The sequence below is a fragment of the Anastrepha ludens genome, chromosome 5 (assembly GCF_028408465.1).
Source record: "Anastrepha ludens isolate Willacy chromosome 5, idAnaLude1.1, whole genome shotgun sequence".
Classification (NCBI taxonomy): Eukaryota; Metazoa; Arthropoda; class Insecta; order Diptera; family Tephritidae; genus Anastrepha; species Anastrepha ludens.
The window spans coordinates 43780919-43850228 of record NC_071501.1 but is presented as its reverse complement, the minus strand read 5'-3'; the positions used below and the strand labels follow the sequence as shown (position 1 = coordinate 43850228).

At 38.3% G+C, this 69310-nt stretch overlaps 9 protein-coding genes across 14 annotated transcripts in view; 5 read left to right on the top strand and 4 right to left on the bottom strand.

Moving 5' to 3' along the window:
- The first annotated feature begins 10039 nt into the window (after positions 1-10039).
- On the top strand, positions 10040-10974 carry LOC128862769 (dynactin subunit 5). Its single transcript, XM_054101492.1, has 3 exons — positions 10040-10193; positions 10249-10548; positions 10664-10974. The coding sequence occupies exons 1-3, from the start codon at positions 10146-10148 to the stop codon at positions 10880-10882; spliced, it is 567 nt and encodes a 188-aa protein (XP_053957467.1). The 5' UTR covers positions 10040-10145; the 3' UTR covers positions 10883-10974.
- Positions 10975-10987: 13 nt separating this feature from the next.
- On the bottom strand, positions 10988-11972 carry LOC128862768 (ankyrin repeat domain-containing protein 49). Its single transcript, XM_054101491.1, has 2 exons — positions 11680-11972; positions 10988-11603 (listed from the first exon to the last, which is right to left on the bottom strand). The coding sequence occupies exons 1-2, from the start codon at positions 11813-11815 to the stop codon at positions 11092-11094; spliced, it is 648 nt and encodes a 215-aa protein (XP_053957466.1). The 5' UTR covers positions 11816-11972; the 3' UTR covers positions 10988-11091.
- A 2471-nt stretch (positions 11973-14443) lies between these two features.
- Positions 14444-17825, top strand: LOC128864107 (centromere/kinetochore protein zw10-like). The gene is made up of 5 exons (XM_054103610.1): positions 14444-15242; positions 15686-16309; positions 16372-16699; positions 17158-17420; positions 17476-17825. Exons 1-5 carry the CDS (start codon positions 14565-14567, stop codon positions 17686-17688), a joined length of 2106 nt encoding a protein of 701 aa, XP_053959585.1. The 5' UTR covers positions 14444-14564; the 3' UTR covers positions 17689-17825.
- A 516-nt stretch (positions 17826-18341) lies between these two features.
- On the bottom strand, positions 18342-21146 carry LOC128863012 (uncharacterized). 4 transcript variants are annotated; one of them, XM_054101893.1, is made up of 7 exons: positions 21042-21101; positions 20884-20979; positions 19988-20277; positions 19746-19910; positions 19570-19665; positions 19399-19506; positions 18342-19336 (listed from the first exon to the last, which is right to left on the bottom strand). In XM_054101893.1, exons 2-7 carry the CDS (start codon positions 20898-20900, stop codon positions 19068-19070), a joined length of 945 nt encoding a protein of 314 aa, XP_053957868.1. In that variant the 5' UTR covers positions 20901-20979; positions 21042-21101; the 3' UTR covers positions 18342-19067. The 4 variants fall into 4 exon arrangements, with proteins under 4 accessions (XP_053957868.1, XP_053957867.1, XP_053957869.1 ...); XM_054101892.1 differs by having other exon boundaries at positions 18347-19336; positions 19561-19665; positions 21042-21097; XM_054101894.1 differs by lacking the exon at positions 20884-20979 and having other exon boundaries at positions 18347-19336; positions 19561-19665; positions 21042-21146.
- A 1282-nt stretch (positions 21147-22428) lies between these two features.
- Positions 22429-23849, top strand: LOC128863939 (immunoglobulin-binding protein 1). The gene is made up of 3 exons (XM_054103367.1): positions 22429-22638; positions 22696-22904; positions 22961-23849. Exons 1-3 carry the CDS (start codon positions 22504-22506, stop codon positions 23751-23753), a joined length of 1137 nt encoding a protein of 378 aa, XP_053959342.1. The 5' UTR covers positions 22429-22503; the 3' UTR covers positions 23754-23849.
- Positions 23850-32599: 8750 nt separating this feature from the next.
- On the bottom strand, positions 32600-35213 carry LOC128862991 (ovarian-specific serine/threonine-protein kinase Lok). 2 transcript variants are annotated; one of them, XM_054101857.1, is made up of 7 exons: positions 34898-35213; positions 34587-34744; positions 34421-34529; positions 34082-34353; positions 33622-33802; positions 33327-33561; positions 32600-33262 (listed from the first exon to the last, which is right to left on the bottom strand). In XM_054101857.1, exons 1-7 carry the CDS (start codon positions 35025-35027, stop codon positions 32953-32955), a joined length of 1395 nt encoding a protein of 464 aa, XP_053957832.1. In that variant the 5' UTR covers positions 35028-35213; the 3' UTR covers positions 32600-32952. The 2 variants fall into 2 exon arrangements, with proteins under 2 accessions (XP_053957832.1, XP_053957833.1); XM_054101858.1 differs by having other exon boundaries at positions 34587-34761; positions 34898-34986.
- Positions 35214-37394: 2181 nt separating this feature from the next.
- Positions 37395-40857, top strand: LOC128863090 (coatomer subunit beta'). Its single transcript, XM_054102019.1, has 4 exons — positions 37395-37904; positions 37966-38585; positions 38674-39256; positions 39315-40857. The coding sequence occupies exons 1-4, from the start codon at positions 37550-37552 to the stop codon at positions 40553-40555; spliced, it is 2799 nt and encodes a 932-aa protein (XP_053957994.1). The 5' UTR covers positions 37395-37549; the 3' UTR covers positions 40556-40857.
- Positions 40858-47231: 6374 nt separating this feature from the next.
- LOC128863628 (interferon-inducible double-stranded RNA-dependent protein kinase activator A homolog) lies at positions 47232-56919 on the top strand. 2 transcript variants are annotated; one of them, XM_054102876.1, is made up of 6 exons: positions 47233-47365; positions 47521-47820; positions 48078-48439; positions 48559-48844; positions 49055-49192; positions 55765-56919. In XM_054102876.1, exons 2-6 carry the CDS (start codon positions 47584-47586, stop codon positions 56011-56013), a joined length of 1272 nt encoding a protein of 423 aa, XP_053958851.1. In that variant the 5' UTR covers positions 47233-47365; positions 47521-47583; the 3' UTR covers positions 56014-56919. The 2 variants fall into 2 exon arrangements, with proteins under 2 accessions (XP_053958852.1, XP_053958851.1); XM_054102877.1 differs by lacking the exon at positions 49055-49192 and having other exon boundaries at positions 47232-47365.
- A 7972-nt stretch (positions 56920-64891) lies between these two features.
- Positions 64892-69310, bottom strand: part of LOC128863924 (guanine nucleotide-binding protein subunit alpha homolog) — a 5933-nt gene continuing 1514 nt past the window's right edge. The window contains exons 5-6 of the mRNA XM_054103346.1: positions 66130-66269; positions 64892-66050 (exon numbers count right to left, since the gene is read on the bottom strand). Of these exons, the coding sequence (XP_053959321.1) occupies positions 65693-66050; positions 66130-66269 (498 nt within the window). The 3' untranslated portion in view covers positions 64892-65692. The remainder of the gene's footprint in view (positions 66051-66129; positions 66270-69310) is intronic.

Genomic DNA, 69310 nt, shown 5'->3' with positions numbered 1-69310 from the left:
ATTTTCTCTTGCGTTAAATAAAGCCTTAAATTTTATAACGTTCGACGTATTTATTTTCTTTACCGCGGCGAGAGGTATTGGAGCTCTCGCCCTCAACGACGTTCGCCGCCAAGCGGCTCCGTCCCCAAAGGGTCAAAGGTCTGATAAATTCAAGATTAATTGGTGAAACAGGCTACTCTAACACCGTCTCTGGCAGCTATTCAGAAATGAGCTTGAAAATAAGGAAATGCATTTCAAACAACTGCACTCATAACATTTTCATCGAACTAGCAAATAGTGGATAAGCCATAGTGGATTCGGACGACAAGGCAGTTCTGGTTAAGAGTCAACAAAAAAAATTTAAATCTCTGATCGCAATTGACCATTCCTTCATTAATCCAATGGTAATTATCATTACCGACGCATGACAAGCGAATAGGTTTCCTGTATTATTTTTGTCGCAGACGCAGAAGTTAGGAGGAGATAGAGATCGTCGAGCTTTATTTCTACCGCATAATATAATACTTAATTTTTTATATTTTTTTATCTATTGGAGTTTTGGAATTTTCAGCGCTTCGTTAAGTGAACGCAGTGGTTTAACCACATGGAGAAACAAAATTGTGGATTCACCAACGTGACATCTCAGGCAAGGAAAAGTATTTTAACTGGCGCTGACACGGAATTCGTCTTCTATCATTCAGCTGCTTGGACAGTATGCGAGTCTTAAGGGGAACCAACATTGAAGGAGGGAAAGGAAATTATTCGTAAGGGTCAGATCGTTTGCTCGACAAGAGAAAGAGGTATTCGGGATTGAGTTGGATGACAAGATACACCCCTTATTAAAGGCAAAGATATGACAAAGATGTGACAAAGGTCACCCTGTTCTTAGTATTAGATGAAATCTAATTGTGGCGCAGGGCAAGGACTTTAGGGACCTAACTCATACAAGATGGATTACAGAAGCAGGGTACGGGGGGCGACTGCAGTAATTTCATAAAAAGTTGTTTTAGGAGACGAGCCAGACGGTTTCTATGACCTATTTTAGATGAGATACATAGGTAAAAGAAATATGGGGTGACAGACATTTCAATATCGACGTAACCTGAATTAGGAATGACTAATGGTAGAATCTAATACCCAAAAAAATCGAATAAATGAGTGCAGGAACTTGATTAACTAAGTATTGAGCAGTTTATTTAGCAGTTAGGGGCGAGCTTAGATAACTGAAATATAGGAGCAAAAATGTCAAGAATAATTTAAATTTATAAGAGCCAAAGTTTGGCAGAAAAATCTATAGAGAGAGGAAACACTTTGCTATGAAGAGCCTTTCATACAATGTTAGAGTGGAGGCAAATGGCTTCCTAAAGAAAATGTATCGAACGTCAGTCAAGAAATGCCGAGAAAATACTTCGAGTGTAGTCATACTTTTAATGCAGTCATTAAGCTACCAGTGTACTTATGTTCAGTAACGAAGTGCTGCAGAGGGAGGCTGTTGGTTTTCCACACAACATTTGAGCTAACCATGCGGATTTAAAACCCAAAAAGAATAGTGATGATAAACCATGAAGTGGGGAGAAAACACATAAAGGTCAAGACTCAACCGACGTGTGTTGATTACCTTCAATTAGAAAATCGATAATGCTTTTGCGCCAACAAAAGCTGTATTAGCATATAACAGGTCGATGTAAAATCCAAAAAAAAAACGAAAGAAACATAAAAAATGCAAAAAAAAATTACAAGGCTTAAATAGAAGTATTAAACATATCCCGTTATTAAAGAATGGACATGAAAAATATTAGTCATGCTAAAATCATTATAACATAAAATTTGTATAAGCTATCAAAACAATTTGTATTTTATTTTCTTCTTTATTAATCGTACTGTGTTAAAGAAAAAACTCATAACAACTATCTTTGTTATAAACAAAATAGCGTAGTTTAGATTTGATTTCTATTAGACGTAGACATTAGTTACTGTTACGGTATCTGCCGCTTTCTGCCAATTCATTATTTTTCTTATTTTCAGCAATTTCCATTTAACAATTGTCCAATATTTGTCAATAGATCTCAATTGTGGACAGTTTGGTGAGTTTTGGTCCTTTTTAATAATATTTAACCCGTGGTTTTCATACCAGTTCGAGGCAAGACGGCTATAATGACACGATGCTAAATCAGGCCAGAACAGAACTCAGGCTGTATGTTGTTTTACGAATGGCAGCAAAAGTTTTTGCAAACACCCCTTCATATAAATTTCTTGATTTACAGTGCCCTGGTAATGAATGTTTTGCTTTTCATACAACACTGACAAATGGCTTGCCAAACTAAATATTTTTTAGGGAACTTGTCCAACATTTTTAGGTTAAAGGCACCTGAAACTCCTCCTCTCTCATTTGCAGTATAAAACTCAGCGACCAGAATCTGCTTAAAGTCTGCTTTGACGTACTTTTCAACGTCCACAACCACACCGCCATATTTATGGAGTTCTGGGCTGTATAATGTTCACTCACGTGCTTCGGTTTATCATTTGGATTGGGCGCTACAATATTTTTTTATGATCGTAAACCTTCACTTTTTGGGTGTAACCTTTCGACTTCGAGATGCTGCGAAACAGACCCACTTCTTTGGCTTGTGACTGCAACATAAATCATGTTTTCTTCCACTTGCAGGCGTTGGTTCAACCGGCAAGGTTTCATTAAACTTTTTGAACACATAAATTGCCGTACTTTTTGGACTACCTACATTTTTTGCTATGGCATTGTGTTACAAATGTCCATTTTCTTGCTGTTTGCGCACAATTTTCTCCGCAGCTCACCCTTAACCAAACACATTTTGAAGTATACGGAGCAGTTACAAAAAGTGAATACGTCAACTCTCGGTCAAGGCTGAGAATATGGTTTATGAACTGTAATATAATCTATAGGTATAATATACACGTCAGTCTGGAGCGATAATTCTAAATTTGTAGCAAAAAATGTATTTAACAGTATTTATGTAAAATAGTCCCCTCTGGCCCCGATACACTGTTTTGCGCGATCTAAAAGCTTTTCGAAAGAGTGTTTCAGGTCATTGACCGGAATGTCCTTCAGGATGTCGGTACAAGCCTTTTGGATGGCCTCTACGGACGCAAAACGCTTTCCTTTCATGGCCAAATGCAATTTTCCGAATAGGTGGAAGTCACAGGGAACCATATCAGGCGAATATGGTGAGTGATTGATGGTTAAAATGCGATTTCTAGTCAAAAAATCAGTCACAAGAGTGGATCGATGAGATGGTGCATTATCATGCAATAAGCGCCAGCTTCCTGCTTCGCGGAATTCAGGACGAATTCAACAAATGCGACACAACAAGCGCTTAAAAATGCCAAGATAGAAAATTGCATTAACGGTTTGGGCCATTAGCATAAACTCCTTGTGGACAATTCCCTTGGAATCGTAAAAACAAATGAGCATGGACTTGATTTTTGACTTCTCCAAATGCGATTTTTTAATGGTGGCACTTTGACGCTTAGTTTCAGGTTCATGTTGGAAAGACCACGTTCCATCACCAGTTACAAAGTTGTAAAGGATGTTCTCGTATTTTCTCACCTCTTCAATGAGCTCTTTCGAATGTTGAATTCTGAGCAATTTTTGGTCCTCAGTTAACTTCGTAAGCCCAAATGATCAGTTAAAATGCAATAAATCGATGTTTTGGAGATATTCAAGACCGGTTCCATGAATTTCAACGATGATTTCGGTTCATTTTTGATAAATTTACGAACAATTTTGATGGAGTTTTCGGTGATTACTGATTTTGGGCCCGTATGTTCATTGTCATTTATGTCCACACAACCAACTCTGAAACGTGTAAGCCACTCATGAACTCTGGGACGAGGTAGACAATCATCGCCATAAACTTTTTTCATCAATTCAAATGTTTCGGTAAACGTTTTACCGATTTTAAACTAAAATTTGATGTTAGCTCTTTGTTCGAAACTCATTTTTGTACCGATGACACAAACATACTGACACCGTACAAGTTTTTAAATCCGAAAAATCGGTGTAGAGTATGCTATATAAACTGCTCTATAAGACTCCAATTTATGTTGACTTGATTCACAAGCGGACTCGCAACTCAAAAGCCCCTCCGTTGACTCAACGCTGAAGCATACATACATACATACATGTCTATGCTTGAATGTAAAGATATGCTCATTGACCACGTCGTAGAAACTTGATTTTATTGCATATGTATGTACATATGTACATACCTACATATTACTCAGCCGCCGTAACCGGGTGTGCTTGTGTAAAGCGTACGCGTTATTAATAAATAGAAGGGTTGTGGTTTCGCTACGAATCTGTTGGGTGTGCTGGTAGAAAATTAATTTTGTGGTACTTTTTTACTCAACCATTATTATCCTTCGGAAAGAAACATCTACCTTCATTTTTGTCATGAAAAGTTTTTCTAGTGGCAGTGTAAAACTTAGAGGCCTCCATTCACATACATATTTAACTCAAAGTGGATGAGACACTGGGCCTAAGTCTGTAAAGGTATTGCTATGTATTATATTTATAATTTTTACACTTGGTATAGGCGAGACGAATAGTTTGGGCTGTGTTTAAACACGTACAATATTTAGAATCTGCACACCTGGTATGCGTGTATACGTATGTAAGTATGCATTTACATATGCACATATATAGGCAGTGGTACATGCCTATGTACATATATGTTTTTGTAGTTGTAATGTATTGTTTTAAGCAGCGCTTCTCATTGCACATTGAGGTTTTTGTGGCGCTGATTGGCATTGAGCTTAGGAAATTATGAACACACAAGGTCGGCATAAATTTATGGTATAAAATTCTTACCAATGAAAATATGTTCTAATATTACTTAGTTACCAAAAGCAACAATAACATTGCATACAAAAGGCGCATACGGGTATGTATGTATGGAAATTAGGCTTTATTTTATGGCTTGTTTAATCTAGACTTTTTTAACATTTATGTTCGGGCTTAAAAAAAAATAATTTTCTTTATACTCGTACAAGATAATCGTGCTGGCGAAGAATTTCTGCTTCGATACAAATTTGGGCCGCTAACTAAGGTCAGTTGCTTAAGAATTACATTTCCTTTGTTTTTTTTTAGTAATTAAAACTCAAAAATTTCATCTATATTTTTAAGAATAATTTACAATTAATGATTATTTACCGAATTGTTTGAAGAAAGCTGGTACATAATTCTCAAAGATTTCTATATTTACAGTCAAGCAGCTCTATAACGGACTACTGAGTAACGAAGTCTTTTATCTGTTACAAGTCCAACTTAAGAATTTTGTTTTTCATTCTGATTTTAATGTAATTTGTTTTCCTAATAACGAATTTAATAAATATTGTAATAAAAATAAAAAAGGCTCCTCATAAAAAATATCTGCCGTTCGGAGTCGGCTTGAAACTATAGGTCCATCCATTTGTGGAACAACATCAAAACGCACTTCAAAAAGAGGAGGAGGAGCTCGGCCAAACACCCAAAAAGGGTGTTCGCCCCATACACATATGTATATATTATACTTTTAGATATTGTACATATATATCTTATATATACCTAAGTGTTTAAAAAGGACCTAACTATATTGCAAGTTTTTATTATCACTGCTTTTTGAATTCTGAATTTTCAATGTCCATTTCACAGATTCGGTAGATGATGGCCTCAGAGAGGCAAATTTTGTTTAAGTAATATCTCAGGCTAAAGTGACTTGTAAAGTAACCAGTTAAAAGTTGTAAGTCCACTCTGCTAAGTGAAAGTAGCTTATCAGAAATTCCTCTGTCCGGCAGTATTCAACGAACTTCTTCACTTCCCACCTCTTGAGAATTTTGTTGATATGGCCCTTTGTAAGTCCACAGAAAGGTTCAGGACCAATTAGGGGCATCATTTACACTTTTTTTGCTAGTTGGTCCGCTATTTCGTTTCCCTCGTGTCCTTCATGCCCAGGAACCCAACCCAATAATAATTTTGTGTTGAAGTTCCCTAGCATATTAAGAAGGTCCAGGCAGTCATATACCATTTTTGAGGAGATTGTAGTTGATTGAAAGGCTTTCAAACCTGCCTGACTACCTGAAAGTATGTAAATGTGAGTTTCTATCATTTTTTCTGTGGAGACATTTCCTCACACATATCTCAATTGCGTTTAGATATTTCTGTCTGGAACATAGTTGGAATCGATTATTTATATTTTGGGCACATTGATTCCCGCCCCTTTTCTACCATCTTCTAATTATAATCCATCAGTGTACCATATCTGGGATCCGGGTTTGAAGGTGATAGAATTATTTGTCCAGGGTGCACGTTTCTTAACGCACGCAACGCACTTATGCCAGTGTTTGATGCAGTTCTCGAAGCATTTCTAGAACTCTATTTTCGGTATAGTCAAAATAGCCGTCTTCAATTTTTCCACTACTTCCTTTCGGCTGTTAAAACGCGTTCCCCATACTGGTTTTTTGACTCGATCAAACTTAAAAAAATCTCAGGGGGCCATATCAGGTTTGTTCGATATCATTGCTTTCGTTATCCTCGATGAACTCATGAACTCACCTGAAGCGTTCATGTGACCTACCTAGACGGTTTCCAACGTTTCTAAGACTTGCGCACCATTAATCCATTTTTAACGCAAAATATAATACAAACTCGTTGTTACAAATTCAAATCCATTTACATATAAAACTGTAAAAAATCGATAACACATGCAAGACTGCAAATGTCAAGCAATGTAGATAGAATTTTTGTTGTGATTAATAACAGATGTAGCAACCTATCAAAAAAAACAGAACTCAAATTTGAATTAACAGTTGATTTTGAGCGTCACCTGGCGGTGTTTTCGAGAACTTTCTGATGGTATTAATATGTACAGTCCTATTCACTTGATTATTCCATCTAACGGCATTTCACAGCAGTGCAACTTCATCAGCTGTAATATTGTGCTTGATTTATTGGTTTATCTGAATAGAGGCACTAACCATGTAAGAAAAAATAATAATAGATATAGGAACTTTTTTTTACATTTATCATATGAAGCTTAGTGTTGTTGTTGTTGTTGTAGCACTATCTTCGCCCTGTCAGTGTAGTGTAATTACCGGTCGTCTTCGTCTAGCTCATCTAACGGTAGCCCCAGGAAACTGGCTGTTTCGACGGGTTGGGTCCAGAGGGAGAGGGGTGTTAGATGAGTGGGTTTGTTGGGGCATGTGAAAAGGTAGTTAGTGTCTTGCGGGGTGCCTTCACATGCTGGACATATGTTTAGTATGTCGGGGTCGATTCTGGATAGGTAGGAGTTTAACCTGCTACAATATCCAGAACCTAATTGTGCCAAGATTACGCGGGACTCTCGGGGAAGCTGGAGCTCTTCATCTGCGATGGGTGGTGGTTGGACTCCGATAACGGCATTCGGGGGTCGGGAGCTTAGGAAGGTGGTAAGGGTCTCCCGATGGATGTCGTTAATGGTCTGTCTGTATACTGTCTGATCCTGGAGTGGGCTGTCTGTTTTGTCCAGGATCTCGTCCACGTAGTTGAGGAAGTGTCTCCTGATGTGCCTGGGAGGTGGCTCGGGCTCGAGCAGGTGTCTGCATGGGTGAGGCCTGCGGTGACACCCTAGCAGAAACTGCTTGCCAAGCATTTTGTTGTGCTCCTTAACAGGGAGCACGTTTGCCTCATCGTGTAGGTGTTGAATTGGGGACATCAGGAGACATCCTATCGCGGTCCTTAAGGCAGTATTCTGGCAGGTATGTAGCTTCGTCAACTGCGTATCACTGGTTCCAGGCGACCAGACAGGCGCGGCATAGTTCAGAACCGGTCGGCCTATTGCTTTGAAAGTCGACAGCAACATTTCTTTGTCTTTGCCCCAAGTGCTGCCGGCAAGCGACTTGAGGACCTTGTTGCGATTCTGTACTCTCGTTGCAATAGCGGTTGTGTGCGCTGAGAAGTTGAGCAAGCTGACAAAGGTGACTCCCAAGATTCTGGGGTTATTGACCGTCGGTATTGGGGTATCATCGACGTGCACCTGAAGTTGCAGCTTGACCTCCTTTGTCCAGGTTGTAAAAAGGGTCGCCGTGGATTTAGTGGGAGAAAGTTTTAAGTTTCTCGCAGTGAAGAAGCGAGAAAGGCGGGCGAGGTAGTCGTTTACCTTAGAGCATAGGCCATCAATGTCATTGCCCGACGCCATTATCGAACAGTCGTCGGCGTATGAGACCAGTGAGACTCCCTCTGGTGGCTGGGGGAGTTTCGAAATATAGAAATTAAAAAGCAAGGGTGAAAGGACACCACCCTGCGGTACTCCTTGCTTTATTTTTCTGTGTTTGGAGGTTTGGTCTCGAAATATCACCGACGAGTGAGGACCACTCAGGTAGTTCGCGGTCCACCTCTTCAGCCCTGGCGGGAGTGTCGACTGTAAAATGTCATCTAGTAGCGTGGCGTGGCTGACTGTGTCGAAAGCCTTTTGTAAGTCCAACGCTACTAGGACAGTCCTCTCGCAGGGGCGGTTTTAGTTTAGTCCGCGGTTTACCTGGGTTTGTGCTGCCACCTTGTTTATAAATTACTTCATATATTGTATATATACGATGAAGATGGATTTTTACGAATTCTCCAAATTTGGCCGAGCTTAACAAAGCGCGCCAATCGGTGCTTTCTCGCACTAACCAACTCCAATTGGAAACATCAAGTGAAGTGAGGTCCCTCTCCACCTGATCTTTCCAACGCAGAGGAGGCCTGGCTCTTCCTCTGCTATCAACAACTGGTCCCGCATCATATACTTTCAGAGCCGAAGCGTTAGTATCCATTCGGACGACGGTTGTTAACCCAAAAAGCCTATCGTTGCTTTTATCGATAACTATGCGAAAATCGTTGCAATATAATATGTTAGTGAATTCCACTACTGAATTACACTACTATTTTATTTTCACTTTCCATATTTCGTCGATTAATGCTTACAGAAACACTTTTTTTCGATCAAATTAGTAACATGGATCAAATGATATAGTCACACCATCGATAGTTTTCGAAATTTCTGGAAAATCTGAATTCAGTTTTTGCAAAAAAGGATTACAGTCGTGTAAAACGTTAACCAAATTTATTTACATAGTTTGCACAGCAATACAAATTATGAAAATTTTTTAACAGCATTTTCTATAAACTTTAAAGTGAATTGTGAAGATCTTATAAGAAATTCTTAACTCGATCCGCCTTGGCTTTAACTATGTGTAGTTTTTTAGAACCATAGATTGTATTAGAGAATTAAATCCATCGATAGTATCAGATTTTGCACCTCTATTTCAAACCATCATTCGGTTGAGTTAGCACCAATTAAAGACAATATTAAGCGAATATTGAGAAAACAGCCCCAAACAATGCGAGTCAATCACATAGATATCTCAAAATCCATATTTTGCCCCGACTAATAGACCATCTCTTATTTACATTATGCAATGAATCACAAGAATGTTAGAATACAAGATTGCGTCTTACCCTTTGCCTTGACGTGAGTACGGCGAATTAACAAACAAGAAGAAGAGAATGTCAGTGGAAACTACCAAACAGAAGAAATTGTATACACACAACACTTTGTTGCCACGGCGTCATGGGCAAAAAAAGTTAAAAAGCTGTGTTTGGAGGGATTATTTGTGCCTTTTCAATTTAACACGCAGCACTTCATTTTTAATCATTAATTTAAAAACCTGAAATCTTAAAATGACAATATTCCCAAAGCGATTTCTTGAATATTCACAAACAAAAAAGGTGAATCTATTAAAGGTATCGGTAAATCAGCTGATTTGTGTTTTTTCTTTCACCGTGTCCATGTAGCTGTCAGAACAGAATGAAACAAAGCGAATTCATTCTTTCTTTTCTACTTTGCCAATACTTTATTGTGACTATCAAGCGTAAAAAACATTGTTGTTGGTCTAGTGACACCATCTTTATTGAATGCGCCTTGCAAAGAACTAGCTTGTAAGCAAAGGTTTATTTATTGCTGCGCTGATGTCATCAGTTGTTAAAATCGCGAAACAGCACCTTCTATCCTCTGAACACCTTGTTACGACCACAAAAAACAGCTGATGAGTTCGTCATCAACAGTGACAAAATCGGAAATAAATTTTACAAATGAGAATTGTACATTCCATTACCGTAAACGTTTAAAAAATCCAGCATGGAAATTGAGGACACATATTACAGCAAAGATGAATACGTAGAAACCGTATGTGTGCTGTTTTTCTGGTAAAGTTGATTTTATTATAGTTTTCTACTTTAAGGCATCAGGAAACAAAGTGAGCAGACAAACTGTTCTCTGCGGCTCACAAAACATTGTGTTAAATGGCAAAGTGGTGGTACAAACTGGTGCTATAATTCGTGGTGATTTGGCAAATGTTCGTACAGGCCGCTACTGTGTCATAAGCAAAGACGCTGTAATCCGTCCACCATACAAACAATTTAGCAAAGGTATAGCCTTTTTCCCCATGCATATTGGAGATCATGTCTTTATTGGTGAAGGCGCAGTAGTGTCGGCGAGTTCGATTGGATCATTCGTGTATATTGGAAAAAATGCTATTATTGTGAGTACGAAAGAGAAATAAAAGTCTTGCAAACTCAATGATATGAGTTTAGCTGTTCTTTATAGTTTCGTCCAACTAATTTCCTGTATTCATATTTTCTTGGTTTTTTAAATAGGGCCGCCGTTGTGCACTCAAAGACTGCTGTATAATAGAGGATAATGCAGTGCTGCCCCCTGAAACAACAGTAGCCAGCTATATGCGCTACACTGCAAAAGGTACAATTGAAGGCGGCCAGGGTAATCCAAATTTTGTTCCGGCAGCAATGCAAGATCAGATGATTGACTATACGAAATCATACTATGAGCATTTTTTGCGCAACCCCCAAGCTGGCTAAAATTCGAACTATTACTATATAATATAAAGTATTTTATTAAGCTAAATAATTGTATGTATGTACGTAAATACGATTTTCAAACCGAATTATCTCGTTATTTTAAATTCAAAATAATAATAAAATTTTTATTTCAAATTATAAATAACAAATATACTTTAAACCTTAATTGCTTCCAACAGCGTACCGAACACATCAAGAATCAACACCTCTTAGTCAATTATACCAGTTTCTACCTCATATGCTTCGTGACCCATTTCAAATACAGGAAACGTCATACCAGTTCGTCGCGCAATCTGTTCAGCCGTTTCTCCCGAATTATTCAACGCCCTAGGCTGAATATTTTCGTCCATTAAAAGTACTGTTGCCGTATTGCGACAATTCGAAACAGTTGCAGCCACGTGAAGTGGCGTTTGGTCGCCTTCAGATCTGGCGTTAACATCTGCGCCATGTTGCAGAAGCAACCCAGCGCATTCTGCATTACTCCATTTACAAGCAGAATGTAATGGCGTCCAACCCAGTTTGGTACGTGCATTTGGATCGGCTTTGTACTGTAACAGTAACTTTGCTATATCTACGAAATTGTTGTAGCATGCACGATGTAATGGCGTATAGCCGTCATCATCCACTGCAGAAACTGCTTCGGGATCCAATTTTAGTATGTCGCGTACCTCGTTTATTTTATTTTCATTTACAGCCCAAAGAATCATCCGCTCAAGACTGGCTAATTTGTACGAAGATATAAATAATATAGTTTGGAAGCGTTTTAAATATTTTTCACCTTCAAATGCAGGATTTACCTTGTGGATTCTTGTCTTCTTCAATCAGTTCATCGGCGTCGTCATCCCAGCCACTAACAAACATTCCCCGCGGCACTTTAGCATAACGCAGCTTTTCAATTTGTGATTTTTCATCGTCAGAATCGTAGTCTCCCATATTTTTTTATTATTTCGAGAGCTTTACAGAATTGCAAAATAAATAATTTTGAAAGTATTCACAGCTGTTGATGCTGGATTTTAATTTTTTGATTTTCGTAGTAGAATTTTCTGAAGAAGAATTTATTGTAAGAGAGGTTAGTTCTGTTCACGTACTTTCAATTAGGGATGTTCAAAAAAGATTGGTGTTTCTATAAACCGGTTTCTTCTTTAATTTGGTCAATCATCTTTTTCAATTTTTTTTTTTTTTTAATTTCGGTGTTAATCCACTTTACCCTTTTAAATCGAAAACCCCGAATTTGGGGTTTATTTCCTCCAACAATGTAACATAATTATTTTGTTCGGTTAGCACGAGAAAGAAACGGCTGGCGCGCTTTGTTAAACTCGGTAATAGTCGCTGAAGCAGTTGTGGCGACAATGCAGAAGAGCAGAAGTATAAACAAAATCAATTAGCTGAACAAACTTCATCAAACAGCGTGATGCCGTCGAATGAAATTCGTCGCTTTTCTATCTGATATGCTGCAGTATGTTTAAATTTTTACAACGGACTTTCGTCCGACGATGTTCGCTAAGCGGATTGCTTCTATTTAAGAATAAACACTACTACTTTTTTTTATTTGGTAGCAAATACGTGCATTTGGACTTAACTGTAAATACTGTCAAGAATTTTTAATGCAATGAAACATCCGATGTAGCTAATACAGAACGTGACACTTCCCGAAAGCCACTAGTTTATTTTTGACGAATTTAGTAATTGAGTGCCGACAGTACAGAAAATTAACAAAGCGTTTTGTGCAAATGTATAAGTGGCATGTATGATAGAATGCTAGATTGCGCCCAAAGGCCATGACGTCAGCACAGAAAATAAACAAACAATAAGAAAGGGAAGAATAAGCAGGGGTGAGTGGGAAGTCAAGAATATAGGATAAATCGTCCACACATACATACTTCTGCAGGTTTAAATGGTTTAAAACCTGGATAAAACCACGATTATTCGAAATGTGATTTGTTGGGAAATAGTGCCAATGCCTTTGCTCAAGAACAGGATATGATTGTAAAAGTACAGAATAATAAGTAAAGCAAGATATTTTTGACATGACATGGTGTGTTTTTATTCGAGTTCATTGGAGGGGTTGCTAGTCCAAATGAGGTTATAATACGTTCACATATGCATTAATTACCAATGAATTCACAAAATTAATCTACCTGCTCACATATGGCAGATTACCTGCAAAATTGACAATCAGCTGTCAATACTGCTTTGAGAGGTGTTTCTTCACAGAACTTATTTTGGTGGAATATTTCGTTGTTTTTGGTTTCTTTAATTCTTTGGTTCCTTGTATTTTAACTACGACTGGGAGTTAAGCACGAAAAAGCTACTGATATGTGAACGTATTATTAGAATAAGTTTTGTGAAGCGATTTCAGAGTTTTAGGAAATTCGAATATCACCTTTTGGAGGTTTCCGGGGTTTTGCTTTTAATTCTTGAATTTGTTTTTGCATAACTAAAATGGGAGTTATAGAGTAAAAATAAAATCAAATAAGTTGAAATAATTCAGTTCCATGAAAAATAAATATTAATATAAGCAAATATAAATTAATATATGCAAACATCACATTTCTAAATGGTAATTTCTTGCTGTTTCTCAAATACATATTACAAAAAATATGGAAATTTGTACAAGTAGCTTACTCCTATTCAATTTCTTCTTTATAATACGTTCATATACGCATTAATCACCTATAAATCCACCATTCACAGATTACCTCCAAAATTGACAATTAGCTGTCAATACTTTGGTAAGGTTTTTCTTCATATAAATTATTTTGGTGGAATATTTCGGTGGAATATATCGGTGTTTTTGGTTTCTTTAATTATTACTAACGATATGAAGAAAATACAAGGAGAAGAAATAGATAATTTAATTGCGCAATTGGCTGCTAATAATAAACAGTTGGAGGAAATTCGTATTGGCCTCTGGTGACGGTCAAGCATTGTTTGACAAGAACTTTATATGTGTGCGTGTCGGGTGCTTGACGCTAATATCTAAAATTTTTGATTTTTACCGACAACAAGTATGTGTGACACGACGCCACCCGACTGCACTAACACATACAAAGCTCAGTCAAGCATGCTGTATCGTCACCAGAGGCCATATGCGACGTTTACTGAGGTTGCAAAAAATTATGGCAGCAATACGCATTCTATATTACATTTTATGATAAGTAATAAGAGGACAAAACGTTTATGGACACATGCCTTTTTCTGTGAAACAAATTAATAATTAATAATATTTAACAAACATTTTATTAGAATTAAGCCTACAGACCTGTTTTCTTTGCCGGCATCCATTTCATTATTTTTTATTTTGATGCTTCTCCTTACATTCATAATAATAATTATTGATAACAGAGAAAACATAGGGTTGTATGTAAAAAAGTATCGTTATTATCTAGGATAGTTTTATAATCTCAGATTTTGGGAGAGAAATTGTGTATGGGAAATCTCGCTTTTTAATTACGAAATGGGAGTTAAGCACGAAAAAGTAGATCATATACTTATATTTATGTGAACGTGTTATTGCCAGCAGCATTAAATATTTCTAACCTTTAGTCAATTTCACAAATTTTTATTATCTGGTCACACTATTGCAAAGATTTCAAACGTTTATAGCTCCAATTGCTTATTTGCTGTAGTATTCAGATTTTAACAACTTTTAGTTATTTTCGCGGCAAACATAAAGTTAAAAATGAGTACTGAGGTGCAATTCAACAATAATGTCGCAAAGATAACGGAAGACGGTAACTGCGAGGATTCTAAAGTCACGAAAAGCACTATTACAAAAATTCTGTCGAAAATAAAGCGTTTTCAGGAACGTATACGCAAACACATCGAAGACAATTATGTTGAATTTATGCCAAATCAAACATCCGCCGATATGTACCTCGATGAGGGGGAACATTTGGCGTGTGAGGCGGAGAATTTGTTGCAGGCAATTTGCAGCGAATCGAATGCTGCACTACATCATTCAAACTCCGAACTGGTTGCGTGCATCAACGAATTCCATGAAATGTATCTAGATTTCCGTGTATCTCACCGCATACTCAAAGTGGACGACCTTTTTCAATGTGTCGAAGATGCAAATTCAAACAAGGAGTATTTAGTAGTGCTCGATCATTTGAGCAAACTAAAAAGTTTAATATATGGTGAGAGTGATGTGGACTGCAACTTTCAAAAATGCGATTGCTATGACACAATAATGGTAAAATATCATATACAAGCAAATATATTACGGCAGAACTTAGAACAACGATTCGAGCTGCTTGTGCAATTCACAGAGAAGCAAGTATCACATTCGAAATATGTCACGATACAAGTATCGAAGGACGTTAATCAGTTACAAGATACTGTGATGGCGTTGTTTCAAGTAAGTGGAAGTGTTAAAAACTTAAATCATTTGCAACCTACAGCCTTTAGAATAAGTCTGATAGATAGATGTAGTGCCAACGAAGACCGGTTCTATAATACAAGCACAACTTGGATTAATTTTTAGCCGAGGACTATCACTTCAGCCAAAACTTTTACAGCAAAATATATAATACTTAAATATGTATACACGTATATTAAAACAGACTACGATTCCGAAAAAAACATGATATCTCGAAAAATAATAACCTTTTAAAAAACTTATTGTATCTTTTGTATCACAAATGTTATCAAAGTACAATCTATGTATTAATGTGGTATTTCATATACCTGCGAAAAAAGCTATTTGTTGTATATATATTTAGCCAATATTATTCAAGAGCAGATTTATTTACGTCATCCTCGTTTTTAAGGGGCTAATTACTTTTAAAACTATTCTTTCAGGCGCGTTACAATCCCATTGGAATGTGCGATTTTTTACTAGAGAACTGTTTTGAGCCGCTTATCTTAAAACCCGCCACCCTGGAGTACATTGAGGACAACCACGATCATGTACAACTAACCCTTTCATATCCGTTGAAGGAAATGGGCAAAAGTTTACGTCCCTCCTATAAGAAAGTTTTCGAAAATATTAAGTTTATTTTACATTGCCTGGCCAATATAAACGTTTCAATATCCAATGATCAACAAGTATTCTCCATTATAGGGGATCATATCAAGCAACGTTTGTTAAGTCTGCTTGTAGAAGAATGCCTAATGCATGCGATACCAAAAACAATCAGTGAATTCGAGGAATCAACGATAGTAGAGGACGTTATCCAATTTGAACACTTTCTAGCCGATGTCTTTCTTATTAATGCCGAAACTGATGGAGCCTTAAGCGATTTCACCGAAAAGTTTGAAACACATTTCCGTGAACAATTCAACAATAAGCTTTTGGATAGCGCAATGGATATCATTCATAAAGATTTGCAAGACATGGCATTAATTGCTGAGAAGAATACCGCTGAGGATATAGCAAAAAATCCATTTCTTTTTCCTTGTTGTATGGTTTCGAAGAGCACACTGGTAATTAGATCATTGCTAGTTTCAGTTTTAAATATTTGTTTAGCTTGTCTTTTATTTAACAGGAACTAATTAAGCTGATGGAACGCATACTACGCCAATCGCACGACACAGATGAAGAAAGCCTACTGAACGTAATCAGTGTCATACTTCATTCATATGTGGGCATGGTACCGAAGATACACGGAAAGCTATTGGAGAGCATACCGCAGCAGTCAGCCTTATTTTATAACAACTGCCAATTTCTAGCACATTGGGTTACCACGAATTCGGAAAAGGGCATACCCACATATCCAGCCCTGGTGAAGACATTGCACATAACCGGTAGCAAATATTTGAATACACAAATCAACCATCAGCAAAAGATTATAATGGGCATACTAAAGGAGTTTGGTAATTCTGTGAATATATTTCAAATCCGATTGAAAGATATCTTCTAAATTTGTATTAATATTATATTTTCCGGGCGGCCGCCGTAGCCGAATGGGTTGGTGCGTGATTACCATTCGGAATTCACAGAGAGAACGTTGGTTCGAATCTCGGTGAAGGCAAAATTAATAAAAACATTTTTCTAATAGCGGTCGCGCCTCGGCAGGCAAATGCAAACCTCCGAGTGTATTTCTGCCATGAAAAAGCTCCTCATAAAAATATCTGCCGTTCGGATTCGGCTTGAAACTGTAGGTCCCTCCATTTGTGGAACAACATCAACAACGCACACCACAAATAGGAGGAGGAGCTCGGCCAAACACCCAAAAAGGGTGTACGCCCCAATTATATATATCATTTATATATATATATTATATTTTCCATGCATACGCATATATATCTATACTATTTATATTCATTTGTAGATATCTCCGATGCATACACAGTTGGCACGGCACCATTGAAATTATTGCGCCAATGCTTGGGTCAATTGGAGTTATTAAAAAATGTTTGGCAGAATGTTCTACCCGACGCTATGTACAATAAAATACTTTGCGATATTTTGCATGATTTTTGTAATGAAATTATACGGTGCGTACTCACAACGGAGGATATTTCTGCAACAGTGGCGAATGAGTTAAGTGAATTGATCGGTGTCATATTGGAGAAAGTGCCAAAGTTGTTCAAGGTAACTCGAAAATTACACACAATTAAACCAACTTACATATTTTACTCCCCCTCAGTCCAAACGTGACATGACGAATATTAAGTCTTGGATGAAACTTGTCCAATTAAAAACTATACTCAGCTCATCGTTGCAAGAAATCACCGAGCAATGGTGTGAGGGTGCTGCCATATTTACAGCCAATTATAAAGTCGAGGAAGTTAAGCATCTTATACGTGCACTTTTCCAAAACACCGATCGGCGCGCTAAGGCACTTACTTCCATAAATTAATTTTCTATTTTGTACACAACGCAACGATCGTTTTTTACATTCTTTTTCTAATATACAGTCTTTATACGGAATTGCCTACGAAGTATTTTGTAATAAATAAAATATACTGAAGTACATTAAAATTAAAATTTTATAAATTTATGAATAAATATGAATTCGAAAAAAGAAATACATTAGCAGTTATTTCAATTATTGTTTACCTTCAGGGAAATAAGACAATATGCTGCTCTATGTAGACTTAAGTCCTTCACTGTATTTAATTTCGACTCTTCTACATAGCAATACGAATGTGATGCTTACGATCAGGCTGATATATCGCTTGATAAAGCTTGTTTTTTTAAGGTACTCATATTTACTTATGAATTGGACGTGCCACAACTAGTTGCTACATTCGTTTCGCAAATAATCGTGGCGAACTAAAACAGCTACGGCTGGAACTGGAGCAAAAACATAATCGACACATCAGATGTTTAACACAGTACATGCGAGCATACTAAAAATTTAGCTTCTTTTTGTTAAGCTATAAATTCGTATTTAAATTATTTTTAGTGCCGGCCCTTTAAGTTGGCGCGGGAAGAAGAATTTTTTATACCGATTTCTTGCAGTTTTTCACTACATAATTTTATTTTTTAAAGTGTGAACATTTGTAGACGAGTGTATATGCACAAAAGCTGTATACGTGCGCTTAATCGCACCAGAATTTTATGACAAATTCAGAACAACTGCTAAATATACTTACAAATTTAGAAAAACTTTAATTTTTATTGAATATTTTTAATTTATTTCTTAGTAAATATTTGCACTTATATTTTGTATATAAAAAATAAGTATTTTTAGAACCATTTTTTCTTTTTTAGTCAAAATGTTGTGGTGTTTGCTTAGATTTTATAAACAACTGAAATTAACTAACATCGAGACGTATATGATGGAAAGGGTTTGCGTAACAGGTCTCTAACTAATGGAACGCATGGTATTTTATTTAATTGTGTATTTACTTTTTTGTGTAAAATACTCGTACATGTAATTATTGTTCTTTCAAATTAAAAGCATTTTGTATCTTTAAAACTCATTATTTTGATTTTCGCCGAATAATTTTAGCAGGGTTACAAGCAGCAGGAATGAAAAGGTCTACCGAGCTCCATGCTTTTTAAATCTAATCTTAATGATACATTAATTTGCCCGCAAAGCAAGCTTTCTTATTTGTAATATTTTACATATTTTTTCTCAAGGGAGCTTAGCTTCATATTATTTTCCATTGGCAAAATTGGGATACGGTACACTAGACTAGTTTACTGGGGCGGCAGCCCTTGGTCGGGAAAACCCGAGTCATTCCGGTAACGTAGAACCGGCTGCCATGGAAATGTTGTGGCAAAATTGTCTTATTCCTCTAGTGTGAAATTGTTGTATATATTTAGACATTTTTTTAACTGAAATTTGCGAACAGCTTCGTTGTGCTGGTACTTTCTTTGTGCATCCTCAAGTTCCATTTTTCTTAATAAACGGTTGTGTTCCAGTGTTTCTTGCTCGTTTAACAACTGAATTTGGATCATCTGCTTTTGTGCGGACGCCATTGCCAATTCTTCGGCGGCCAATAGCTTAATCTTATATGCAACCGCTTCCCTACCCGATGATTGCAGTTTCCTTTTGCCTAGAAATGCATCAAAAACATTATTGTAATTAACGAATATTAACAAATAATTACATACTCACGTATCAATAAAGGATCGTGGTTTTCTGTTAAATTATCGCTATCATGTCTGAAGTAGTCACTCTGCTCACTTTCACCCTTCGCGTCTGCCTCGACTGTTGGTAATTCATCTGAAATAAATAATAAAAATAGAATTCAAAAATAACAATCGGAGTTGAAGTTACCCGCTCCACCTAGGATTATCTCAGCAGGTTTTACGTCCTCAGAGGGTGTGTTAAGACTGCTGTCGGCATCGTACATGGTATAGCAGCCAGTAATTGAAGGTGCACCTATTACATACATCAATGTTGTAATATATGTATGTACATAGAGTAATAAATAGCATATGGCGAAAGAGAATAATACTAACTGTCATGCATGATAGCATTTCTCGATTCCCTTCCCTGCGTGTCACTTTCCTCTGCCATTTCCATGAAACTCTCTTGCCAAGGATTTGTCGGTACCGCTGTAGCGCTGGAGATTTTCTCCCAACCGTCAGCAGACGTACCACAGTCCTCTACCTCTTCGGTCTTATCTACGAAAATTTTAGTTATTTAGATTAGAAAAGAAGCATTTGATCAAATTTATATACATATATATATGGGTACATACCTGGTAGATGCATTCTGGAAATGTTTGACCACTTTTTTGTTTTTTTCTTCATGTTTTTGTAATTTTGTTGCAAACTTTCTGCGGTCCGGTTGTAACCAGCAGTGATCGAATTAAATTCTTTCGCCACTTCTCTCCATGCAGTATGTTTTTGCGCAAGGCTGGCCCGGTCTATTTTTTTATTTTCTATTATGTGCTTATATTTGTTTATGCAATCGTACAAAATTAAATTTTCAGTATTAGAGAAATTTGGAGCGCGCGAGCGAAGTTTCGCTTCAGATTGCATATTTGAACTGAAATGGAAAATATTTACGCATTAATTACACCTTATATCCATAAAACAGAAACAACTTGACGGAAAGGTTTAATACCGATTCGGAATAGCAAAAGACAAGTTCTTTTGGGAAAACCCTAAATAGTCTAGAATACCAACCCACAGCTAGAGTTTTTTTCACTCATCGTAACCATAACAAAACTATCTGGCGAATGTATAAAATTAAGAGATACTAAAGGTCAAAGTTAACATTTTCAATCATGACAAATAGTAACCTGCAAATCTACTCTAAATTCAACATCATGTCCTTTTTATATCTTGCCAAATCATTTCAATTCAAATCATAGTAAAAAATATCAAACAACAAGCCGATTTCTCTAAATAAATTAATAGAACTATGATAACCGTAAAAAACGCTATGGAGCTCCGGTTCCGGTGTTTTGTTTTTTATAGCTGGACAAGATTTATTACAAAGCCCTTTGGTTGCTATTGAACTACAAATGATTAGCGTTTTATTTTATCTAATGAAAGTTAATAAAGCTAGTAAAATCAATGGATTACATTTAAATAAGAAAATACACATATAATGAACTTGCAGTAAACAAAAGTTTTAGTAATTAATTACCATGACAAAATAACCATTCCACATATGAAGGAAACAAATTAAACACTTCAACGGTTGCACCTTTAAGCAAGCGTTCATTAAATTTATACTCAGCGTCTAATAAACACAAAATGTTAAATTAGGAATTTACAAACTTTTACTGTTTATTTCATACTTACTTCTTATTTAACAATATGTAAAGCCTCAGCTCAAAACGTTTTAGACCAGCGAGTAAGAATGTGAACAATCAAAACAAACATCGAGAAAGGACAGTGATGTAAGCACTAATCAAAAATGGCCGTACATAACCCGGGTTACTTAGCTCGGTGTCTAATTTCATTTCTGTAACACATTCTTTAGGTTATAAAAATAACTAAATATTTAACACTAGGGTTAAATATTTATACAAGCCAATTGTAAATTCTCTCCCCGGTCCTAATTGTGAGTATAAACTATAGGATATACATAGATACATAGATGTACTTTGTTTTTTTTTGTGGATGACGGCACAAGGAAGTATGTATGTTTGTATAATTTGTAGTGATCCCTACAAGACAGTCCTAAGCACTTTCGATAAAAATTCCAACGCATTTACAAGTAAAATATTAGTCTCTAATACATGCGCATTATCAGAATGGCATATACACCTTTTTTTAATAGGAAAATCAAATATTTCATTTGATATTATTTTCCCCTTGTCTCTTTTACCAATAGCAATTTCATATAAGTGAAAAGTATGTTTACTGTACTTTAAACGGCAAGGCAAATCATTTGTTTACTTATAATTTGGCTGCTCTGAAAAAAGCACTAGTGTGAAATTTTGTTATATTTGTTGTATGGTCGTCATAATGAATAGATGCATGGCTAACATTTGAAAATGCGTATGCTCGAATCTCCGTAGATGAAACATCGAATTGATATGTAAGAGTCTTCCAATGAATGAAAAAAAATATTAATTTTGTATATTTCTAAATAAAACATTTTATGATAATGAAAATGAGGAGTTTTTATCATCAGTGCTGATTACTTTTTGATAGCGAAAATGAGTAGTTTGGCCCATCAGTGCTGATTACTTTTTGATAACAAAAAAGATAAGTTTGATTATTAGGCTGAGAAGTTTTTCATGACGACAATGAGGAGTTTAGTTGTCAGCAGTTATTACATAGTAAGAATAAAAATGATTAGTTGCCTTGCCGTTTAGAACATAGTAGATATATTTCTCAGTTATAATAAATTGCTATTGGTAAAACAAATATAGAAATTTCCCCACAAGGGGAAACAATCAGTACTTTCCCATGGCTAGAACGAAAATGTCTAGTTTAATGAGGATAGTAATGATGATAACATGAGTGTTTACATGATAGTCCGCTGTGTTGTAAGGATTGGAAGTTTCTATTGTTTTCGGGTACTCTTCCTTTTCACAAACAATTAATTTAGCTTTCTTTTATTTATGTATATGCAACGAATTCCGAAGGAGCAATCTTATATTCTACAATCTTGGTATGATACCCTTGAATGATACTTCGGTTTATTTCAATGGCACCCTGTTGTCTTATTCCACTAATGTGAAAATGTTAATGTAACTCTATTACTTTCAAAAACTCAAAAAAACTTTCTGAATACTGAGATCCAACAAATAAAATGTCAGTAAAACAAATTGATGCAGATGCAGAAGAAAATAGTGATAAAAGCTTACAGGCGATTTTCTCAAACGGTTGGCAAGGATTTGAAGAATTGGAAGAAACTTCTTTGCCTTTCAACTCAGCAGAATATCAAGTGAGTAGTATTACCGGCGTACATTGTACAAAAGATTTAAAAAATTTATTGATCCAGCTCAAAGTTAAAGATGTTATGTCAAAATTTGAAGCAGCTACAACGTTTGTGAATCGAATTGGCCTTTTTAGTCCAAATGAACTCATTGATGAAGTTTCGACAGATTCCTTGCAATATTTACTGTTACCCTTCTTTTTGGGCAAAACGGCACTCAGATTGAAACAAGAGGACCGAGGTGAAGTGCTACAAATTGCCGAAGTGTACTTCAAGTAAGTCGAAATCCAAAAATGTATTAAATACTTTATTATTTTTGGTGAAATTGCAGAGACTTTTTGCAACGCTGTGAAGAATATGATTTATGTGGTGCCCGTAAAAGTGATGAAAGTGGCGGAAGTGCGGAAGGCGGTAATCCTAACGAATTAGCAGAACTAATGCGTGCCGCACACGCACGCAACAATAAAATTGCTCAATTTCGAAAAAAGAAAGAATTAGAGGAATTTGTTAAGAAAATGAAGCTTGCTGTGCGCAATAAAAGTGTTGATGATGAAGTGCGCAGGGAATTTTTCCTAAAACTTCTCAATAAAAGCATAATTGACGCAAACGAAGAGCTGGACAGTGTGAAACTGGAAAAGCAAATGGTACAAATGCATGTGGCAGCTGCTAGTGTTGCTGCAGCGTCAAACGATGACTTTTCAGCTAATACAACAATGGCAACATCTAATTCGGAACATGCAGGACACTCACATCATCATCCCTACCACAACCGCCCGCAAACAAAAAGGAAGCCAATGCAGCCGTTCATTATAACTCGTAATGCCGCACAAAAGGCAGTGTTCGGTGCGGGTTATCCGAGTTTGCCGGTTATGACTGTCGATGAGTTCTACGATCAACGCGTGCGCGATGGCGTTTTCCCTGATGAAGAAAAAGTAGAGAAAATGAATCGTGAACAAGCAATTGCCGCTGCTAAAGATCCCAATGAAAAGGAAGATGAGGAGAAGGCTATCGAAGAGGTTCAAATTGAAAATGATGATCCTGAATATCTGGAGCGCATGCGTCGTATGGACGAGTACAAAGATGTTGTGCGTCGTGGAGATGGAAATCGTTACAATCGCAGTTGAACTATAAATTTTTATTGATGGTTTTTTAATTATACTAGGTTTTTCTTGTGGTTTTCGTATTTTTTGAGATAAATCCAAGATTTGAATAAAAATAAACAGGTTATTTTATATTCTTCTATCCAAATGCCACAGGTAAAACTTGAAATTCATAAATGTATTTACAAAAATATCTACTTAAATATACGAATAACACTGTGGAACAAATTCAGGTTAGCAAAAATTAGGTCCATTCTGAGAGTGGCGGGTGAAAATAGAGGCGAAATTAGAAGACTCGTATCGCGCCGTTTTTTTATGTTAGTTCGAATTTTTTTTTAATCGGCCTTCGAAGTTCGAAATCGGAGCAAAATTGTTTATATGGTTTTTTGGCTATAACTCGTCGACTAATTGATATTTTTTCAATCTGTAAAAGCCAAATTATTGCTAGAGACCAGTGCAACAATTACAATTTTTGAAAAAATTGATTTCGAAAATTTTTGTGGTACTTATGAAACAATATACTGAAAATCGGCATTTGACTGCAAACTTCGAAGGCCGATTAAAAAAAAATTCGAACTAACATACAAAAACGGCGCGATACGGGTCTTCTAATTTCGCCTCTATTTTCACCCGCCACTCTCAGAATGGACCTAATTTTTGCTAATCTGAATTTGTTCCACAGTGTAATTGTATTTATTAATTAATTTATTTATTTATTTATTTAACAAACGCCAATCGGCAATATACATACAAATAAAAAGAGGGTACAGAAACAGAATTTATAGAGGGCTGGTTAGTAATACAATGATAAAGAAAATGGGCCAGACGGTTCTTGAGAAAAATCTATAGGATGATATTTTTGGCATTTCGCAGAAAAGTATCGTAGGTTCCACCATAGAAGTCGAGAACACCATGAAGTGAGTTGACACTGATGGCTATTCTATTGCACGGGCCGTGATAGACGTAGCTTTTGTAAGTAGCGACTGTTTTCAGTAGACGACTATTCCTAAGAGTGAGACCAGCCGGGGCAAGCTCGAAGGAGCTGCGTACTTCCGGGGCATCAATAATACCATTTACCACTTTATAGAAGAACGCCAGATCAGTTATGCGTCGGCGAGCCCGCAGACTGTTGATGTTGTACCGAATGTAGATATCTTCTGTAGTTGAAGCGGTTGATGATGAATGTCGGAAGGCTAAGGTCTTGCAGAGCTTACGCTGCACTCTTTCAAGTCTAGTAATGCCTGCTTGAGTGTATGGAGACCAGATTATGGATCCGTACTCCAGTATTGGAAGAACTTGAGTTTTGAAAAGACAAATCAGGGAGTAGGGATTCTTGAAGTCCTTACTATTCCTAGTTATAAAACCGAGTATCTTAAAAGATCTCTGAGTTATTCCGTCTATATGCTTGTGGAAAGTTAGTTTTGTGTCAATCGTGACACCGAGGTCTTTGATGTCATCCACCTCCCTTATTTTAGCACCATTGAGTGTGTACACTGCAGGTAAGGGAGTGCGCGATCTCGAGAAGCACATCACAGCACACTTTTTAAAGTTGAGATCCAGTTTGTTCCTTGCACACCAGCCAGAGAGATTATCGACGTCCTGTTGTAGTAGATGACTATCCAGCACACTAGTGATTGATCGATAAACTTTAAGATCGTCTGCAAAGAGTAGGTATTCCGAGTTGAAGTCGTTACCAATATCATTCACGAATATGCTGAAAAGAATCGGACCGAGGTGAGAACCTTGCGGAACACCCGAGTTAGCCACATATTCATCGGATAGGTGGCCATCCACTTTGACCTGCAGGTGCCTACCAGCTAGATATGACCTAAGCCAGTCTAACGCTTTGCCGCAGACGCCATATTTCCTGAGCTTGTATAGCAAGATGTCATGGTCAACTCGATCGAACGCTTTTCTGAAGTCAGTATAGATGCTATGAACACAGGTGTTGGTATTCAGTGAGTTCAGTAGATAGTTGGTGTAGGCGAAAAGGTTAGTTGACGTTGAACGGCTACTAATAAAACCATGCTGTCTTGTGGTAATGATTGGATCAAAAGCAGCAGAGAGTTTTGGTAGGATCAGCTTTTCAAAAAGTTTAGCCAAGGCCGACTGAATGCAGATTGGCCGATAATTCGTGACTGTATTCTTTGGACCTTCTTTATGAATGGGGCTGATGTACGAGAGTTTCCAGTCTGTAGGAAAAACACCACACTGCAGAGACGATTGGAAAATGTGTGTCAGCGGTTCACAGAGGCCATTGGCGCAGTTCTTAAGAAAGGCATTCGGTAGGCCATCAGGTCCCGCACCTTTACTAGGATCTACGGAGTTCAGTTGCTTGAAGACATTGTCAAAGGTAACCTCAAAGTCATTTAGGTTTACCGATTGCGTGTAAGGGTGTGAGTGTGCTAGGGTTACGCTATCGTCAGACACCGGTGCATATATGCTTTTAAAGAACTGTGCAAATAAGTTACTGATCTCTACGCCACTTGATGCTGATTGATTATCCCAGACCATGGATGCTGGAATGTCACTGTTTCCTCGCTTCTTATCCTTGATATACTTCCAGAACGCCTTGGTATCACCTTTCAGTGACCCTTCTACCCTATCAACATACGCATTATAACACTTGTTGCAGAGATTTTTGCACTCTTGCCTCAGGTTACTAAAGAGTGTGTAGTTTCGCCTGGTTTTCTGTTTTTTATACTGTGCGTGCGCTGCTTTTTTCAGGATGATTTTCTCAGTTAATTCCCTAGAAAACCAAGGTGGAGATCTACTGGGTTTGCTGAAGTAAACCGGCACGAATTGGGTAACACCTTCTGAATAATGTTGTAGAGCCAACGCAGTTTATCATCAACAGATTTTTGCTGGTATAAATCTGTCCAATTGGTTCTCATAAAAAAGACATTCAAGCTGACATAGTCCGCCTTCTTGAAAGCATAGTTAGGGATACCGACCGGTGTTAAGCTAGGCTGGAAGTTGAGCTGACAGGCTAGGGCCGGGTGATACTTGTCCTCAGGAACCAGAGCAACAGTTCCATACGGGATTGTGTCAGTGTTGCTGAAGCAAAAGTCGAGTAAGTTTCCCTGCTCATTGAATACACGATTGCATTGCTTGCATCCGGATGTAGAGTAGCTGTCGTATAACAATCTCGTGCATTCATTTCTGGGTGAGCTACTTGCCATGTTGAAGTCACCAAGGACCAATAGACTGGCATTCTGGAAACTATCGGAAAGAAAAGAAATAGCAGATAAGTGCGTGTGATAGGCTTCGTACGTGGTATGTGGCGGTATATAGACACAGCCTAAAATAAGATTGCCATTGTTAATCTTAATTTTAATAAAGAGTTCCTCAATATTGTTTTCCTTGATTTGAATCGATTCTACTTGAATGTGCCGTTTTGTAGCTATGAGCACACCTCCACCACGCTGACAACCACTCGTTGCCTGGTTACGATCTCTGCGATAGATGTTGTAAGTGGGGTCCAGTACTTCACCGTCATGTATAGCGGGCTGTAGCCACAGGTTTCGGTGATGCAGATGATATCGTAGTGACTAATTGACGTGGCTTTGAGAAATTCACAGAGTTTTGTGCGTAGACCGCGAACATTCTGGTAGTAGACGGTGAGATTTGTCACTTTCCTCCTCCTCTCTGATCGAACGAAAATTCTTTGTTACTATTTTCGGTATGCCATTCACATATTTTATTGTCTTGCTCAAATCACCATTCTTCTCAAGGGAGGCAAGGTCAGAGCGTAAGCTCTTCAGATATTCCTGCTGTGTTGGAGTGAGATCCGGTTTGAAAGATATCGTGGTGTTACCATCAGCTGGCTTACCTTTGAGTAAGGTGATTGCATCCGTTGCAGTTGGGGTCACTACAAGTAGTGGACGGGAACGACCTGGTGTGTGGCGTCCCAGTCTACGAAGTTTTAGGCCAGTTGAGTCACAAGATAACTCTGGTGGCAGGATAGATGACAGACTTGATCTATCATCCTCCAGCCGCTCCTTTCCAGTTGCTTTAGATGATTCAGGGACGTTGAACGCAATGACATTAGCCTCGCGGCGTTTACGTTCGCTCAGCTCTACGAAAACTGCTTCATTGGATGCCGGTAAGCTCACATGGGAGTTAATCTTATTCTCGACTAACGTTAACCTGTCATCAATTTTTGAGCATTTATTGGAGAGGTTAACATTTTGTTGGGACAGCTTACTAACCTCTGCTCTGATGTCTACCAGATTGCTTGTAATTTCGGACCTAAAGGCCTCAAATTTTTGCTCATACTGCCTGGTGAAACGCACAAAGTGTTTATCCAGCAGACTATCGAGATTGCCCATCGGATCCCGTTTGTCGTCCTCCTCTAATAGATCGTCGAACGTGCGGACGCTAACCTCACTTTCGCACGGATAGCAATGCCAGGCTGCTTCACCTTTCTTAATACGGTTTGCCAGATTCCTAAAATCAGCGGTTGAGAGATTGGTACATTTATGATGAAACCAGAGACGACAATCTGTGCATTGAATTTATGGAAGATTTTTTTTTTTTTTTTTTGCATGAACATTTATTTATATCTGATTCGAGCAGAAGTGCTTTTTTTTACAAAATAAGTAATTAGAAAACAGCTATAATTTACATAATATTTTTGACATTTTGGTATTTAGCACTGAGGTTCCGGTAGCAGGCTGAAACACCTAATTAGAAACCGTTCCCACGACAGTCGGTTCTACGCTACCGGAACTACCCGGATTTATATCGAGCCAAGGACTGTCACTTTAGCAGCATTCCCCATATATGTATGGGGAATGTTGTTGTTGTTGTTGCAGCAGTATCTTCGCCTGTCAGTGTAGTGTAATTACCGGTCGTCTTCGTCTAGCTCATCTAACGGTAGGCCCAGGAAACTGGCTGTTTCGACGGGTTGGGTCCAGAAGGAGAGAGGTGTTAGATGAATGGGTTTGATGAGGCATGTGAAGAGGTGGTTAGTGTCGTGCGGGGTACCTTCACATTCTGGACATATGTTTAGTATGTCGGGGTCGATTCTGGATAGGTAGGAGTTTAACCTGCTACAATATCCAGAACGTAATTGTGCCAAGATTACGCGGGACTCTCGAGGAAGCTGGAGCTCTTCGTCTGCGATAGGTGGTGTTTGGACTCCGATAACGGCATTCGGGGGTCGGGAGCTTAGGAAGGTGGTAAGGGTCTCCCGATGAATGTCGTTAATTGCCTGTCTGTATACTGTCTGATCCTGGAGTGGTCTGTCCGTTTTGTCCTGGATCTCGTCCACGTAATTGAGGAAGTGTCTCCTGATGTGCCTGGGAGGTGGCTCAGGCTCGAGCAGGTGTCTGCATGGGTGAGGCCTACGGTGACACCCAAGCAGAAACTGCTTGCCGAGCATTTTGTTATGCTCCTTAACCGGGAGCATGTGCGCCTCGTCGTGCAAGTGTTGGATAGGGGACATCAGGAGACATCCTGTCGCGGTCCTGATGGCAGTATTCTGGCAGGTCTGAAGCTTCGTCCACTGCGTATCACTGGTTCCAGGCGACCAGACAGGCGCGGCATAGTTCAGAACCGGTCGGCCTATTGCTTTGAAAGTCGACAGCAACATTTCTTTGTCTTTGCCCCAAGTGCTGCCGGCAAGCGACTTGAGAACCTTGTTGCGATTCTGTACTCTCGTTGCAATAGCGGTTGTGTGCGCTGAGAAGTTGAGCAAGCTGACAAAGGTGACTCCCAAGATTCTGGGGTTATTGACCGTCGGTATTGGGGTATCATCGACGTGCACCTGAAGTTGCAGCTTGACCTCCTTTGTCCAGGTTGTAAAAAGGGTCGCCGTGGATTTAGTGGGAGAAAGTTTTAAGCTTCTCGCAGTGAAGAAGCGAGAAAGGCGGGCGAGGTAGTCGTTTACTTTTGAGCATAGGCCATCAATGTCATTGCCCGACGCCATTATCGTGCAGTCGTCGGCATATGAGACCAGTGAGACTCCCTCTGGTGGCTGGGGGAGTTTCGAAATATATAAATTGAAAAGCAAGGGTGAAAGGACACCACCCTGCGGTACTCCTTGCTTTATTTTTCTGTGTTTGGAGGTTTGGTCTCGAAATACTACCGACGAGTGACGACCACTCAGGTAGTTCGCGGTCCACCTCTTCAGCCCTGGCGGGAGTGTCGACTGTAAAATGTCATCTAGTAGCGTGGCGTGGCTGACTGTGTCGAAAGCCTTTTGTAGGTCCAACGCTACTAGGACAGTCCTCTCGCAGGGGCGGTTTTGGTTTAGTCCGCGGTTTACCTGGGTGTTTATGACGGTGAGTGCCGTGGTGGTACTGTGCACTCTACGGAAACCATGCTGGTGTGGGGCTGGAGTCAGGTGTTGTGTGAGGAGTGGGAGTAGAAGGGCTTCAAGTGTCTTCACTACTGGGGAAAGGAGAGTTATCGGACGATAAGACTCCCCTTGGTTGGCGGGTTTCCCAGGCTTCAGCAGTGGGACCACTCTCCCTAATTTCCACTTATCAGGAATAATGAGAGTGGCCATGGACAGGTTGAAGACCTTTGTGAGATATTCTACTCCCAGTGGACCCAGCTTTTTCAGCATCAGCATGTTTAGTCTGTCGGGGCCAATGGCTTTTGAAGGTTTCATGTGTTTGATGGCCCCCTGAACCTCGTCGCTGGTGAAAGTAAGCGGTGCACTGTTGTAGGGCAGTTTGTGCAGCCGTCTGGTGGCACAACGTTTGGATCTGTCGACCGGAGGATGCAATATAAATTGCCGGCTAAAATAGCTCGCGCATCTCTTCGGGTCCGACGAAGTACGACCGTTGAAGGTGATATCCACCTTGTCGTTGTGCTTCGTCGGGTTCGACAGGGACCTTACGGTGGACCAGAGCTTGCTCACACCAGAGGTGAAGTTACAGGACTTCAGATGCTCTACCCATTTGGTCCGCTTATGTTGGGTGACCAGTTGCCGGATCTCCAAATTGAGATCCTTTATACGAGGATCCCCGGGATCGGCCTGGCGTAGGCGGTCACGCTCGTTTGCCATAACGGCTGCTTCGGCTGGGAAATTGGGACGTAATTCCCGGATCCGTCCAGCAGGTATGAAGCGAGCCGCGGCGGCTGTAATCGCCTTGCGGAATGCGCGTTCGCCTACGCGCACATCGGTGGGAGTGGGTAGGGCTGCGAAGATGTTCTCAGTAAATTCCGCGAATCTGGTCCAATCAGCTTTGTTGAAGTTGATGTATGACCGGTGATCCGCGGAAACAAAGTCGGCGGGTCTCTCGATCGAGATGATAATGGGCAAGTGGTCTGATGCAAGCGATAGCATAGGTCGCCAGGTTATGCTATTTATCAGTCCAGCGCTAGCAATTGTTATATCAGGCGAGCTGCTACAATTGCCCACTACCCTAGTGGGGGCGACGTCGTTTACAGTGCTGAACGTCGAATCGTCTATCTGCTCTGCCAATAGCTGTCCCCTACGATCATTTGGCAGGCTTGAATGCCAAAGATCGTGATGCGCGTAAAAGTCACCTACTACCAATCGGTTTTCTCCCCTGATGAGCGCACCAATATCGGGGAGATATCCTGCCGGGCAGCAGGTGACAGGGAGTATGTAAATATTGTAAATTTCGAGCTCGGCATCGCCTGACCGGACAGCTATACCTTGACGTTCTAAGGTGCTGTCCCTGCGGTCGATGCCTTCATCAATAAGACGATACTGCACTGAATGTACTATGAATGCTGTTACAATGTTTATGCTGTTACAACAACAACAACACCCTAATTATCTAAATTAATTGAAAATTTTATTATAACAACGCGCACTTGTGCAGAGTGGTGTCATAATTTTTTCACATAACGGTTTGATGTAACAGCAAAAATTAATGTAAAGGATTTTCCAATAGCAGGTGTAACAGGTGAATGGATTGCGCTATCGAAAGGTGATTAACGATTTTTTATGCCGGAATTGGATGGTATTGATCTAGACAAGGTTTATTTTCAACAAGACGGCGCTACGTGCGTTTGATCTTCGGGATAATCGGGAAAAGTTTCCGGGCCGCGTTATCTCTCGAAGAGATGATCACAATTGGCCGCCGAGATCTTGTGATTTAACACCTTGTGACTTTTTTCTTTGGGACCACGGGGAAGAGAAGGTCTACGCCAACAGCCGAGGGTCGATTCAAGACCTCAAAGATGGGATTCGTCAGGCTATCGTGGATATAGGGTAGCCATTTTGCAATTCGGTTATGGAAAATTTCATGAAAAGGATATTGTCCTGTAAGTCTGGTCGTGGTCGTTATTTGCCTTATGTTTTTTCCACTATTAACGGGATACCTTCTTCTTTATAATGAAATAAACATCCGATCATTTATATTAAAAAATAGTATTTTTCTTTGAATATAAAAAAAACGCCTCTTATTAAAAACCCTTTATTTCAATCTCAATTACTTTTTTTCCAAGGTAAGTTGACAGCCGTCGAAGCTGAATAGGCTGGTGCGTAACTACCATTCAAGAGTGTGTAGGTTCAAATCTCCGTGCATGAAGCACCAAAATGATAGGAAGTTGTTTCTAATAGCGGACGCCCCTCGGCATGCAATCCCAAACCTACGAATATATTTCTACGATGAAAAAGCTCTTCATAACAATTAACTGCCGTTCGGAGTCGACTTAAAACTATAGAACCTCCACAAATAGGACGAGCTCGGCCAAACACCCAATTATATATATTCACCTACATTCTTGGGTCAAACTAAGCAACCACAAGTAAGACAAATATGTTTTACCATTAAAATTCGCGGTCTCCACCAGACATTTGTGTTTTAACAGAACTTTTTTAATATAATTTGTAGAGTGTGAAGATGTGGGGTAAAGGAAACCTAAAAAAAAAACAAAAAGTGTATATTTTTTTACTTAAGACAATTTAGTATAATTCCATTTAGCAATTTCTGCCTGCAAAGCGCTAGAAAATAATATTTTTTCAATATATCTAATACAGATTTTTATCGAATATACATGACACTTATAATAGTTTATTAGCTTTAAATATTTCTCTTAAATTGTACGAGTATATAGGTGGGTGTATATGACGTTTAACAGCGATTCAAAAATGAATAGGCAAATAGCGTTACGTAAAAAACATTATAATTAAGTAAAATCATGGTTTTGACTCACACATAACATTGGAACATTGAAAACACATAAACAATGCTGACTTAATTAATACTTATGTACTACATAAAAAATACATAACTTATCTTCTGGCTCGCTTTTTCGGTGGTTGCAAAAAATTTTCTTCATCCTCTGCAATATCCATTACCTCTAACTTCATTAAAGCTTTAGCTTTGCGTAACATTTCATTGTCCTTTAGCCAGCTACTCTTCAAGACATCATCTATTGTTGGACGTTTTTTGGGGTCCACAATTAAAATTTCTTTAATGAGTGCTGTAGCTCGTTGAGAAACCTTTCGCCAAGATGGATGATTAAAACGAAATCTTCCGTGCTTTATTTGTTCACTGACCGGCGAGCCATAATCGTCAGAGAAGGGTAAGGTACCGCTCAAGCTTAAAACGAGTTATAAGCAAATAAGTATATAGTTAATGAAAACAAAAATGACGAAAATCATACCAAGTGAAAAGCACCACACCGAGGCTCCAAATATCCACTTTTTTCGTATATGCCCCACGTCCGCCCGTTATCAATACTTCAGGAGCCACATACAGTGGCGTACCACACAGTGTTTTCATTACTGAATCGTTTTGTACAAGTTTACTAAGACCAAAATCAGAAACTTTTAATAAAGTTTCTTCGTTCGATGATTCTAGTAGTACATTATCGGGCTTTAAATCGCGATGACTTATTCCTGAAAAATAATAGTAACTTTAAATTGTCATTTATAAACGATATATGAAAGCATATATACCCTTATCATGTAAATATTTAACGGCATGGCACATTTGGAAAAAAAAAAGTTTCGATATCTGTTCATTAAGATTTTTGTTGGATACAATACGATTGAGCAAATCTCCACCTTTCATGAACTCCAACACCATATAGACAGAGTCAGGTTTATCAATAATGTCATGCATTTTTATGACACAAGGCTGTAAGAACGAATGAGATATATATTTTTTTTTTTTTGTTTTAATTATAGGCTGACTCTCTAAACGTCGTTTTGCACCTGCGATGCTTTGCGTTATACAAATCTATGATGAATAATATGAGTTTGAGATTCGTATCAATAACTGAATGCTTTTATGAATTTCAAACGATTATGAACGACCTTTTCTGTTTAGGTACATTTGACTATGTACTTATCCAGCGCCACTAACGTTTAGGAAGTCAGCCATACGTACTACTTCTTTTTTAATCGTTTAGCTTACATGAGATAGACTCTTCATAATATTCGCCTCGTTAAGAACTTTTTCCTGATCATTTGAATTAGAAGGCTTATGACGATTGATGACTCTAGTGTCGCTAAGAAGATTCTTCTTAACTATTTTCATTGCAAATTGATTGCATGTGCGAATATCAAAAACTAGACGCACTAATCCACATGCACCAGAACCTAATTTTCTACTTATATAGTAAGTCGTGGTAATTTCCTTCGGCAAACCCATTGTCTCGTTAGGACAGAGATCTTTGAACACAAAAGCTATAAATAAAAGAGAACTGTTTTTTTATACATAAACATAAAAACCAAATATGCAAGTATGTATTACCTTTGTTCATAGGATGGCACAACGATATCACATCGTCGTTTTGTAAAATTCGTGACTTATTCATATCAACTCGTTCGCCGTTGACAAAGGTACCATTACGAGAGTTGTCCTTTACGGGAATTTTCAAATAATAAATGTTAAAGAAATATACGTCATGTAAACATACTTGTATATACACCGGATTCGAAATATCGCAATTGGCACGTTTTATTGTAAAATGTACTTTTGATATTCGGTATAATATCCTTTCTGGCAAATAATTCAGCGTCAGCATTAAATTATTTCCTTCGCCACGTCCAGCAGTAAATTCATCAGCATTTAGATCTAAAAGTAATATATAACTACATATAAGGTTTACCTTGCTGCACCACTGAATGTTTCCAAATCATGTGCGCATGTGTACATATGTATGCATGCAAGCGTTTACTGCAGTGACATATAATTGTATCTTACTCAAATCTACTATCATAAACATACCGATTGAATTCATTTTGATATTTTTTCCATACAGACGTCCCCAAATTATATTCTCAATCGGCTGACTTTGAGTCTGGCCCCAAATGCTCGATGCTTGGCTTTGTGTAGCGATGTTTTCATGTCGCTCCATTGCAGGAGTTTCATACAACTATATCGCAATCTAACTAAGTAATAGCGATCAAAAACACAAATAACTGAAAATAATACAGCAATTTACAATCAATACACTTCATTTATTACTACCAAATATCAAGAGCTCAGTTAGTCTTCTTTCAATCTTTCGCGGCTATTTTCAATAATTCAGTGTAAGAAGGGAACAAATTGTACCGCTTAAGTGTTACCAGATCTCTTGAAGATCTTTCAAAAGTCCCATGTGGCAGGAAAATTGATTTCAATAACCAGTAAAAGTAAAAGTACGTTCACATATGCCATAAGTAGCAATAAATCCACAAAATTAATCCCCCCGTTCACATATGGCAGATTACCTGCAAAATTGAAAATCAGTTGCCAATACTGTTTGGCAAGGTTTTTCTTTAAAGAAATTAATTTGATGGAATATTTTGGAGTTTTTGGTTTGTTGAATTATTATTAATGAAACGAAGAAAAGACAAGGGAAAGGAATAGCTCATTTTATTGTGCAATTGGCTGCTAATAATAAACAGTTGGAGGAAATCCGTAAACGACGTTTACTGATGTTTCAAAAAATTATGTCAGCAATACGCATGCGAAATTCGATATTACATTTTCTAATAAGTAATATGAGGACAAAGTTTTGGGAGAAACATTTTGTGTGGGAAATCTCAGTTTTTATTTACGGCTTGGGAGTTAAACACGAAAAAATATATCCTCTACTTATATATGAATGTATTATAAATGCAAGAATAGTCATATTACGCACTTAAAGTACCTTCTGAAAGTGACCAAAAAGTGGCTTGCATCATTTTCCTGTTGTACACGAAATACAGCAGAATACTGCGCATAGTACATAATCAGGAATGATAGAATACCACGGTGTATACGTTTCCACGACAGTCGGTTCTACGTTATCGAAACGACCCGGATTTATATCCGGCCAAGGACTGTCACTCCAGCAGCATTCCCCGTATGTAAGTATGGGGAATGTTTATTGGCCTTTGGTGACGCTCCAGCATGCTTGTCCAGCAGGCTTATATGTGTGCGCGTCGGGTGACACTCGTACTTGCTTCGTATCACACATACTTGTTGTCGGCTTTTGAATGATGAAAATCAAAAATTTTAGATATTAGCGTCAAGCACCCGACACGCACACATATAAGCCTGCTGGACAAGCATGCTGGAGCGTGACCAGAGGCCATATGCTGTTACAACAACAACAACAACCACGGTGTATAGAAACTAAAGGTGGCGTCTTCCGAAAACCGCTACTTCATTTTTCGCTATTGACGTCATAAACCATAATAATGCAAACCAAATAAACAAAACAAATTGGCCGAGTTCCTTCTTCAACTTGTTTTTCTCTTATATGGAGGGGGCCTGCAGTTTTACGCCGTCTCTGAACGGCATATGGTTTTTTATGATTATCATTTTCAGGGCAAAATTACACTCGGAGATTTGCCATTGTCTACCGACGGACAACCGCTATTATAATACGTTTCCACCAAAGCGAAACCATGGGTTAGTAGGTTTAGGTGTGAGATAATTGTAATATGTTATCACTGCTTGTTTAAACTGTAATACGTTCGTTTCATTATAAGCTGCAAAACATTGTTACAAACACACAGATTTGGGAAGTGTTTTGACTGGTGTTTCCGCTTCAACATGCAAGCGGCAGCAAACTCAAAAGGAAGCTGAGCTAGAAACGTTATTTAAACGTTACGAGGGAAAAAGACATAACAAACCATTTTAAATAAAACCGTATTTAGAAGTAAGAGAAGCTGTTTTTGTTTTCAGGACGATAGACTTGTAGTTCTTACTTTTGAAATTCAAATTTGAAAAGGTATTCACATTGTCGGTATACTAAATTAATTATAAAATATCTGCAATGCGTCACTCCATTTCATTACTGTAATTATTTGAAACAATTTCTACATTTTTCTTACTTTTGTAATGCGAAATGAAGTTACAATACTTGATGTTACTAAAATAAAAGATATTACGGAATTAGAACTACAAAAAATTGCAGTTGAAAGCAAGCGGAATCTCGTTTACCGCAAACTAAAGCTGAATGTACATACATGATTTTAATTGTATTGTATTGGTATTGGTATTGTATTTATCTGTTTGTGCACTGCCGTCATAAGCTGTTTTGATGTTACCGTCACCTTAAGTTGTTGGCAATATATTGTCTGAAAAAAATCTCCAGTTAAAAACTTTTGAGGTGGGGTATATCAAGTCTTCAAACGCCTACAAAATATGTTTTGCAACGGCCCATATCTGTTCAATAACTAAGATGAGCCGTAAGCCTTTTATACGCGCAGTCACATTGTTCAATTCAATGTTGGCAGTTCCGTTTTTCAGTTCTAATTTGACATACACTTTATGTAGAAACGTCATTGAATTTTTTCATATGAGCCATTGGGGAAAGATTTGGCTGCGGTAGTATTTGTTTAATAAAAATTGATGCTAATTTCATAAATATTTTAAACAGTGAACTCTATACTTCTTTTTAACAAAATGCCTCTTAAATTGGACATAAAACGCCGGCTAACTTCGCGTTCTGATCGAGTAAAGTGTGTTGATCTGCACCCATCAGAACCATGGATGTTGTGTGCACTTTACAATGGCCACGTACACATTATGAACTATGAGAATCAACAATTAGTAAAAGATTTCGAAGTCTGTGATGTGCCAGTACGTTGCGGACGTTTTGTGGCTAGAAAAAATTGGCTCATAACAGGCTCCGATGATATGCAAATACGTGTTTTCAACTATAACACTCTTGAAAAGCTACATTCGTTCGAGGCGCATTCGGACTATCTACGATGCATTGCCGTTCACCCGACGCAACCGCTTATATTGACAAGCAGTGGTAAGTACTAATACTTTTATACATGTGATTTCTTAGATATAAAAAAGGTTCTCCAATATAGATGACATGCTTATAAAGTTATGGAATTGGGAAAAAATGTGGGCATGTCAACGCGTGTTTGAGGGTCATACGCACTATGTTATGCAGATTGTGTTTAATCCGAAAGACAATAACACATTTGCATCGGCTTCACTGGACCGAACAGTAAAGGTTTGGCAACTCGGCTCAACCTTCGCAAACTTCACTCTTGAAGGGCATGAGAAAGGAATCAACTGCATCGACTACTACCATGGAGGTGATAAACCCTATTTGATTTCTGGTGCAGATGACCGACTAGTCAAGATTTGGGACTATCAAAACAAAACTTGTGTACAGACATTGGAGGGGCATGCGCAAAATATATCGGCGGTCTGTTTTCATCCAGAGTTGCCCATAGTTTTAACTGGTTCTGAGGATGGCACCGTTCGAATTTGGCATTCGGGCACCTACCGTTTGGAGACTTGCCTCAACTATGGATTTGAACGAGTTTGGACAATCGCATGTATGCGCGGCAGTAATAACGTTGCCTTAGGGTATGATGAAGGATCAATTATAATAAAAGTCGGGCGAGAAGAACCAGCAATGTCAATGGATGTAATCGGCTCAAAAATTATTTGGGCTAAGCATTCTGAAATGCAGCAGGTACAGATTGTCATGATATTATGTAATAATAAAAACAAAATTAACTTATTAAATATAAAGATTATTAAATGTAAACTTACTTTTACAGGTTAATTTAAAAGCAATGGCTGATGGTACTGAAATAAAAGATGGTGAACGATTGCCAGTTGCCGTTAAAGATATGGGTGCCTGTGAAATCTATCCCCAAACTATTGCGCACAATCCCAATGGCCGTTTTGTTGTAGTATGTGGCGATGGAGAATACATCATTTACACATCCATGGCCTTGCGTAATAAAGCATTTGGGTCTGCCCAAGAATTCGTTTGGGCATTAGAGAGCAATGAGTATGCCATACGAGAAAATAATGGAACAGTACGTCTATTCCGCAACTTTAAGGAACGTAAGAGCTTCACCCCCGAATACGGAGCAGAAAGTATATATGGAGGTTATTTGTTTGGTGTAAAAACATCATCTGGATTGGCGTTTTATGACTGGGAAACACTGCAGTTAGTGCGTCGCATCGAAGTGCAGCCCCGGCATGTTTTTTGGAATGAAGCTGGCACTCTAGTCTGTCTTGCTACCGATGAATCTTATTTTATACTCTCAGTAGACACAGCTGCTATAGCAGCTGCTCTAGAGAGCAAGCAGGTACTCGAAGATGATGGCATAGAAAGTGCCTTCGATGTGTTGGGTATGTAAAAATAAAAATAAAAATCATAATTTGTGTTAATTTTCTAATTAATTTTCAGGTGAAGTCAATGAGGTAGTAAAGACCGGAATTTGGGTAGGCGACTGCTTTATTTATACAAATTCTGTAAACCGCATCAACTACTGTGTTGGTGGTGAGATTGTTACCATATCCCACTTGGATCGCACAATGTATTTGCTTGGCTACGTGCCAAAAGATAATCGCCTGTACTTAGGTGATAAGGAGCTTAACGTCATCTCATTTTCACTTCTGCTCTCTGTACTTGAATACCAAACAGCGGTTATGCGTCGGGATTTCGAGCGGGCAGACGTTGTGTTACCCACTGTGCCTAAAGAGCATCGCACAAGAGTCGCTCATTTCTTGGAAAAACAGGGCTTTAAACAGCAAGCATTGCAGGTCTCCACCGATCCCGATCACAAATTCGATTTAGCCTTGCAAATTGGAGAATTAGATGTAGCGTTGAAGTTAGCGCGCGAAGCAGAAAATCCTCAAAAGTGGTCTCAATTAGCTGATGTTGCATCACGCAAAAATAACATGCAGCTTGTCAAAGAGTGCATGCAGAAAGCAAATGATTTCAGTGGGCTTTTACTGTTGGCAACATCTTCAGGCGATGAAAACATGTTGGAAGAAGTAGCCGAAAGCAGTTCCAAACAAGGTCGCCACAATATTGCATTCCTCTCGTCATTCGTACGAGCTGATGTGCAACGCTGTCTTGATATTCTAATCGAGACAAATCGTTTACCCGAAGCGGCATTCTTTGCACGCACTTACATTCCCAGTCAAATGTCGCGTGTAGTGGAACTTTGGCGTGAAGAGTTGGCCAAGTTTAACGAAAAGGCTGGCCAATCACTTGCCGATCCTGCCAAATATGAAAATCTATTCCCTGGACTTGGTGAGGCACTGCGCGTGGAAGAATTTTTGGAGAAAACACAAAACAAAAAAGTACCAGCTGTCACTGCCGCCAAACTACCCCTCAATATTGAGCGTAATCCCATTGAGGAAATGCATGCAGCTGAGCAACGTGGAATTTTCGAAAGCAATAGCAAGCCAGCTGCGCAATCGTATAAGAAAAATGATGACTTTGAGGACGAATCGGCGGCCACTGTTGTAGCCACTTCCACTGCGGCCGCGTCTGCATTAAATAAAACATCAGATGGGCTGGAAAACGAAGGCGATGACATTGACGATGAGCTAGATCTAGAAATTGAGGGTGTAACGCTGGACGATAATATTGATACGACAGATGTTAATTTAGATGAGGACTTTTTAAGCGATGACTAAGTCAACCGCTGTCCACTTTCTTTTTACCATACCACAAAAAAAAATATTACATTTACATTAAGAAATTTATTCCCATACACGAATTGTTATCATTTATTAAGTTCTTTTGCATTGGAACTGTGTTAGTCATTCTTTGATGCAACAATACTAATGTGAAAATGGTTTAAGCCGAATATGAGATATTGGGATATGCACAGTACGCATCCGTGGCAATCGACGATTATTAATGCTACGGCAAAAATTTAAACATTCTGTATAAATTTACTATAATACAAAATAAAGGAAATACTTATAGCAAATAATTATGTTAGTCGTAAAAAAGAAGGTTATTTTCTTCGAGTACCATATTTTACGACATTTTGTTTCTTGATCGACCGGGATTTATGCTCGGCCTATGTAACTCTATCAATATGATCAACAAGAATATTATAATTGTTTTTGTTTTTAAGGGGAGGGCGCTCACCTTTCCCTGTGCCTCCACCGATATTGAATGTTCTAAATAAAATTTATAGGGAATGTTTATGTACTTACAACACAAACAACAACATTCTAATGGCAGAAACATTGGATTGCATTTGAATGATATGAAAGTTAACGGAGCAATAGTGGGGAATTGTGCAACGAGATTCTTCTTTGTCGAGAGAGTCAGCAGAGAGAGGAAGGAATAATAAAAAAAAATCAGCAACAAAACTTACACCGAAATTGTGATTGCCAAAAGTAAAGGATTGAACGCGCTGTAATTAATTACTTAGTCTTGCCATAAATTCTATGACAAATTTTACAATACATACAGCGAGAACAAATTCGCAGAAAAAATTCCGTTATTATTGCTTTTGTTCGTATGCATCAAGGTGGATTTAATAAGGTGACAGCATTCACCCAGCTGAATTTTTCACCGTAGGTATGGCTTACGTCAAAATGATATGCTTTGTTTGTATGTATTGGTATGTTTACATTCGTATGTTTACATTTGCTTGCTGATTTTGACATGATGCTTACACCAAACGCAACAACAAATACATGTAGGGTTTTACTTATATGTGTTTGCTGTCACCTGTAATAAATTCGCCTTGGTATGCATTGTCTACTCATGAATTATATTCAGTTTCGTCGCAAATTTCGTATGTTAACGATGGAGTGGGGAGCTAAGGAGAGATTTACAAATTGCTGAAAAAACTTAATATATCGAGAAAGTTTGTTTGCCGTACGATCAATCGGTTTTCCTAAACGTCTGAAGTGACAGATGGAAAAAGGAGAGGTCGCCCACGCGTGGTTTATACCAGTGCAGCCATAAAAGCCGTTCGAGAAAGATTTCGCAGAACTCCACTTAGAAAGCAGAAAATCATGTCCAAGGAAATGGATGTATCGACCCGATTCATGTCAAGACTAATTAGAGATGATATCTCCATGAAAGCCTTCCGTTGCTCAACTGGGCATCTTTTGACAACGCGTTTGAAGAAAATTAGACTCGAGAGATGCAAGCAGCTTCTTCGGTGGCACGCAGTCAATGGCCATGCAAATTTTATTTTCACAGATGAGAATATTATCACTGTTGAAGAAGTTTTTAATAAGCAAAACTACAAAATCTATTTTAAATCTTCTAAAGACGCGAAAAATGTTGCTCCAAGGGTTCAACGTGGCCACCATCCAGTCTCCGTAATGATTTGGTGGGGAGTGGCTTGTTAAGGTGTTACATCTCTTCATTTCTGCGAAAAATAGTTAAGACCCGGGCAAAAGTGTACCAGGAGGATGTCTTAGAAGGCGTGGTGAAGCAGTTGAGCAGTTCTCTCTTCAATGGAGAAGAAATTCAAGATTCCGCTCCAGCCCATAAGGCAGAAACCACCCAGCAGTGGCTAAAAAACAATACTCTTGGGTTCATAGCCGCAGAAGATTGACCGTTAGGAAGTCCAGATCTGAATCCATTGTACTACAGTTTGTGGTCAAAATTGGAACACCTGACCTGTCGAAAATCCCACACAAATTTGGAGAGTATCAAACAATCTTTGGTTCGAGCAGGGACGTCAATATCCATGGAAACCGTGCGTGCTGCAATAGCTGAATGGCCTAATTGTTTGAAGGCTTAACAAATGGTGACCATTTCGAATGAAAATTTACATGATTCAATAAAACTAACTTCATTAAAAAAAATATTATAATTTGATATCTATAACGGACTTGGCTTGTAACAGAACTTATTGCAGGACTAATTATATACTCGTACAGAATGAAAAAATCTATATAAACTTCGTAAGTGACAATACATCAGCAACTTTTGGCGTTCAGGAAACGTTTTCTAAGCCATAAACCTTACATATATTATTTTTTTAATATGTTATCTTGAACTTATGTTACGAAAGATATAATAAATATGCTTTTGCTTTTGTTTTAAAAAATCTTTGTTTTTCTAAAGAAGAAATAATGCGTTATCATAGACGATGCTTACCATTAAAGGGATAAAAAAATGTCTGCCATTCTTGGGTTAAAATTACAAGTTTCACATTTTTTCTTTCCTTTTGGACCTTTCTAACTAAATCAGAATAAGTCCCATTAAGTACTGAGCTTTTGACTTCCATCGAAAATGTGCACTGTCGCTGTCCAGACTGCTCAACTTTTCTAAGCAGCACGGTAGGGGTAGAAGGGAGTACAGCAGGCACGAGCCCTTGTTAAGAAGCTAGATGCATATGAGCCGGCTAATGCAAATACGCACATCACGGCTATCCATATCACCAGGCGAACTCCGACAAGATACCTCAGTTCATAGTAAAAATAACAAAAAATTGTCTTTTCTTGACACTTCTGTTAAGGGCTTGGCTGAGCTCCTTCTCCTATTTGTGGCGTGTGCCTTGATGTTGTTTCACAACACCTACAGTGTTAAGGTGACTCTGAACAGCTAATGGTTTTTTTTTTGTTAATATATTTTTTATGGCAGAAATACACTCTTTACTGCTTCATGCACGTAAATTCGAACCTTCGCACTGCCGAATAGTAGTCACGCACCAATCCATTCGGCTACGACGGTCTCACAGTAAAGTAATGTGAGATAAATTAGGAAAAGTACGATGACAACGCACCGAAGCCTTCCGGAGGAACTCCAAGTTCTTCGTAAAAGAAAGACGTTGCTTGAAATCCTTTTCTTATACATTGAAACTGATGATGAATCCATAATCATAATGCCCTTAATCATCCCGAAAATACATGTCTACAAATATCTGCTCAATGATCTCTTGCTCTTTTGATCGAACGGGTGAATCTCGAACTTGATCAATTTTCCCCAACTTCTTTATTTTCTTATCTAGCTCTTCAGGGCTAACACAATCGATGGTGCAGGAGGCTGCTTTGGTGTCTAAACCATTTGCTCGATGTATGACCCAAACACAATTTAATTTCTGTTATGGGAATATTATCAAACACTTGAACACCTAGTTTTATATGCACCTCAATGGACTGCTAAATAATGCGCATTAACAAAAGGCTCCTGTGCCGATTCACTAATCTAGTCAAGCTGAACTGATCAGATGCGGTTATAAGCTTCAGTTCAATTTGACCCAGCAATATCTGAAACTCCGCTTTAGTACATTTACCCGACTCAATCCATGGCATAATCCCAGCACTTATTTTCTCTTTACCAACAAATGGCTGTCCACCTATGCCTATCATGTGTCTGCAGACATTAAGGTGTACCAATAATCAATATGATTTAGGATCCTCTGTGTTTTTGCACAAATCTCCCTGAGAGAATTTCCGGTTGATAGTGCACAAACACCATCTGCGCAAGTTTGGATGTGAATGAAGTTTTGCATTTCTCTTAATAGGGAGTGCTCTACCAAATATCACATCTTGACGGCAGCTTCTCCCTACCTCCCTCCAGTCAGCAATGTTTTAGATATGATTATCCTGATCCTAAAGACACGTAGAAACAGAGCCTGTCGACAATCCCCTCAATACCTGTATATACTACCATTGGGTACTCATCCGCTTCTAGCCCCACTTCGATCAATGTCATAAGGGCATGCAGGGTCGATCTGCAGAACTGCATGAAATGCATTTTCGTGAAGCCTAAGGGGGGGTCAAAACCTTTGACCTAATTTACTTTTTGTCAATGCGCTCCAGACTCTTCAGCATGAAGGATTGCACACGGATTAGCCAGTGCATGGTCATCCTTTGCTGAAAATGAAGACCACTATGACTTTCCTCCTAAGAGTGGAGACGTGACCGAATGGCAGGCAAGTTCTAAAAACTTCTGTAAGAGCGCCATAAGATTATCTTCCCCACACTTAAGCATATGCGGATACACACCATGCGGCCCTGCTCACTTAAAGTTGGCAAAAGAGGCTGTTTGGTCTGGTGGCTCATTACGTCGCGTAGCCCATTCCCATATCTTTGATTGCGTCAGGAGTCAAACCGCGGTCCGGAAAATGGGTTTCCAAGAGAGTGTTGTATGCGAAGTGATAATAAGATATATCAGGTTTTCTGACAGAATCAAGCCTAACCGTTCGGTTCTTTAGAAGTACCTTGTCCAGCCTGGCAGACTCTTTTATGTTGTCAATGTTCTCTATAAGACCTTAATTTCGTTGAACGAATTTGTCTCTTATATTTCCTCTATACAATATGAAATTCAGACCAGTCCTTCTCTTTTTGAGTTTTTAATAGCATATTTCGAATTTGATAAGTTTAGCATTCCGCCAAGAGACCACTTTTTCGTGCGCTCTTAGCGAACATACATACTGTACTTTCTCAAAACGGCCAATCAAAGTACTCATACCCTTACGGGTAAAATAATTTGAGAGTTTTGGGCTTAGGATATGGGTTTTTGATATTCTCGCTTCAAAAACCATACCAAACATTTTCTAGTCCACCTTTCTGAAATTACGAATGGAACTTGGGAAGTGCCAATTCTTAGCTGAAATTCATCGAATAGGTGATTATGCCATCTTTGATGTAGTGGCATCCTTTGTTGTACCGCGCCATAATTTCGTAGCTTAATCAATCACTTTCTGCTTTCTGTTAGTAACAAACAAGAGTAGGTTTAAGTTAGACTATATTCCGCCCTCTAGACTGGTAATATAGAATGTAGGTAACAAAGTAGTTTTTTGTGAGTTTGCTTCACAACCTACTATTAGGTTCATACACACTGAACAATGTCTTGAATTGGGATTACTTGAGGATTTTTACGTAGTTTCGCATGATTAACCGGTGGATAGATGATTATTTTTTTAAATTTTTTTCTTTCCTTATCCTGCACCCGGACGTGAATTCATTCCAGGTGTAGTTAAGGGAGGTGTCAGCATCTGGTACGAAGGATTTCAACAAGGCCACGTCAATGTCTACCACCTCTGATGTTTGAGTATATATGACACTGGCTCATATTAAGTGACACGTTCTGGCTGCTAATATACTTGAGAACCTAACCATAGATGATCTATGTTTAGTATTCTATGCACCGTGCTCTCTTGTGACAGACCTTAAGCTGCGGCCTCACGCTCATGCATTTGCTAACCACCAGCTTATACGTATGCGTGTCGGGTGCATGACGCTTGCCCGCGAAAAAATCTAAAATTTTTGATTTTCATCATGCAAAAGCCGACAACAAGTATGTGTGACACGAAATAAGTACGTGTGTCACCCGACACGCACACATATAAGCTGCTGGACAGCAAATGCATGAGTGTGTCGCCGTAGCTTTATAATACTAGGATACTTAAAAAAATGTGGCTGAAGAATTGAGAGAACGGTGCTCCTTACTATATTCATATGTATATCTCTACATTCAATTGTTCATTTTATAACAACTATAAAATTTGATTGAACTTTAGTAAGGTAATATTTTGTGCTCGTGCTCTTGATTGTTTCAAAGCATTGTTGGATTAAGAGGAAGGTGAAGGAAAAGGACGACGAAGTTCTGGGTGAATCCTTTTTACAAAGAAAGGAAATGCACCCACGCGAATCTATTTAAAGTGGTAGCATTCGAGCAACAACATTTTTTAAAATTAGAGCTCTCAGGGGAAAGAGAATAGAAAAATGGAATGAATGAAAAAAATAGATAAAATTGGTTTGTTGCGCATTTACAACACACCAACAACTTTCCCTTATGCCGTTTTACTGGCATTTGTAAATTAAGGGTGAGTTGAAGAACAAGCAATCAACTACTCTTATCACACCACCTTCTCCAGATGCGCCTTGAAATGCACAATCTGGTAAACAAAAATTACCAAAGATGCTGCCAATGTGACTTACAATATTTCATGACATAAATTGCTTACTTCATTAAATTGGCTGTCTCGATTGGCAATTTCATTAAAATTGACCATTAAAGCAAACAAAAATTTAGTGTCGAGATGCCTAGTATACACCATTTCCATCAAACACACAGTGAAAACAGTTGAAAATTCGCTCAAATCAAAAATTTGCAAATCCATTTTGGTTTGGTGGAAACGTATTATTAGCTTAAGATCCATTTTTCAAATCAAATTTTGTTATCAGTCTTTGCATAATTCATGATGATCTCTGAAAAGGTAAAAAAAGAACAGAACATATTTCGATTAATTCGTTCAAACCTGAAATTTCGGAAAAACTGTAATTCACACAACGAGGTAATTAAAAAAAAAACTGTAAGCTTGTCAAAAGCTTACAGAGAAAACTGTGAGTCTGGTAACATTGTCCAAGTCGGAACGTTTTGAAAAAGTTTTCTTGAAGTTCGCTTTTTCTCTACGTTTCGTGGGGACGGATTTTGCTGCTCTTTATTTGAAGATAAATTTAATGCAAATTATAATTTATTTTTAAATAAAAATCAGTGCAATTCACTACGTATAGGTAATTCCTTTTTTTATTCATATAAATATATGTTCAGTTATGCAAAGTTATCGGTTTTGTGTTGTCTTTTTTCTAGCTAATATTTAGAATATCGATTTTTCTTGTTCGAGTGTATGTATATGAGTGACATTAGTACATTATTTCCTTTTTTCTAGGCATTTTCAAAATAAAAATTCAACTATAAAAAAACAACAAATAAAATAAAAATAAACGAAAAAATGGAAAATATTCAGGGAAATGAACATCAACCGCAGCAGCAGAGCGGATTCGCACCTCGACGTCAGTATGATGGTATTGGTCCGGCAGTGCCCACAGATATAGATAACATAACAAATGGTCATATACAAACTCCCAAAATCGAGCTGGCTTCGCGATCCATTAAAACGAAAAAGGATAAGATTTCTGAATTAAATGCTGCAACAAGCAAGTTAGCTATTGAAGAATCAATGAAATTGGTAAAAATTCAAAGTTCTTATTCAATTCAAAGCTAATATTCTTAGGATTAAGTTAGCTCCTGCTAATAATATTATTAACAAAGGAGTTATATTTAAGCTTTTTACTGACAATTGGGAATGTTCAAATATTGATGTTATTAAATATTAATGTTTTGAACAAATATTCGGTTCTATTAGACGGAATTAAGGGTCAATTAGAATTGCTTTTTTTAAGAGTAAACCACGAAAATCATAAATATGATTTTTTTTCTTTTCAGACCGATAGTAATGGGTTGGCTATGAAGACACCAGTATCCATTCTACAAGAGCTCTTGAGTCGTCGGGGAATTACACCCAATTATGAGTTGGTGCAAATTGAGGGTGCCATACATGAGCCAACATTTCGTTATCGTGTCGCGTTTAATGACAAGGATGTGCCCTTCACGGCTATGGGCGCTGGACGCTCCAAAAAAGAGGCTAAGCATTCAGCAGCACGTGCACTAATTGATAAATTAACTGGTGTACAGTTACCCGATACTGCACAAGCATGCGCCGGTGCAGGTGTTAGTACAGCCTCTAGCGGCATTACTGCTACAAGCGCCGGCAGTGACGCCAACGTAAACGCAGTTGGAAGCGGCGAGTAAGTTGAACACCATGTACATTTTAAAATAATTTTTTTTTCTGGTAGAAACGATAGAAATATAAAAATTAAAAAGAAAAAAATAGTAACAATTATAATCGACAACATTTTATTTACAGTGGCGCCGATAAAATAGTTGGAAATCCGATTGGCTGGCTGCAGGAGATGTGCATGTCACGTCGCTGGCCACCACCAACTTACGAAACTGAAACAGAGGTTGGCTTACCGCATGAGCGTTTATTTACCATTGCCTGTTCAATCCTTAATTATCGTGAAGTGGGAAAAGGGAAAAGCAAGAAGATCGCTAAACGTCTGGCTGCACATAAGATGTGGACACGTCTACAAGAAAACCCATTGGACAACAATCAGATATGTGAATCAATGCGTGTCGATCTCGATGGCGACGTAAGTCTTAAACTCTTTAAATATGATACTAAAAAAAAACAGAAATACAAAAAAATGGTTTGATACATTTCAAGTCACCATATTAGATTTGTAAAGTTCTGAACATTAAAAATTTATTTAATTTGAATGAATACAATAAGTGATGGTGTTCATACCCATATGTTTTACCAGTTGTTAAGAGAATTTTTTTTGTTCGTTTTCTCGTTACAGAATCGTAACTGTGCAAATTATTATGGTGATTTGAAAGATATCACTGTGCCCACCTTAACCAGCCAGCATAGTAATAAGGTCTCACAGTTCCACAAAACACTTAAAAATGCTACTGGAAAGAAATTACTCAAGTTACAGGTGAGAAGCTTATGTGATAAGAGTTATAACAATACAAATAAAAAATAAAGAAAATGCAGGACAGTATATTCTACGCTACCGGAACGACCCAGACTTAAATCTAGCGACGGAATGTCACTTCAGCATCATTTACGAAAAAAATTATGAGCGATGTTTTATTTTATGTGTGATTAATAAGAATTACTTTAATGGCTATGCAAGGTGTACTCTCTCCAACGGACCCTTCTCTTAAGTGGATACCTCTCATAAGCGGACACTTTTCAGTACATACCACATATCTTTAAGAAATTTTTTTAAATATTTTTCTTATACGGGCAAATTTTTCAGTCCCTTAGGTGTCCGCTTAAGAAACCCTGCACTGTATTTAAAACTGGAGTGCTATTATTTATTTATTTTAGGTATACGATTATTTATATTTATAGGTATATCATATTAATTAATTTGCTAACATTTTAATTTTTCGCTTATGTTGGACCATGAATCATTCTCGATACTCGAACTTTAAGGAATGATGCTAGAGTGACAGTCGTTGTTCGGATATAAATAACGGTTGTTAGGGAAATATTTTATTGCCATTAACTTAAAAGTGTCCAGAGATGGTTATTTTGCATAGGCTTCATCCAGCTCAATTTGCTACCTGAGTTTCTAGTCGGTTCGACCGGAGCGACCATAAATCAGAGCCACGCACTGTCACTTCAGCCGGTTTTTCTAAAAAATCATTGGCAATATTTTATGCGGTTACAATAATGACAACAAGCCAGTAAATCTAACATCGACTAAATATTTACTAAACGTGGAATCCTAGAAAAATTGTTGGCTTTAAGCCATTCTTGAAAACAAAAAATAATGAATTTCACCTAAGCCGATATGTCTGTACCTGAAAAAGTTGGGTCAGATGACGGTTTTATTGTCATACCATTAAAAAAAATAATAATAATTGGCGCGTACACCCTTTTTGGGTGTTTGGCAGAGCTCCTCCTCCTATTTGTGGTGTGCGTGTTGATGTTGTTCCACAAATGGAGGGACCTACAGTTTCAGGCTGGTGCGTGATTACCATTCGGAACTCACAGAGAGAACGTCGGTTCGAATCTCGGTGAAAACACCAAAATTAAGAAACACATTTTTCTAATAGCGGTCGCCCCTCGGCAGGCAATGGCACTCCTCCGAGTGTATTTCTGCCATGAAAAAGCTCCTCATAAAATATCTGCCGTTCGGAGTCGACTTGAAACTGTAGGTCCCTCCATTTGTGGAACAACATCAAGGCGCATACCACAAATAGGAGGAGGAGCTCGGCCAAACACCCAAAAAGGGTGTACGCCCCAATTATATATATATTTATCTGAAACACAAGAACTGAAAAAATTACTAATCAGTATGACTGTAGCTGTGTCCCGGGTGGAAAAAATTGACAAAATAGCGCGGTTTTGAATTTGATACTCTAAAAATCGAGTTTTTCTTTTAGTTGTTTAATAAAAAAAAAGCGAAATAATAATATGATTCTAGTACGAGCGATAGTCATAGATGTTGTGAAAAACATATTAAAATTTCGAATAATTTTTTTGTTTTTTGACAACACTAGGCCAAAAAAAGTCGTTTCGAGATAAATGAGTTTAAAATTTGAGGTACAAGAGCGCGCGAATCGCTCTCTACCTAGTTAATGGGCTGTAGAAGCTATAATATTAGGTATTTCCACATGAAAATTTCACAGTCTATTCTTAAGATGCGATACTTTCGAAATATCGAAAAAACAAAAAAATCTATTTCTTGAAATTTCAAGGGGCCTTTGTGAAGCAAAATAAATTTGTTGTCGTAATGCGCGCACTGGCATTTTTCGTCTTCCTAAAGAAATTACTAAGACTTGTGGTTTGTACATGCTGGCAAGGAAACGGATTTCCTATAATTCAAGTTGTTTCTTTTTTTTTAATAAAATAATTCAATTTGTTTGCCACAACAAAATGTTGTGAATAATATTTTTTTTGCCAGTTTCGATAGTACAATATCAAAATCAAAATTTGTTTGTTGTTGTTGTTTTAACAGCATAGTTAGCCCTGTCAGTGTAAGTATATCATCGGTCATCTTCGTCTAGCTCATCTAAGGGTAGGTCCAGGAAACATGCTGTTTCGACAGGTTGGGTCCAGAGGGAGAGGGGGGTTAGATGAGTCGGTTTGAGGGGGCATGTGAAGAGGTGGTTAGTGTCGTGCGGGGTACCTTCACATGCCGGATATGTGTTTGGTATGTCGGGGTCAATTCTGGATAAGTAGGAGTTTAACCTGTTACAATATCCAGAACGTAATTGTGCCAATGTTACACGAGTCTCACGGGGGAAGCTGGAGCTCTTCATCTGCGATAGGAGGTGGTTGGACTCCGATTACGGCATTCACAGGACGGGAGTTCATGAAGGTGGTAACGGTCTCCCGGTGAATGTCGTTTATTGACTGTCTAAATACTGTCCGGTCCAGTAGGTTTCGGTCAGTTTTGTCCTGGAGTTCGTCACGTAGTCAAGGAGGTGTCTCCTGACGTGCCTGGGAGGCGGCTCAGGCTCAAGCAGGTGTCTGCAGGGGTGAAACCTGCGGTAACACCCCAGCAGGAACTGCTTGCTGAGCAATTTGTTGTGCTCCGCAACTGGGAGCATTTGTGCCTCGTTGTGTAGATGTTGGATGGGTGACATCAGGAGGCACCCGGTCGCTGTCCGAATGGCGGTATTTTGACATGTCTGAAGTTTTGTCCACTGCGAATCACTAGTTCCAGGCGACCAGACAGACGCAGCATAGTTTAGAACCGGCCGGCCAATTGCCTTAAATGTCGAAAGCAACAGTTCTTTGTCTTTGCCCCAAGTGGATTTGAGGACCTTGTTGCGATTTTGGACTTTAGTGGCAATTGCAGTTGTATGCGCAGAGAAGGAGAGCAAGCTGTCAAAGGTTACATCCAAAATTTTGGGGTTATTTACAGTCGGAATTGATGTGTCGTCGACTTTTACCTTAAGGGACAGCTTGACCTCCTTTGTCCAGGTGGTGAAGAGGGTCGCCGTGGACTTGGTGGGGGAAAGTTGGAGATTCCTCGCAGTGAAAAAGCGAGAAAGGTCGGTGAGGTAGTTGTTCACTTTGGAACACAGGCCATCGATGTCATTGCCCGACGCCATTATCGTGCAATCGTCAGCGTATGAGATCAGGGAAACTCCCGCTGGTGGTTGGGTGAGCTTCGAGATGTAGAAGTTAAAAAGCAAGGGTGAAAGGACACCACCCTGCGGTACGCCTTGCTTAATCTTCCTCTGCTTTGATATTTGATCTCGAAAAATCACTGACGAGTGCCGACCGCTCAGGTAGTTCGCAGACCACCTCTTCAGCCCTGGCGGGAGTGTCGACTGATAAATATCATCTAGTAGCGTGGAATGGCTGACTGTATCGAAAGCCTTCTTTAGGTCCAACGCTACTAGGACAGTCCTCTCGCAGGGGCGGTTTTGGTTAAGCCCGCGATTTATCTGGGCGTTTATGGCGGTGAGTGCAGTGGTGGTGCTGTGCACTCGTCGGAATCCGTGCTGATGTGGGGCTGGGGCCAGGTGTGTCGTGTAGAGGGGGAGTAGGAGGGCTTCAAGTGTCTTCACTACTGGGGAAAGGAGAGTTATCGGCCGATAAGACTCCCCTTGGTTGGCGGGTTTCCCAGGTTTCAGTAGTGGGACCACTCTCCCTGCTTTCCACTTGTCAGGGATGATGAGAGTGGCCAGGGACAAATTGAAGACCCTTATGAGGTATCCTACTCCCAGGGGTCCCAGATGTATCAGCATCAGCGCGTTTAATCCGTCAGGGCCAATGGCTTTCGATGATTTCGACTTGTTGATGGCCCCCTGAACCTCATCACCGGAGAAAGTAAGTGGCGCACTGTCGTTCGTCAGTTTGTGCAGCCTTCTGGTAACACGACGTTTGGTTCTGTCGCCCGAAGGATGCAGTATGAACAGCCGGCTAAAATAGCTCGCGCATCTCTTCGGGTCCGACGAAGTACAACCGTTGAAGGTGATAGCCACCTTTTCGTTGTGTTTCGTCGGGTTCGACAGGGACCTAACGGTGGACCAGAGCTTGCTCACACCGGAGGTGAGGTTACAAGTCTTCAGGTGCTCAACCCATTTAGTCCGCTTATGTTGATTTACCAGTTGCCGGATCTCCAAATTGAGATCCCTTATGCGGGGATCCCCGGGATCGGCCTGGCGTAGGTGGTCACGCTCGTTCGCTAAACTGGCTGCTTCTGCTGGGAAATGAGGACGGATGTCCTTATAACTTCCAGCTGGGATGAAGCGAGCCGCAGCAGCTGTGAGCACCTTGCGGAATGCGCGTTCGCCCACGCGCACATCAGTGGGGATGGGAAGAGCGGCGAAGGTGTCCTCGGTGAATTCCGTGAAGCCGGCCCAATTAGCTTTTTTAAAGTTAAAATAGGACCGGTGATTCGCGGAAACGAAGTCGGCAGGTCTCTCAATCGTGACGATAATGGGCAAGTGGTCTGATGCAAGCGATAGCATAGGTCGCCACGTTATGCTATTTATCAGACCCGCGCTAGCTATTGTTAGGTCAGGCGAGCTGCTACAATTGCCCACTACCCTGATGGGGGCGTCGTCGTTCACAGTGCTGAATGTCGAGTCGTCTATCTGCTCTGCCAATTGCTGTCCCCTACGATCATTTGGCAGGCTTGAATGCCAAAGATCGTGATGCGGTTTTCACCTCTGATGAGCGCACCTATATCAGGGTGATATCCTGCCGGGCAGCAGGTGACAGGGGGTATATATACGTTAAATATTTCGAGCTCGGAATCGCCTGACCGGACAGCTATGCCTTGACATTCTAAGGTGCTGTCCCTGCGGTCGATTCCTTCATCGATGAGACGATACTGCACTGTGTGGTGGACTATAAACGCTAGGCCACCACCTTTGTCTCGCTCGCGATCGTGTCTGTGCACGTTGTAGCCATCCCTGGTGATCAGGGATGACCTGGCGTGCAACTTTGTTTCTTGGACCGCAGCTATTTTAATACTGTGCCGGCTCATAAAGTCAACTATCTCGTCGACCTTACTCGTAAGTCCGTTGCAGTTAAACTGGAGAAGCTTGAAGCTTCTCGGTGAGGTCTGTGTAATCCGGGGGGTGAGGGACGCGTGGGGTTGTGTACGTTGGACCTGCTGCGCAATCCACTGTGGTTGTTGTGGCCTGATGGTGATGGGCGGCCGCGCCTCCGGGGGCGGTAGTGGGTGCAGAGCTCTGCAGCAGGGGGCAACATAGGCAGTGTCATTAGCAAAACTTTACACGTAGTTGGTACGAGAAGATCCGATGTGTACAATAGGAATAGAATTTGTCCCAGTATACTGCCTGGCGGAACGCCTGAGTCCGCCAATTTCTGTTTTACTCTAAAATATTTATTTAATATGTACGATTCCAATAGTGCTGCATATTGTGGCGGTAGTAAAGTTTTTCAGTTTATGAAGCAGTCCTTCGTGCCAGACTTTGTCGAATGCTTGAGTGACGTCAAGGAACATTGCCGAACAGACTTGTTTTCTAGGGTCTCTTCTATAGTGTAGACGATCCGATGTATTTGGTCGATTGTTGAGTGCTTTTCACGGAAGCCGATTTGATGTGAAGGAATCAGTTTGCTGCTTTTATATAATTATATTTTTCAAACGTTTAGCGAATATTTTTTCAAAAAGTTTTCCCATTATAGGTAATAGGGCAATTAGGCGGTAAGAAGACACTTTGATAGGGATTTTGCCAGGCTTGGGCATCATTATTATCTCCGAAACTTTTCCAAGTCCATTGCAATGGAATGTACAGGAACTCGATGCATGCGATGGAAGTCAATTTGTTTAGGGCCTTTCTCGGTAGTTTTTTCAGTACTTCAACCGTTATTAGGTCATAGCCTGGGATTTTTTTTGGTTTAATTTTGATATTTCACCTGCAATTTCTTCTACAGTGAAATGTTCTATTTCTTGGAATGATTGATGTGATTTTTTGATGTGGTTGGAATGTTTTCTGTAGATGTGCGGTATACATCTCCGCCTTCTCAACATCGCTCTTAGCAAATTGCATCAATGGATTAAGTACATAGCATGCGAAATCAGTTGTCAAAATTTACACAACCTTCTATTATTGAATCATGAACCTTTGTGGAGTTTTTTGGTAGCTTTTTATAGGAATCTACTATATAAGTGCTTTAATTTATAAATAGACTAGCTGTACCCGGCGCGCGTTGCTACGCCAACAACTAAAATAAATTTAAGAAAAATAACTTTAAAGAAAAATTAGTATACAAATATTCAATTCATTCTAAACCATTTTATTGATTTTGTTTATTTCAAAAAAATCGGTTGAACGTGGCAGAAGTTGCTACTCTGCAGTGCCACCTGGTGGCGAGTGGTATCAATTAGCATATTCTCAAACCTTCTCCGTGGAAAAATACATATATATACCAATTTTTATAATAATCGGTCCAGTAGTTTTTGAGTTCATCGATGACATACAGACAAACATTCATTTATATATAAAGATTTAATTTGCATGATTTGTATCAATTCGTACCAATTTTTTTGTTGCCTATTTTCAGAAAACTTGTTTAAAAGGACCCAAAATTGATTATGTGAAATTGTTGTCGGAGATTGCCAATGAAAATCAGTTTGAAGTCACATACGTTGACATTGAAGAGAAAACTTTCACTGACCAATGCCAATGTCTAGTGCAGCTTTCAACATTGCCAGTCGGCGTATGTCATGGCTCTGGACCAACAGCAGCTGACGCACAGAAACAGGCTGCTCAAAACGCTTTGGAATATTTGAAAATTATGACAAAGAAGTAAATCGCTTGATACAGCAGCGAAGCAAGTGAAGAAAAAACAAAAGAATTATAATTAAAATAAGATATTAAAAAAAAAGAAATAATATGCAATTTAATAAGTAACACGAAAGAAATTCAAAATTGTTTGGTACTGCAAACAAATGAAGTCCAGTGAAGCAGTGAAATTTTCTATGTGTATTTCTGCTTAAGACGATTATAATGGAAGCAAAATATGAAAAAGAGGCGATAAAGAAAATTTTAAAAATTTGTATTTTAAAGACCATATGTATTTGTGCAACGATTACATTTACAATATGTCTTTTTGAATATATGGCGGTTTTGTGATAGAGAGCAGAAACTTATGAGTTCACAATGTTTTTCTGAAAAATTAACCACATTTACATGAAATATGTTAAAAACATTAATACAAAAAAAAAAATAACTATGTTAAACTTGCTTTATTTTGTTTTTATTATTATGTTTTTCGTAAATATACGAAATATCGTGGGAAAGCGAAGACGTTCTCAAACATCAAGACACGATTATGCATTAACAGTGAATTTTGGGCAAATATGAATGGAAGTAAGATAGTTTAAATATAATTTTGCACTTTTAAATCGGCACACATATTTATTTATACAATATACGATGGAGGCTGGTCTACTAGGTCATTCTACGCCGCCAGGGTCTTCATTAACACACAATAAATATTTTCTTGAATTAAGTGCATAATTATTCGTCATTTTAATCATTTGTTTCGGGCATAACTGCTGAAATCATAAATCTATGACGCATACATACATAACTATATATAGTACATACATTCACATAAAAATGAAATATCTAGACATGATACGAATGAGTTATATTATAAACTATTGCAAAGAATTCGAATAAATAACCTTTTCTGATAATTACATGTACAGAATGTGTTCGTTGTTCATTATTTAACTTAGTATCAATGCATTGATGTTAAAACAACAACCTCTTCTAATTGAATGCAAATGTGCATTGTCGATGCCGTCAATCACTCTCGCGATCTCAAATTTGTGGTAAAATCGTAAATTAGACTGCCGATCTTCATATTTGGATCCTGTGCCCGCTCTATGATATCAAATGACTTTTTATAATTTGAAACATTGTTCTCCTATACTAGGTTGTTCAATAAGTTTTGCGGTTCGGTAAGAAAACACACAATTTTATGGTTGTAAATACACTTTATTATTCAGTATAGTCTTCCTGCGCATCAACAAACTTGTTCCAACGAGATCTCAATTTATGAATTCCATACCTGAAGTGAGAATCTAAAAGGGCTGCAAAATATGCTTCCATAGCCGTTATGGTCTCAGCATTTGATGAAAACCGCTTTCCACGCATGAACGTTTTTAGGACTGGAAACAGATGGAAGTCGCTAGGGGCCAAACCTGGTGAATACGGTGAATGCTCCAACTATTCTAAATTCATATAATTGATAGATTTTAGCCAGTGTCAAAATGCTTTTGTGACACGTTGCACTGGCCTGATGAAAAAGAATTCTTTTGCAAACTGGGTCTTTTTCACGAATTTTTTCCCCCAGCTGATCTAAAAGGTTACAATAATATTCAGAATTTATTGTTTTACAAGTACTCCACAAACGAAATTCCTTTCGTATCCCAAAAAACTGAGGCTAACACCTTCGGCACAAGGAAATCGAGATATAAAGGCAGCGTACCTATTGTAATGACCAATGGTGTATGGTACGAGAACCTTTTCTGAAGGCTCTGGACGACGGATTTTAGTCTTAACATCGTGAATCGTTGTTTCTTTACGAAACAAGTCTGGAAAAATATGTCTTGCGTTAATGTTGAGAAAGCAGGCATTGTAATATGCACTTATAAAGGGTTATCAGATTGGAGGTACTTTTTCCAAAAGGGTTTTTTCCACAGATCAAGTGTGGCTACTGTCAAACTAAATATGTACATAATTTTTTTCAGTATTCATTGACATTTCATCATGGAAAGAGTTACGCCTCAACAAAGTTTACAAATCGTACAATTGTATTACGAAAATCGACGTTCTGTGAAAAGTGTTCATTGCGCGCTCAGGCCAACTTATGATGTTTAACGATGAAGCCTATTTTTGGCTTAATGGCTACGTCAATAATCAAATTGCCATATTTGAGCTGAAGAGCAAACCGAAACCATTCAAGAACAGCCATTACTTCCATTGAAAACAACCGTTTGGAGCTGGAGGAATCATCGGCCCATATTTCCCTGAAGATGAGGCTGGCGCCAATATAACAGTAAATGGCGAACACTATCTCTCCATGATAAATGCCTTTTTGATACCGGAAATTGAAACCAGTCATCTCCACAACAATCTCTCCAACAAGTCGGTACTACTTGCCATGCTGCCCGTGAAATAATGGATTTACTGCGTCGCCTTTTCGGTGAGCAATTTATCTCTCGTCTCGGACCAGTGCACTGGCTACCAAGATCGTGTGATATCACACCCTTGAATTTTTATTTGTGGAGGTATATAAAGTATAAATGCTTTGTGAATAAACCAGCTTCGATTGAGTTCAACAACGATTGGAAGCCAACATTACTAAAGTTATTCCCGAAATACTCACCGCAGTCCTTCAGCGAGTCATTTAAAATTGGTGTTTACGGATGGTGGAATTACGGCGCAGTTGTGGCCAATATTTGAATTATCTTTAAAAAGTAAATGTCATAAATGGTTCTACACAAAAATAATAAAGATTGCCCAATCCATTTGAATTTTCGTTGTTTTATTTCAATTTAAAATCCGATACCTCTGAATCACCGGTAACAATGTCTGAAATATGCAAAGGACTCGAGTAGTCTCTCAGATTTTAGATTTAACTTTGAACCTCAAACTTTGAAACTCAAATTCACGCGATTTGCAATTTGGACTTTGGATTTCCAGCATATGCCCGATAGAGTTACATACCAAAATACTCTGAATGAGGAGTGGAATCCATTTAGTTTTGACTCTCCGTCCGTGCGCACGATAACTCAATCAAAAATTAATATATTTCAATGAAGTATGATACCTATATTACTCTTTGCACAAGGTAGTTTTGAAAAAGTATTGAAAGCGGGTGAAATCGCCCAAAACTCACGCCAGCCTTCCAAACAACAGTAATGTTCAAAAAGGACAAACATATAAATGACGCCAAATTACTCAAACCCATAAAAGTAAATTCGATAAAGAAATTTTTTGGAAAAAATGAGCGGTGCTACACCCATTTTTGGGCAAAACTCGTAAAAACTCATCCAAGCTTGGTACACGGTATTGCTTCCCACTTCCTTTAGATTCAATATAAGGGGTTAGGGGTACTCAGAATTTTCAAAAAAAATTGTTTTTTGGCATTTTCTTAAAGTATAATATCTTAAAAATATTGTGTGAAAAATTGAAGAGAATCCGACAAATACTTTTCGAGTTATTCAACAATTAACAAAGGGCGCTCCAGAGCAGATAGCAAAACTTTAAATGCGTTTTTCTTAAAACTATGTTTTTTGAACTGGTGATCCCTGTAACTTCAAAACCGCTTGGTAGATTTCAATAAAATTTATACTGCTTTTGAAAAACATAAAAAACTCGTGACTGATCGAAGGATTTTTAGATTTCGATTTTTTTAACAATTAATTGTCGGTTTTTTTCTCGAAAATTTGAAAAATATTCCTTAGGCCGCCATATTGTTAACTTTGAAAAAAAAAACCTTCGATCAGGCCCAAGATTATCTATTAATAAAACTAATTTCTCTTGTCCGATTGATTTTAGATGAATCTCCAAGGACTTCTGATGATTACCGCAAGGGACTTCTGGAGAAATGGGCTCCACACAAACAGTGATAACTTTTACAATTATTAATTTTTTCTTGAAATTTTGCTTAAGTCAAGCCGAAACATGATGTATTAATGATATGTTTTTATTTTTGTAAAATAAAGCAATTGACTAGCAAAAAAAAAAAATTCAAAATCATCATTTTTTCGGGCCTCTTACTATCCCTAACCCCACAAATATTATCGAGGTCGGATGAAAATCATTTTTATATGCCAAATCTAAATTTCCGTCGCCCCTGATACAGTTTTTATTGAGAATTTCGTTCGTCCACCTCACATAACGGTAAATTTTAGCAAGTAAAAATTGCCTACGTTCGGGCGGAACAAAACTTCTTTATGCCTGTGAACATTCAAGTAAAATTCAATTTGCACTTGATCTTGGCTTTTAGAATCAAAGTAACTCATAGACAATAAGAAATTAAAGCATTTCTCCTAATATTTATTATACCCGCACCTAAATTAAATTTTATCAAATTATTCGCGGGTATAAATAGTTCGGTCCGGACCGAATTCAGCACTTGCATTTTTTATTATTTTTGGATTTTTTTTATAATTTTATTATTAGTATTAGTATTCAAAATATATGCTGCTAAAATATCCATTTGCCGAGTTAAAAAGTGATTTTCGTCCTGTAACCTTTTTTCTTGTAGAGGCAAAATTTCATTCGGCATCGACTTTAAAATTATTTTTCTGTTAAAATAAACTTAAAAAATTATATTTATGAGAGGTGGCTTCATCGGAGAAATACATTTGTTTAATATTACGATTTTCAAAGTGCTTCCCCATAAAAAAGTCGCTGCATACAGTTGTTAAATACAGAGAGGTGTCGCTTTCCCAGTGGATGCTTTCCTCGACATTGAGAGGACTCTTAATAATGGCCGTCCGGAGCCAAACACAAACTTTCTGGATAAACTGAGGGTCGGAACCGTCCTTATAAGGTCTACATAAGAATGATAGAACGGTTGTGGGTGGCGGTGTGACGTGGTGCCTCTCTCCAGCTATTTATCAAGAAATATAAAATACCGCTAAGCTGTCCGACAGGATAAAGCACCTGGACGTCGGATATTGAAGAGAATTGCATGGAGTATTCATTTTGTGAAACACTTTGGAGAGGACGACGTCAATTAATAAGATGGAGGAAGTCCGAAGGCCTGCTCTGATTGGAATCAGTGGGACACTTCATGCCCATGATGAACAGATTTTAAAGGTGAGCTCTTTAGCAGATCGTTATTCGGCTGATGGGCTGACATCACTTGGGGTGTGTTTACAAAAAACCTGGATCACTAACGATACACAAAAAAAAAATCAGCCAATGACACTTTGTTGCCATCTGAACAACCACTGATTGGACGAGTGTGTGAATTGCATCTGAAATGATATACGATTGTGTTAGTGGTATACGAAAAAAAAAATCAACACAGTTTTCGTTCATGCTACTCCGTTGCTATCTGGACTTCGTTCTGTTGAACGAGTGAGTGTATGTGAACTGATCGTGCAGAATTTGGCTGGCGAATCTCCAAGTGACGTGACAGCCAAAGTTCCTTCACAATTTTCTTTTACACCATAGTTAAAGAGTAAACCTGGTAAATCTGAAATCTGATAATCATGATTACTGCATATCCTCCTAGGAGCTAAAATTACCTCAGCAGTGCGTTCGACTCGAAAGTAGCCGCAATCAGAGAAGCAGCTGATTGGTTGCTTACTTGTGTAATCACTGTCAGAGAAATAAACATTTAGTATGATTTTCCTATCGACCGAAACCGAATACTTCGACACTAGGCTCATTTGGGTATCTGAAGCATGCGGGAAACTGCTGAATGAGCTAGCTAAACAGAGGAGCCACGCGAAAGTTTCTCTACAAAATGAAGGAACTGTGGTACCGTTGAAGACTTGTAATTTGCTCCAGGAAAGGTGGACCTCAACTAAGCGAGCGCGGGGTAAGTACATCAACGTGCATTGTCGCGAGATCCTTCTGTTCACGAGTGGATCGGAGTTGATCTCGAACTTCTTGGATATCCTTTCAGGACACTGCCTTTTAGGTATTCAAGTGGTGAAACTTAGAATTTCTGCGAGCCATTTCTGCAACATGTCTGGACGATGAGGTGCAATAATCTCACCACATTCTCCTTTGCTGTCCTGCCTTTTCGGCTCTGAGATTTAGACATCTTTGCTCTTACTATTTTCTACGCTTAGATATACCCATCTGTTAACACAATCGTAAGTAGTCATCAATCGATCTTCTCCAAAACCCTCAAAAATATAACCCTCCTGTACGGGTGTCACAAGGGACGAATTTTGATTTCTCGCCCATGTGTGCCCTCTCATGGCAACCACATAACTTAATCGAGACTTACCCATATATTTTGTTGAAATAATGCACTTTATTTTCCTTTCAAACATATTGCATGCTTCCATCAAAGCCTCATAAGCCCTAATTGGACTCGAACCTTCTTTCAATACATCTCGAACTATATTAATTTAAGGGTTAAGACCAATCTGCAATTTAAAATAAAATCGATTTTTTTTCTTTAATACAGCACCTTTTTGATGGGTGAATGTAATTGAATTTTATACTTTTTTTAACTAACTTTTTTATTTAAAAAAATGGTTTAGTGCCCTTTTTTGCTTAAAAAATCTTTTTTTTCCCCAAATTTTCTACGTCGCTCTGTAGATAACTTATCAAACTTCAAAAAGTACTCATTTGCTTAATCTAAATAAATATTTCGGTGTCTATCACACACCCATGAAGGAGTACCCTGGATCCGATTCACGCGGAGCCATGTAGCTCCGCCATTTAATTTAATTTAAATTTTTTCGCAATAAAGGGTGATCAATTTAGAGATAGTGGATTTTAGGATGGATTTTTTTTCCTTTTTCACTCCTCTCGGGAGCATAGGTCCTCGACAAAACTTGTCTTGCGTTGGTTTCGTTAATCTATTTGATTTCTGACAGGGTAGGTGATAAGCGTACCAAATCCGCTTTGGGATGCATTAGGCAATCTTTATTATTTTTGTGTATAAATAGAACCACTCATGAGATTTATTTTTTAAAGGCAATCCCTTTCAAGTGTTGGCCGCAATTGCGCCGTAACTCGGTCATCCGTAAACACCAATTTTGAATAACTCGCTGAAGGACTTGGGTCGGTATCTCCCAAATAACTTTAATAATGTTGGCTTCCAATGCCTTAATCGAAGTTGGTTTATCCACAAAGCATTTAGACTTTACATAGCCAGACAAATAAATAATTTACACACCCAAAGGTGGCCACGATCTTAGTGGCTAATCAACTGGCCCGAGACGAGAGATGCACCGAAACAACGATGCAGTAAATCCATTGTTTTTAGGGCTGCGTAGCTGTATGGCAAGTAGCGCCGCCTTGTTGGAACCAAATGTTGTAGAGATCATGGACTATCAAAAAAGTCGTTTATCATGGCGCGATAGCGTTGGCCATTCACTGTTACATTGACGCCAGCCTCGTCATTGAAGAAATATAAGCCGATGACCCCTCCAGTCCATAGGTCGCACCAAACGGTATTTTCAATGGATTGTTCTTGAATGGCTTCGGTTTGCTCTTCAACCCAAATATGACAATTTTGCTTATTGACGTAACCATTGAGCCAAAAATGGACCTGATCGCGCGATGAACACTTTTCACAGAGCGTCGATTTTTGTAATAAAATTTTACGATTTCTAAACTTTTTTGAGGCGTGACTCTTTCCATGATGAATGAATGCTGGAAAAAATTACGTATTTAGTTTGACAGTAGTCACGCGTGATCTGTCAAAAAAAACCTAAAAGTACCTCCAATCTGTTCACCCTTTATAACTGTTTTAAAGTTCATTACATTTACTAAACGTAAAAAATTTTGCAAAACGAAGTACGCTTGCAAATCATTGAATTTTATTATAAAAATGCGTGTTCTGTTAAGAAAATTTATCGCGCACTTCTTCCGTTTTATTGTCAGTTTAATCGACCCACTGAAGCGGCTATTCGAGCTATTGTGACTAAATTTAGAACCAAATTTACATTATTGGACATCAAACCAGCAACACGCTTACGTAGAGTGCGAACTGAAGAAAATATCGCAGCTGTATCGGCCAGTGTTAATGTTGACCTTCAATTATCGATTCGTCGCCGTTCACAGCAATTGGGGCTCTGTTACTCAACAACGTGGAAAATTTTGCGAAAGGATTTAGGTGTGAAGCCTTTCAAAATACAGCTGGTGCAAGAATTGAAGCCGAACGACCTACCGCAACGCAGAATCTTTGGTGAATAGGCTCTTGGAGAGTTGGCCGAAGATCCACTTTTTTATCGAAAAATTGTGTTCAGCGACGAAGTTCATTTTTGGATCAATGGGTACGTAAATAAGCAGAATTGTCCATTTTTGAGTGAAGATCAGCCAGAAGAATTGAAAGAGCTACTAATGTATCCAGAAAAGGTCATAGTTTGGTGCGGTTTATGGGCTGGAGGTGTCATTGCAAGAGCTTGACTTGCATGATATGTGGTTTCAGCAAGACGGTGCCACATGCCACACAGCACGCGTAACAATGGACTTGTTGAGAGGCGAGTTCGGTGAACATTTTATTTCACGTTCGGGACCTGTCAATTGGCCACCCAGATCGTGCGATATAACGCCTTTAGATTATTTTTTGTAGGGCTATGTTAAAACTAATGTCTATTCAGACAAGCCTGCTTCAATTAACGCATTGGAAGACAACATTAAAGCATTTATATGTGAGATACCGGCCGAAACATTGGAAAGAGTATGCCAAAATTGGACTAAGCGGATGGACCATTTGAAGCGCAGTCGCGGTTAACATTTCCATGAAATAATCTTCAAACATTAAATTATATGGACTGTACTATCGATTTAAATAAAAATTTAATGCATTTTTCTGAATTTTACGTGTTTTTTTGAAAAACTCCTACAGCTCTTTAAAAATCACCCTTTACTTGGAAGTAGTCTGCGCCGATTTTATAAAATAAATTAAAAGATATGTTGTGGGTCGATAGTTCATTACAATTTACTAGAAAATCGTTAATAACAACAAAAATATTTTGATACCTTAGTTTTTTATTTTATTTTAAATATTAAAGGGACAATTTATTTGATCGATTCGTAAAGCGATAAAATACATGGATCACAATAAACCTTGGTTGAATAGTTAATTTGTTAAAGAGTGGATAATATTTTTCTGTGCAAGAATATATGTATATAAAAATATATTTCTTCATTCGTAAATGTTAGTAGAAATTTGTAAAATCTGTTACGTCAACTTTTCTATATATGTACGTGTATTCTTTTTTTTGTATATGCATGTATGTATGTATATATGTATAAATTGCGACGAAATTCGCACTTATTGCTTATTCTTCATACTGATATTTTGTGCTATATTCTGAATAATATCGTCCACTTTAATGTTAACAAATATGATGATATTCTTTATACATTACGCAAAAATAAAATTAAATATAAATACAGTATATTTATAAAGTTTATGAATACATTCCATTCTTATATACGGTAGGTGTAAACGTATAAATATATATGCAAAAAAAATTATATACATTAAAAAACTTTACACCGATATCTTCATATTTGCCCTTGCAGCAGCACTTTTTGGAAAATGTACCTTTAATGCATTTAGTAGGGATTTATGTTTTCTCAATCAATGTAACAGTAATATATGCACTATATTCTCAGCATATATGGTACTGTTATACATCTTGATATTAGCCATATTATGCCAACAATATGATTTTGTTTAACTTCCTCATACTTTATTTGTATAAATACGCCGATGACGTGAGAGAAATCAGTAGAACGTTTTTTTAGCTACCTGCCCATTTTCATTGTAACATCAAGGCATTCAAATTTCTCTGTAATATTGTATCTTTAACTGAATTGAAGACAATTTTAATATTTCGAGTATCTATGGCAGTGGTGAAGTGGTGATAGATGCGGCTTTGTGGACTTTTGTGCACGCTCATAAACATTTGCAAAGTAAAATTCTGCACGTCGAGCAGCGAATGTGGGTTTCCGCTGAATTGAGGATAAAACCAGCGGATATCAGTCTCTGGATTGCGTACTTTTTGCTCAAGTAAATCAGTTTTGTTTAAAAACAATATTATAGATATTCCCTTAAACGTATTATTGTTAACGATTGTGTCGAATATGTTTTTCGATTCTTCCAGTCGGTTTGTTTTTCTGCCAAAAAATATATAGTAAACTTTTAATATATTACTTCAAACACCTTATAAATAGATTTTCTTGTATTATACTTTACCTATCCTCAGCAAGGACCTGATCAAATTCTGAACTGGAGACTAAGAAAATTATCGATGTCACTGATGAATCAAAACATTTGGTCCACTTTTGTCGTTGAGTACGTTGGCCACCAACATCAACAAACACAAATGGAATGTTCTAAAACGAAATAAATGCATAAACAATTGTTGTAAATGTGGCATTGTTATAGAAAATCTACATCAAAGATAAGGGATGAAAATAAGATTGTTAAAGTACAATAAGAAAAAACAACATATTTTGTTGTTTAGATTGTTGTTATACCAGAATATATAATATTTTCCGTATTTTAAGGGGATGCTGTTGGAGTACTGGTGGTTGGCCGGATATAAATTCTGGCCGTTTCAGTAATTAGAACAAATTTTCAGGGCGATGCACACAGATATGTTAGCAATACTAGACGAAAAGCGTGAGAATATTGTAGGTATAGTCAAACAGAAAATAAAGTTGCTTTTATTCAAACTGCTGCGAATCGAGTTCATTGTCGAAAAATAGATTTGCAGACGTTAGGTAACTATCGGGTTGGCAACTAAGTAATTGCGGATTTCACTCATAGATGGCTTCAGTTGAATTTTTAGGTTTGCAGACGTAGTACAAATATGAAACACATTTTGTTATTTGACAGTTGGCAATTTAGCTGTCAATCAGTAAAAAAAGCTTTTTAATCGGTTGCGTAGTTTTCGTTTGGCGTTGGTTGAAAAATGGAAAATCAAAAGGAACCTTTTCGTCATATATTGCTTTTTTATTTCCGCAAAGAGAAAACCGCACCGGAAGCTCATAAAAAGTTATGTGCGGTTTATGGTGGCGAAGCCTTAAAAGAACGGCAGTGTCAGAATTGGTTTGCCAAATTTCGTTCTTGTGATTTTTCACTCAAAGATGAAAAACGCTCTGGTCGTCCAGTTGAAGTTGATGACGCCCTAATGAAAGCAATAATCGATTCGGATCGTCACAGTCCAACACATGAGATTTCAGAGAGGCTTAATGTATCACATATATGTATTTGAAAATCACTTAAAACAACTTGGCTATGTTCAAAAACTCGATACATGGGTTCCTCACGAACTGAAAGAAACGCATTTAACGCAACGCATTAACAGCTGCGATTTGCTAAAGAAACGTAATGAAAATGATCCATTTTTAAAACGACTGATAACTGGCGATGAAAAATGGTTTGTTTACAACAATATTAAGCAGAAAATGGAGCAGGCCAGGTGAACCAACTCAAACAACATAAAAGCTGATATTCACCAAAAGAAGGTTTTGTTATTCGTTTGGTGGGATTACAAAGGAATTGTCTACTTTGAACTCTTATCATCTAACCGAACGAACAATTCTGATGTCTACATTGAACAACTAACGAAATTAATTAAACAATGCAGTTGAAGAAAAGCGGCCCGAATTGACAAATCGAAAAGGTATCGTATTCCATCATGACAATGCAAGGCCACTCACATCTTTGGCCAAAAATTATTGAAGCTTGGTTGGGATGTTTTGCCACATCCACCATATAGTCGTGACCTTGCATCATCTGATTACTTTTTGTTTCAATCTTTACAAAGCTTCTTGAATGTTAAACATTTGAATAATGATGATGATGTCAAATCGTACCTGATTCAGTTTTTTGCTAATAAAAACCAGAAGTTTTATGAACGTGGGATTATGATGCTGCCTGAAAGATGGCAAAATGTCATTGATCAAAACGGGTAATACATTACAGAATAAAGTTATTTAGTTCCATGAAAAAATTGGCTTTGATTTAAAAAAAAAATCCGCAATTACTTAGTTGCCAACACAATATGTGTAACTATATGTGAAGCTATTAACACGATGAAATTATTTAAGAGAGCCGATTTTAGAAAAGATAATTTATCATATAGATTTGTCAGATAGTTAGACGTAATGTTCATTATAAGGTGAAATATAAAATTTTTCGTTTTCATGTAATTTCCCAATCCCGTAGGAGATATGATCAAACCGGGGATTTGGTCACAATTTGCTAGTCCAAATAAAGGGAGATCAGATTGGAGGTACTTTTTCCAATAGGGGTTTTTTGACAGGTCACACGAGACTAATGCCAAACTAAATACATAATTTTTTTCAGTATTCATTGTCATTTCATCATGGAATCAAAGTTTCCAAATTGCACAATTGTATTACGAAAATTGATGATGTGTGAAAAGTCTGCATCGCACGCTCAGGCCAGCTTATGATGAGGCCCATTGCTGTATTTGGGCTGAAGAGCAACCCGAAGCCATTCAAGAACAACCATTACATCTATTGAAAACAACCATTTGGTGTGCCCTATGAGCTTGGGGAATCATCGGCCCATATTCTTCAAAAACGAGGCTGGCGCCAATGTAACAGTAAATGGCGAACGCTATCGCGTCCCACAAGACGGCGCTACTTGCTGGAACTTTATTGCATCGTCGTTTCGGTGAGCAATTTATCTCTCGTCTCATACAAATTTTCATCTGTTATCCACCGGTGTGAAGTTTACAGACATTCTTTCTTAGAATGTGTCAGAATTTATGGTCGACAAGTAAAAGTACAAAGCCAAGATTCCTTACATCTTACTAAAAAAGTTGAGATGTTTATTGCCAATATGTAAATGTAGAACACCCGTGAAGTTAACAAAGTTACAATTGAGTCAATAAGTCACAAATGACAAGTCGCGTTAAAGGCAGAGAGCAATTCAACTATTCGATCAAGAATTTCTAACAAATAAACGTGGATATGATCCGCAAAAGTATGCGATACTGATTCATAAAAAAGCTAAATAGTGATTTTCCAAGGAGATTGAGTATTGAAGTATCATTATAAGCAATATCATATTAATTAAATCAAATTTATGGTATATAGGTTTAAGCACGAAGACGATCCGTACTGTTCTTATTGTGCACCAACTGCAGAAGACGCTGAGCGTGTGTTGTTTGTCTGTCCGCGATTTACGTTCGAAAGGGAAGAGCTAAGCACTAGGGTGGGGAAAGCCGTAACCTAGTGGATGTTATGATTGAGTCAGAACATTGGTCCGCTGGTCTTAATGAAGAGGCAATAGGCCGCTCTCCCTTACTTGAAGTACTACTTAACGGTTGTCCCGCGGGGGGGGAAACGGAGCTGGGGTGGGTTTATAGTGGGTGAGCCGAAAGGCAAGTCTCACACTT

What these genes read in the sequence shown, in the direction of transcription:
- LOC128862769 (XM_054101492.1), top strand. Translation starts at nt 10,146, where the DNA reads ATGGAAATTGAGGACACATATTACAGCAAAGATGAATACGTAGAAACC. An exon ending in AAGATGAATACGTAGAAACC is followed by an intron (nt 10,194 to 10,248) that starts GTATGTGTGCTG and finishes TTCTACTTTAAG; the next exon opens with GCATCAGGAAACAAAGTGAG. An exon ending in TTGGAAAAAATGCTATTATT is followed by an intron (nt 10,549 to 10,663) that starts GTGAGTACGAAA and finishes TTTTTTAAATAG; the next exon opens with GGCCGCCGTTGTGCACTCAA.
- LOC128862768 (XM_054101491.1), bottom strand. Translation starts at nt 11,815, where the DNA reads ATGGGAGACTACGATTCTGACGATGAAAAATCACAAATTGAAAAGCTG. An exon ending in AGAAGACAAGAATCCACAAG is followed by an intron (nt 11,604 to 11,679) that starts GTAAATCCTGCA and finishes CGTACAAATTAG; the next exon opens with CCAGTCTTGAGCGGATGATT.
- LOC128864107 (XM_054103610.1), top strand. Translation starts at nt 14,565, where the DNA reads ATGAGTACTGAGGTGCAATTCAACAATAATGTCGCAAAGATAACGGAA. An exon ending in CTGTGATGGCGTTGTTTCAA is followed by an intron (nt 15,243 to 15,685) that starts GTAAGTGGAAGT and finishes CTATTCTTTCAG; the next exon opens with GCGCGTTACAATCCCATTGG. An exon ending in AAGTGCCAAAGTTGTTCAAG is followed by an intron (nt 17,421 to 17,475) that starts GTAACTCGAAAA and finishes ACTCCCCCTCAG; the next exon opens with TCCAAACGTGACATGACGAA.
- LOC128863012 (XM_054101892.1), bottom strand. An exon ending in TTCCAGAATGCATCTACCAG is followed by an intron (nt 19,911 to 19,987) that starts GTATGTACCCAT and finishes AAATTTTCGTAG; the next exon opens with ATAAGACCGAAGAGGTAGAG. An exon ending in GATAATCCTAGGTGGAGCGG is followed by an intron (nt 19,507 to 19,560) that starts GTAACTTCAACT and finishes TATTTATTTCAG; the next exon opens with ATGAATTACCAACAGTCGAG.
- LOC128863939 (XM_054103367.1), top strand. Translation starts at nt 22,504, where the DNA reads ATGTCAGTAAAACAAATTGATGCAGATGCAGAAGAAAATAGTGATAAA. An exon ending in TCAACTCAGCAGAATATCAA is followed by an intron (nt 22,639 to 22,695) that starts GTGAGTAGTATT and finishes TTATTGATCCAG; the next exon opens with CTCAAAGTTAAAGATGTTAT. An exon ending in ATTGCCGAAGTGTACTTCAA is followed by an intron (nt 22,905 to 22,960) that starts GTAAGTCGAAAT and finishes GTGAAATTGCAG; the next exon opens with AGACTTTTTGCAACGCTGTG.
- LOC128862991 (XM_054101857.1), bottom strand. Translation starts at nt 35,027, where the DNA reads ATGGAGCGACATGAAAACATCGCTACACAAAGCCAAGCATCGAGCATT. An exon ending in TTATGAAGAGTCTATCTCAT is followed by an intron (nt 33,803 to 34,081) that starts GTAAGCTAAACG and finishes TCGTTCTTACAG; the next exon opens with CCTTGTGTCATAAAAATGCA. An exon ending in TAAATATTTACATGATAAGG is followed by an intron (nt 33,562 to 33,621) that starts GTATATATGCTT and finishes ATTATTTTTCAG; the next exon opens with GAATAAGTCATCGCGATTTA.
- LOC128863090 (XM_054102019.1), top strand. Translation starts at nt 37,550, where the DNA reads ATGCCTCTTAAATTGGACATAAAACGCCGGCTAACTTCGCGTTCTGAT. An exon ending in AGCATTCTGAAATGCAGCAG is followed by an intron (nt 38,586 to 38,673) that starts GTACAGATTGTC and finishes TTACTTTTACAG; the next exon opens with GTTAATTTAAAAGCAATGGC. An exon ending in AAGTGCCTTCGATGTGTTGG is followed by an intron (nt 39,257 to 39,314) that starts GTATGTAAAAAT and finishes ATTAATTTTCAG; the next exon opens with GTGAAGTCAATGAGGTAGTA.
- LOC128863628 (XM_054102876.1), top strand. Translation starts at nt 47,584, where the DNA reads ATGGAAAATATTCAGGGAAATGAACATCAACCGCAGCAGCAGAGCGGA. An exon ending in AACGCAGTTGGAAGCGGCGA is followed by an intron (nt 48,440 to 48,558) that starts GTAAGTTGAACA and finishes TTTTATTTACAG; the next exon opens with TGGCGCCGATAAAATAGTTG. An exon ending in AGAAATTACTCAAGTTACAG is followed by an intron (nt 49,193 to 55,764) that starts GTGAGAAGCTTA and finishes GCCTATTTTCAG; the next exon opens with AAAACTTGTTTAAAAGGACC.